This window comes from Pelecanus crispus, chromosome 4, assembly GCF_030463565.1.
Source record: "Pelecanus crispus isolate bPelCri1 chromosome 4, bPelCri1.pri, whole genome shotgun sequence".
In the NCBI taxonomy this organism is placed as follows: Eukaryota; Metazoa; Chordata; class Aves; order Pelecaniformes; family Pelecanidae; genus Pelecanus; species Pelecanus crispus.
Window position 1 is genome coordinate 19,321,516 of NC_134646.1, and position 72,089 is coordinate 19,393,604.

Here is a 72,089-nt window from a genome sequence, read left to right on the forward strand (position 1 = left end):
CTGTAAATATACATTATCAACTCTTCCCCACAGGGCATTTGGAGCTTTTATGATAGCAAGAACATCAAGTTTTTAATATCTTACTTGAGATAATGATAACAAAGGCACAATAAGAGAAAATACATGCATTTAAATAATATTTTTTTTTAAAAAGGAATAACTCCATTGTAAAAAAATTCAGAAATTAAGGAAATGAAAATAAAAATGACGCTGAAATAATTGCAAAGATCATGATAAAAAGGAGCAAATATTTTACAGAACAGCCACAAAATGGTTATGATTGGTAGCCAATAAGCTTATGACAGAGTCATTCTTTTCCATAGCAGAAGAAAATACTCATTAATGAAGAATAATGCCCTGAAAATGTGATGTAAGTGCAGAAAAGTGGTGTTTATCTTTGGCTTGTGATGCTGACATCAACAATAGAGTGCTCATATTAACCCACTGCCCTTAAAAATAAACAGAAGTGCACTTTAATCTTGGTGTTTCTACTTTTATCTGAGATTAGTCCCTCTGCTTTGTTGAACTACAATTAAAGGGGGAGAAAACATGTAGAAATTAAGCAAAAATTATGAGTACTTTTTAGAGCACAAGAATTTTATTAAATCCCAGTTTAGGCTGTTATGTCAAAACATTTCTAAGATGCATGAAACCCCTGCACCATTCCAGCTTTATGGCAACAATCATTTGTATTAAACATTTTAAAAAGTATTTATGTTCCCAGTGCTAAATATTAGTCCTTGCAAACACAGCTCTGGGTGCTTGCTCCTCTGCAGTTCCCATGTATTTGTTATTGGAGTTTTAAAGTGGGGCAGCCCCCAGACACGTCGACTTCTTCAGGCCTCCGTTCAATGCTACAGAAACTGGTGCGAGTTATGTCTTTGATTTCAACTGGAAATGGATGCAGGCCTTAATTTGGTGATTAAATAAGCGCTCAGTTTCTGCAAAGCTCTCCCTCAGAGTGAAATTCCCCACAGGGCAAAGGGTCACAGGGAGGCCTGAGAGTGGTGGCGCAGGTCCCCTGTCAGCTCTCCCAGCAGTGTTTACAGGCTCTCCTGAGGTCGCACGCTGCAGCACTTCCATATGGTATTGAGCTGTTCCCACCCCTAGAGAAGAAATGCCTTTTTTCTCCATGGCTCTCTTTGCCAAGTACCCATCTATCCCCTTGTTAGTATTGAAGTCCCAGTTTCTTCAGCAGTGAAGAACAAGCAGAAGCCAAGGACAGATTAGATGGAGACTGAGATGACCCCAAATACTTCCATCAATGGAAACAAAGAGAAGCAGCAACACATGAACTGTGTTTGGATTACAAGCAGGATGACAGAAACTCCTGGGTTGTCATTATTTCAGTTACGGGCCTGGATTGAGTGGTTTACTCATCTGCTTGTGCTTCCTGAGTGTGGTGCTTAGCATCTCTGGTTGTTGCAACGGAGATTTGCCCTGCCTAGCTGGTTGGTGTGCGTTTTACCGTGGGCGGCGCTGGCCAGAAGTTTGCTCTGAAATGTTACTGTGAATCCTTTAATTTAAGAACTTATGATTGCTTTGGTCTGAAGAGACTCTTAAGGAAGAAAGGTAATTTTTCTGTGCAGAGCTGCTCTAGCACCAAACACATCACGCAAAGCACTGAAACGCAAACAAGTTAGAATAAGTGAGAGTGACCTTATCAAGAAGGGATGACAATCTAGTGAAAAGTTTAAGCCTGAAATCTCCAGTTAACACTCTCTAACTTCTATGAAAATGTGCCACTGGTGTCTCTATACCCATTGAAATGTGGAAAAAAAAAGGAAAACAAAATGAAAGAATGACTTATTCAGTTACTCTAAACATGAAGAAAAAAGAAACAACCCTTTCAATCCAAACAAAGGAATCTGAAAAACATGTGTTTCAGTTAATAAACAAGCTCTTTTATATCTGTTTATATCTGTTCACAACTTTTGGATCACTTTAAGTTCAGTCTTTTCAAGCAACAGTTTGTTCCTCTCTACATCTGCTGCACATTAGAGTGTCTAGGTGCTGTTGTAAAACAGTATGTACACCAGTTTGTGTGCAAGTGAGCAGTGAAAAAAGAGAAGACCACCATCAAATTCTATCTTGCCAGATCATTACAATTGAAGACTGTCCCTTTACTTTCTTCAAGTTATTCAGTGCTCAGAGCCTTTTTAAAAATCACTCTGCTTTATTGTACCAGAACACAAATGCCAAAACTCAGAATGACTGCTGTACCTGGGAGGTTTCAGAGCTGAGAAAGCAGTGAGCTGAACATTGGTTTGGAAACATATGTTGATTCTCTTTAGAGAAGCAAGGTGGCACAGAACGCAGAAAGACAAAATTTCCTCCCAGCAGCACGTGTGTCAAACATACAAGCATCTTTCTGGGGTGTTCTGCCTTCACACAGCTCTGTCCCCAGGGTAAGATGAGAATTAAGTCAAGGACCACCTAAGAACAACACATGCTCACCACACTAACACTGCCAATAAGACAGAAATCAGTGGTCAAATAATGAATGAGATGGCAAATGCAGGTGATTATTTTAAGCCACCTGTGGGAAGAAGGAAGGAAGGAAGGAAGGAAGGAAGGAAGGAAGGAAGGAAGGAAGGAAGGAAGGAAGGGAGGGAGGGAGGGAGGGAGGGAGGGAGGGAGAAAGGGAGGGAGGGAGGAAGGGAGGAAGGAAGGAAGAGGAGGAAAACAGAGGAAAAATTTGTCCTTTCCCAGGTGCGGAGTAAATCTGGGATGTACCCAAAGGGAGAGACTTGCCATGCACTGTTGTGGTTTTTCTTGAGGATTGGAGTAAAGAGGTGTGATCTTCAACATTAAAACAACAAGTTCTTTTAAGATATATTTAACTAAGAATAGCCCAGATGTTTGTAATGTTGGTATGAATATCAAGCAAATTTGAGCAAGATCCTCCCATCTAGACAAGGCTTAGTTGAAACACGCCTGGAGGAAAGGATGTGCAGTGATCGCTGTAAAGAGCTTCCTTCGCCCTCTCCTGCTCTGCAAGAACAATCTCCGCAGCATGTTGCGCAGTACACATCAAACTCAGGCTTTTTGCACCACGTGGCTTGTAAGTCATGGACTCTGGTGACCACCCTGGCAGGTTTGAGGAGCTGTGCTTTATCCTTGCTCTGGGAAGCTGGTAGTTGTATGGGATCCACTTCTCCAGTAGTTCTAACATACCATCCATTGATTTCCTTTAATTTGTCCAGCATTAGAGAGAAGGGCCTGCCTCCGGTGAAGAGCACATTCCACACTCCTCACTGGATGTGTCGGAAACCTTTCTTCACTGTGTGGCTGCCCATGTCCTGCCAGGACTGTACGTCACTCCCTTGCACTTAGTTTACTCACATGGCATTAGCTCATGGGGCCTGTACAAAGACGCATTATTCCCCAGACAACCTGGTTCTTAGTACATGCTTATTTTTGGTAATTTCCTCTTGCTCTTTGCATTTATCAGGAAACAGGTGAGGAGGCAGGCACCCTCTAAAAGATCTGTCTTTTCCCATAAGCTTGAAAAACTCTTTAGAGTAGAAAATACAACAGAGAAAAGATGTTTCATCTCCCATCAGCTAAAGCAGGAGGTTTACAGCTCACTGGATCTCTTCTTCCTATATGCTCAGTCATCTCTTGGGAGTTCAGAAAGCTGTGCATGAATATGTAGGTATGCGCAAGACAAGCAAAGCAGATGTTGCGCTGATCTCTGCTGGGGCATCTTAGATCACAGAAGCTAACCTATGGCATCTTTTCCAGCTGCCAATTTAAGCATCCCCTCCTCCCCTCAAAAACGCAGAGCTCTTCCCTGCTGCAAGACTGAACAGCTTGAGCTTAAGGAGTCGGCTGTGCTGACAGAGCCCATCACTGTGGCTTTCCATGTATCCCTGCAATGGGCTCTGGAAGCACAGCTCTATACCACCAGCCTACAGCAGCTGTCACCCGAGCATCCCCACCTCCAGAGCTAAGGACATTCGTTTAGCCCTGAGCCTCTCAAATGAGGCTGCTGCTACTAAGCCATGTACCTTACTTGGACTACGCTGAGTTTACCAGTTAATTCTACATACAGAGTGCAGGAGAATCACAAGGTGTCAAAACCTTCTAAATTAATGATCTACAACTGCAAGATTGTACTCACTGCCAGTCCCACACCCCTCTACCCACCATGCCAGCAAGATTTCAAGAAATAGTTAAAGCATTTCCCATGCTGTTTTGCTGGTAGGGAAGAGCTGTCAGCTTTCCACATTGGCCAAGGCAGGACATGGCCCCGAGTCTCACCACATTTCATGCCAGCTCTCTCCCTGCCCCAGCCACTAAGTGGGCAAGCCCAGGGCAGCTCAGAAGGGACCGGCACTGTTGTGCTGGCAGGGACGAATTGCTGTCAGAAGATTCCCTCAGCTTGTTAGTACCAGGGGAAACACAGCTGAAGAAGGGAAAGATGAAGGTTGCTGGCTACAGAAGAGTCAGGGCATATCCCTGTCAGCTCCTGCAGACAATACCCACTTCCCTCTAAAGGCGGACTGCATTACTGCCAAAGCCAGAAACCACCACAGCTTTTAGTAAAACAGTTTCTCACTGTGTACAATACATCACTCCTATCCTCATTCCTATTAATAAAATAAAAAATATTTTCAACCAAACCGAAGTGCAAGTAGCCCACTGAAAGCGAGAGCCAATGCTTGATATCAGAAAGCAACACTGAGCTTGCACTGAAAATGCAATGAGTATACAGCCTGATGAGGTCCCTCAATATCAAACAGCTTTTTAAGCCGCGAGATGAGAAGGAGGACTCTGTCACTTTGCTCCATGACACACACAGACAGCATGTCTTCGATAGCTCAATGAGGAAAAGGGTTTTGTTCTTCTGTAATAAGGACATAAGAAAAACCTGACAGCAGACAGTGGCTTGTACAAACTGCTGCCCTGACACTGTTCTCTGGCTGATGATGCTGGCTAATGATAACTGTGCAACTTAAGAAGGATGAAATCAGTCAAGATGTAGAAAGAACTGAAAACAAAATCAAAGCTCAGTATAGACTTCCACATATCTTAATACTTGCATAGACATTATCTCTACTACACAACGTAAATGAGGTCATGAAGGAAAGCATGGGGAGCCAGACCTGGAAAACACTGGGACCTAACTGCAATTCCCTTCTGCTCAGAGATTAGCGCTCAGCACCCTCAGGCTCCTCTGAAAATCTCAGCTTCCATTTAGACACGTGCTGGGTCATTGTTCTGCTTAACCACAGTTACTAATGAGATCACGTTTTAGGTTTCAGCCTAAGCTTTAGAAAAAAGAATAGAATAAATGAAGAATGATATTGTCTCATGTCAGCACAGGACATTAAACAGATAGTTTAGTATCTTCTGCTAGCACAGTTTCCTCTGTCTGTTCCTTTGGGGGCATTTTTGCAGCAGAGACGACTGACCACATACAACTATGCCAGCCGTTTGTGTTTTTGTTCCTGTCTGGTTTGTGTAAGGGCCTACAAGTCTGCAGCTGTTGACAAACTAAGAGAAGCAATGGGGTAGCTCAGGCTGTGATACTTATGTTTCCCAATGCAGAAGTCCCAGAGTTATTTCCCAAGGATGACCCACCTTATGAAACTACATGGTAGTCCTGACTGGCATTATACTAATCAGCCTTTGGTCATGCAGACAGGTGAAAGAGTCAGCACTCAACAAGAATGCTTCCTCCTGTGCTGGGTCCTAATGGAACGATAAAGACTCTCAATGTTTCCCTTTGCTGTACCTGCACAACCTCCACAGCTATTGCCTTGTGGCATCTTGTGTGCTTCTTCCAGGGTGAGACTGTGAGGCTTATTAGCCCCTGCCCTCCCCACCCACCCTCACACCTTGCTGGCAGGCTTCTTATCAAGGAAAACCATGTGGCTACCTCCAGATCTGGCTGACCTATGCCCTGCAGACACTGTCCCTCCAGCTCTTTAGAAATACAGTCAAAGTTATTCAATTTCCAATTGAGCACATTACTTGAGTGAGAACTTTACTGCAATTATATACTGCATTGTTGCTGGGATTTGCCCAGAAACCTCTCCTTCTTCCCTCCATCCTATGTACACAAGGTGGTAAAAACTGCTTAGTGCTAAGTTCTGGGCATGAAATGAAATGCCACTGAAATGAGGAGGAAGAATTCCAATGGCTTCAGTGCAACTGACCACCTCACTCTGCTCAGGAAAGCACCCACAAAAATAATTGGATGATTTTGCTTCTTTCTAAAAAAGTCAGCAAGAGCCACAAGGCTGGGCTTCTCCAAACAAAACCACACAAGCATATCTGCAAGGACATGTCTGTTTGAATCTGCAATGTTTCTTTTGTACCCAGTGTCCACTGAAAGTAACAAATAGATTATGTTTGGTTTTTTTTTCCACCAGGGCTAAGTCAGAGAAGCTAATAATTCGAGGAGCTGGCATTTTGTGACTCACTTAGCCCAACCGAGGCAGGCATAAACTGTGCGCTAATGCAGATGTTTGAAGGGGGAAAGAGCCGTATTTTCTCTGGGAGAGAACGAGGAAGTGACAGCCATTGAGATTTAAATGACAGCATGTGGTATTAGGAGCCACAATTAAAAGTCATTACGGGCTTCACAGTAACAAATTATCATTGCATGCTACTCCATCAGGAAAACAGTAACAAATTAATAGATAGACCAGTGGCTTAAGTCAGGCAGGATAAAAGACCAGAAGAAAAAAAAAAACACAAACCCCAAACAAACAACTCTGTGAGATAAAGTGATTTGAAGAGGAAGGAAAAGGAGAATCCTAGATGGCTGACAAGTGCTACCTGGGTATTGCTAATGCACCTAACCCAGCGAAGATGGCTGCAGGCTGAAGAGGAGGCAAGTTCATCCGATATACAATGTTTTTCTGCTAAGGCAAACTCAGAGTTTAAAATGGGAGTGTGTAGAGAAGCTGCCCTTTCTTTTGTACCCTTCCTCACTGTTCAACAATTGGTGGATCTATCTTCCTGTGTATCAAAACTTATTACATCTGGTCCACATTCATGGCAAACTTCTCCCTAAAACCAGCTTTTAAAGCATCTATACTGCAGAATTGAACAGGTCTGGGAGAGAGCCTCAAGCTCCTGCACCAGCTTTTGTACACACACTCTTCAGTGTCTTTGTGCAAGAACTTTACATAAAACTCTTTACAGCTCTGGCCAGGGCAAAGCATCAAGGGGTAGCTCACAGCATGTGGGAGGTGTAGTTCTGGATATACTGACAGCTGTTTGATAAAGCTCACAATAATATAATTTACCTAAGTGCTGTTCTTTCCTGTTGTTATTTCCAGGTCTGGAAGCAAGTAATTCCAGAGAGAGAGAAGTTTTATTCCTTTAGTTGTGTCCAACTACTTGACATAAAATATAGTGAGAATGATAATAAGAATGATAATCAAGGGTCTGAGTAATTTAATAATGTGAATCATACTGCATCCACATCCTTGGGAGGTTCCTAAAGGTGAGGTGGTTTTACTGTCTGAAGGTTAATAGGTGGATAAGGAGAACACAGGTATCTCCCTGTAATGTTGGACACAGAGACTGTGAGCCCCTGGATGGGCTGACACCAGCCCGTCATCCAATCCCACATCACCAATCTGAAAGTTTGCACCTGGAAACAATGACAAGTTACTCCCATTGCTGGCTGAGTTGCATGGGTGGGCTCTACTCAGTCCCTAAGTCTAAGTCTCTGCTGGGGGCAGGGAAATTTAAAAAAAAAAAAGGCTGAGCATTCCAAAGACTGCATGTCCCCAAGACTAGGGCTACTACATCCTGGCTGTGCCTGAATAGAGGCCCTTTTCGTATATGGGTGTGAAAATCCCTTGCTTGGAGAGCAAAAACTGTTTAAAAAGGAAATGGCAGAGAAGAAGAGCAGGTGCAGTTTCTTGCTAGCAGTTGGTATCCAACCTTTTTTCTGCCAGTTGTTATGTTTTCTTCTCCTTCACTGATCAATCTGAGTTACAGCACTGCTAAAAACAAATGCTGCTGTGTCAGAACCTGACGCTCAAGCTCCTCATAAGCTGTAAGCAACTACCGATACAAAGCATGATCTGCATTTGTAAATGGACAATAGCATGATTTAATTTGTTTCAAAATTAGAAAATTATTATTTTATATACCTGAACAGCTCCCAGCAACTCCTTAAGAAACTGGAGCCCTGCAGTGACAGGTGAGGTTGGATTCTCTCACCCAAATTTAAGATGATGAAAAGTTTGATGTCCAAAACCAGGAGGTTGCCTTTCTAATCAGTACATGAATTTCTAGGAAGCATGTTTATTTCATCACAAAATAGGAGGCTGAAAATAGGTCAGATGAATTTTACCCTGGGCAAGCCCAATTTATTCTGTGCACTGCCTACAAACAGGGCCCAAACAGCCACCTCAGGTGCAAACACCTCTGTGGCAGATGTTAGAAAGCTACCCAACCATACAGTCATGCAATACAGCTCTTCCCTAAAGAACTTATCCTTTACACACACACACATCCCCAGAATGCGAAAAGGAGCACCATGCTTAGTCCAACCTGCACACAACACCCCGGCTCTGGTTCTCCAGGCCAAGCACCATGCCTGAGACCATACTTTTTAACCCATGGATCTGCCATCATCTTATTTGCCAGTAGGTCATCACACTGCAAAACCTTCCTTAAAAAAAAAAAAAAAATCCTACTGGTCAAGAAGATCAGGAGTGGACCCTTGAATTTCTCATGACCCAACATACAAAGACCTTTTATTACATCCAGAAAGGATGCTCAGAGGGCTTCACAGAAAAAACAGAACTTACAGCAGTCACCACTCCTTCACACTCACATAACCACCGTCTGTCAAACAAGCATGTGCAGAAAATGGCAAAATCTTGTTATGAGCGGCTCCTAATTTTTCTTCCATTTTTTCATACAATTTGGCTGTTCTGTTAATTACATTTTGCTTAAAACAGTCTTTGTGTCACCAAATCTATCCCACAGAGCCAGCAGTTTCCCTCTTCTTTAATATATAATTAAGAACAACAAATGTAATAACAATATATAGGTCTAATACGATACTTGTGTCACGTCTAGGAAACAGCAGTTTTAATGCTGTTTTGATTGTTAAAGTTTTGATTCTGTTGTTTTGATTGTTAAAGTATATTAAAAGGCATGAAGAAAAAAAGTAGGACCTTAAAGCTAGATTTTATAAAAAATAATGTTTAGAACATGATTACATGGTTATCAGAACATCTCCTAAAATATCAATAGAAAAAGAACCTAACAATGGGTGTTTTAACAGCAGGAATAGCAAAAGACCTGTATTGACAAAAAACTAAGTTACATCATCATAAACTGAAACAGTGAAATGATGAATCAAATGAAAATCTCTAACTTTGTGTAGGAGAATACCTTTGCACATTGCAGAGATGCAATTAATTTCATTTCTCTCATTACTGCATATGGTGCCTTTTTCTAACCATGTATTTATTAGACATTGGTTGACGCAGAATGGTTCACTCATTCTCTGGGGGCTGATCTGGTTCTACAGAGGCAGTAGTGTCTTTGCATACAAGCAAGTATGTGTTCATACCACTGATACTCTGGTCTTCACTGGAGTAAAACAGGGTGTGCAGAGATCAAATATAGCCTAGCAAGATGTACAGAAGGCTAAAGGAGCTGGGTGAGATTTGAGAAAGGCTGGCAGTCAGTACCTCATGATTCGCTGAACTCTCCTGGTGGATTTTCTACCTGTGGGGACCTGAAGTACTTCCCCTTGTTAACTCACTTGTGGATGTACCATGAGCGGAACTCCTCCCATGCCACCAGAGCATTTGTGCTGCTGTTTGCTGGAGAATCTCTCCTCTCTCCCATTTCAGGCAGCCCGCAGAGCACTCTAGTAAAACCTAGTCTCCAGATCAGGGGCAAGCCTCCAGCACAGCAACATCTGGATGAAAAAAAAAAATCCCCTCCTCCCCCCCCCCGCTGCAAACTGTTTCATTCTCAGAAAACTAAACTGAGCCTGGCAAAAACTCCTGTCCTCACCCCTTCCCAGTTCCTCCCCCTACCCCCCATCATTCACACCCAATGTATTTATTCTTTTTATCAGATCAGAGAGCAGCATTTGGATTATTTCAAACAGCTAACGTTAATCATCAAGACAGAACCTGTAGTTTTTACATGGTGGGTCTGTGCTGAGCTTCGAAGCACTTCTGCAGGCTTCTAGTGTGAGCAATAGTCTGAGTGAAAGCAAGATCATCAAAGCCCAGGCTAGTGTCACAGAGATGGCTGCTCAGTCTGAGACTCCTATGGCCCTTCCTTTTCATCTTTGTTTAAAACAGAGATGCTAAGACAGAAACATCTCTCTTGAGCCATTCAACACATCTTCAATCACACAATGGGAGGTCAGTAAATACAAAATGTATTTCCCCACTATTCAGATGAACCACTACACTATAGTGACTATAGCTATGTAGGTATCAGGCTATTTTCTGCACAGTGCACCTTTAAGTGTAAATTTTGCCCTTTGGTAAGGGGCATCCCCTTGTCAGTTTGAGATGGCTTTTACATTACTGAGTTACTCAGATATAGTGAGATCTCCTACAGAAATATTCCTCTTCCTTCTTGCTTCCCTGTTTCTAAAATAAAGGTTATGCTGACTGAAAGCATTTGTTTGCCAAAGAAAAAAAACAATGCTTGAACTGAAACTGGGCTCCCAGAAACAACTTTCCCTAACATGGAGCCATTCATTTGCTCTTTGCAATAGCCACATCATTAAATCCCTATCTTTCAAGCTGCTCCTCATTTTGAGTGGCTGTCATTCAGAAGCATGCTTCAGAGCACCAGGTGGTCTGATATAATATTTATGGGTTTCAACCTTTTCACTAGCTACTCTTCTATTCCAAAATACATATAATAAATACAAGTTTGCTCAGGAAAACAAATTGAAACTTTAAACAAATGTAGCCTACATTATACAGGGGGTCAGAGAAGGTGTGCATAATAGTCCCTTCTGGCCTGAAAAATCTAGGAATCTATGAATTTTGAAATAACTGCATAAAATACTACACTCCAACCCTAAATTTTGCAGTAAACCTCTTCAAATATTAATGAGAAGCTGTGCAGCTCAGAGAGGATGATGCCCTTGGATCCTTGGCTAAGGGATGTTTGCCAACCTGTCCTGAAAAAAAAACCTTTTAGTTTCTGAATGAACAGAAGTAATTGCCTTACATGCTAGAGTAGTGAGGAATGAATGTATTAGCTCATTAAAAGATCATCATCTTCATCTACAACACTACCACAAAACAACCAGGACACATTATGGTCTGAGTTACCTACAAAGAAATTAATTAAAAAGCATAGGTGACACTTCTGAGGTTGCTAAGGCCTCTGTTTCTTTGCTATTCCATTTTTTTTTTCCAGCTGTCACATATGGGTGGAGGATTAGCAACTTGGTACCAGCAATGGTGCTTTCTTTCTCAAAGCTCCAAGCATAGTAACAGGTCACATAAGCCCTGCACTTACATGGACACTTAACCAGCAGGGCTTGCAAAAGACCTCTGGCACAGACCAACAGAAGTACAGGCCTGTTAACTCTAAAGCCCTCCCCTAGTCCAGCCTGGAGTTGGGAATGCCACCACAACAGTGGGTGAGGCCATAAGGACTGCAGCAGCATTGGCCACAAGCCCTCTCTCAGTGGTGGTTGTGCTGGCTGAAGAAGTTACTTCTCCTCCACCACTTTCTGCTGAGCTGCCACTACAACAGTTCTCTGCCTTGTGCCGGCTACTGTGACGGGCTTTAAATAACAGTTCTTTGCTATTTAGGGTGAAAACAATTAGTGGGCTTTTACATGAGGGAGAATAGGACTTTAGGATGCAGAACCAACCCCGGAGGAGGGCAGGGATGAACAACTGGAAACCAGATGAGGGCAGGTGCCTCCTCCTGCAGGATGGCTGCAGCTGTTGCATACAAACGTTCCATAAACCCAACCTTGTGGATGCAACCAGACTACTCTCACAGCCCAGGAACAGAGAGGTGAACACAAATGTACAGCCTCCTGATGCACAATAGGTATGATCCAGTGAGCAAAAAGAATCATGTGTCCCCATGTATAGTTGGGTTATGCAAGGAGACAGTCTTCTCCAGGTATGTTTTGACCCTGCTCTCCTTTCTGTGCATTCCCAGGTATAATCTTTATTGTAATATATGTTTTTCTGTCTCTACCCACTCGAATACATACAGCACAGAGCTTCTGTGCGGCAGGATTCTCCCATCCCAGGTGCTGCTGTGAGCTTTTGGTGAGGTTGTGTTTTAGCCCATAACCTCTATGTGCCTTAGCTCTCCCCTGTGAAGATGAGGATTTTTTGTCTCTCATCAGGCTTCCGCTAATTAATTCACATCTCTGAGAAGTGCTGAAATGTTTTCCTTTTGCCTCCTAATACTCCTTGAACTTGAAATGTGAAGAAAACCTCCCAGGCTGGCATGTGCATGTAGCTCAGGCTCATCCTGCTCTTCAGGGCACTCACAGGACCCTTTCAGACAGCATTCATTTTCTTCTCCTCATTCTCAGCTATGAGGCCTTGTTCACTCACAGGGAATGACAAAAAGGCCTTTCACTGCCAGATATCAGTATCATAATATTGGTATTGAATCCTGAAGAGTCAATTTGAAGAAGCACACAGGAAAAAACATACGGTTGTCTTCCTAGCCTAATTCAGGGCACCAAGTGTTTTAAAACATCTAGGGGAGCCAGAGAGTATATCATTGTCTTAGTAACAGCAGTTACTTGCCTTCTGGCAGGGAGAAAGGAGAGATAGATAGCAAGGGCTTGAAGAGCAGCTTCTTCCAACAACCCTCTTCTTTTACAGAGGTCACAGCTCTCCTTCTGACCACAAGTGAAGGTGGGCGTGACAGCAACCACACAGGACTGTGAAGAAGTGGACGGAGGTGCATGCCACTCTTCAAAAGTACTGGTGCAAATCAAGGCTGTTTACTTTGTTGAGCTGTTTGTTTCTGGAATAGGCTGTTGGCCAGTTCCATGGCTGAACCAACATTGCACATGTGATAGACATACACCCAATAATCTGTGTCTCCTCTTTGAAACATGCCGGGATGGTTTGTCATTGTACATGTGGAGTCTGAGCAGATAAAATCTGCTGAGCTGATTTCTGCCTCTGGCTCTTTTGGCGACATGCTGGAGATACTTGAGTCACTGGGGCTTGCTGAGGCTCTTTGTTCTTGGAGAGGAGGTTTGCTTTAGAAGTTGAGCATAAACAAACCAAAATTACAAAAATAGCAGCAGCAGCAGCAGCCACCACCACCATCTAGAAGTTCCTCTGCATTTGGCTCGACCACATTTGAGCTAGGCAAACACGGAACAAAGTTTTTTAACACAAACCACCAAAAAAACAACACGGTCAACAGGAGTTTACATGGTGGCTTTGCTGGGCAGCTCCCAGAGAAGCAGGAAGGACTCCTGAAGTGGCCTTGCAACTTTGGAGAATCTCTGTCAGCTCATACAAGGCTGACCCAGGTAATTCGCTTCCCTAAAGACAAGAAGGTGTCTGCCTGGAGGGCTCCTGGCTCAGGCACAGCCAGAACCAACAAGCGAAGTTCTTCCCCCACCGCCCCCGCACATTTGTGTTGTAGCCACATACACAATGATGTGAGCTGTCAGACTGCTTGAGTGGGCTTGCTATTAAAATGGCTTTAAAGAGGGTAGCCAAGAAGCATAGTAATGTTATTTAAAGAACTTTACAATAAAGCCCTCCCTCTTTACTTCACTTTTGGCTAATACGCTCAGCTGTGGAAAAAAAGTACAACATTACATTTCTTATTGAACACTTCTTAGTAACTTAAAATCCTTTAGGTAACAACACCTCCCACTTTCCTGAAACAATTAAGAACAATAGTGAGATTAACATTTCTGAAGAGTGTGTGTGCGCGTGAGCTGAACGAGGTAAGTCTTTTAAAAAACTTTAAAACAATGGGGCAGCAATATCCCCCACAGGGAGTCTAAAATTGTCTTTCCACCATGAAAGAATAGAAATTCTCCTTTCCACAGATGCATCTTCAGAGCTTGATTCTTCTTTCTGCTGTTTGTCCCATTTGTGTAGGGGGCCACACACAGCCAAGCTGCTGTGTCATCTGAGACGAAGCTGCTGGCACAGCCCTGCACGGAGGGTTACTTTTGAAAACTCTTTATACACAATGTTGTGCATGGATTTAAACCTTCTTTGGGATTTTCAAAGCAGTGAGCATTCACCTGCATATTTCCACAAGCTGTTTTGAAAACTAGCCTTCTCAGAGCAGCTGGTAGGGAAAAAAAGCCACACACAAAAAAATGGTGCTGCAGGCAGAGACTTCTACATTCAATGTTCAAGGCTTGATCAAGAGCAGTGGTGGACTGTAGGGGGGAATAATCACTTTATTTTGGCAGAAATTGCAGAAAAGGGGTTTTTTTCTCTTCCATCAAGCAATCAGGTTCTTTTCATTGTATTCAACTCACTTGAGTCCTTTTCCTCAGCACCATTTAGAAACAGAAGGAAGTCTCAGCTAAGGACAGTGACAAAGATCTTGCTGGCTTCACTGCGATGAGGATTTTATCTACACTCCCAGCAAATGACCATGACAGCCCTCCCCATGCCACTCCAGCTCTGTCAATGACAATGCATTGCCTGAAGTTCTGAAAAGAAAGGAAGCAGCGAGAATGGAAGCTTGAGGTGATGTGGCATGGCCTTAGAAAACTTACAGATAGTATTGCTATTACAGTCTCACCCTACTCTCATGAAAAATCATTTAAATGACAGAAAAATAAGATAAGAGCTGATCTGGACAGGGTGCAAGCAAAGAGTGTTCACTGCAATAAAGAAGTTATCCAAAGAAGAGAGTGCTGAATGGTACTGACTGTGTCCCCACACAATACCTGGAGGATCCCACAGGAAGTGAACCCTCTGCCACTCACCTGCCTGCAGGGATGGGTCCATCTAAAATAACTGTGTTGTAACTAAGACTTCTCAGAGGCTAAGTCCCCAGTACTACCACTATTATTTATTCTTTGCCTTGCCTAGTGCCCAGCACCCACTGTAACAGTTACTCTACAAATACAGAACAGAAAAACCTTCCCTGCCAAACGGCTCATAGCAGAATAGAGCTAACAATAATTTAAGCCCAGGAAGCCACCACACACTAGTAACCTCTATACACAAAGTCTGAGATGTTCTCAGATTTGTAGATGCAAAGAAAATTTACTTATGTTGAGCACCACTAGAAAATGTTTTCTTTAATGCTTCCAAATTTGAAGGGAAAATCATTGTAAGTGCATTTCTCTTTTAAAATACTGCATGAAAAATTTCAAAACAAGAGGCTTACAATATGATGGACGGGATCCACAGCCAGGTAGGATGTGACTGTCAGAGGTCCTTAGGTTCTAGAAACTGTATATGCTGAGCCATGAAAAAGTGCAAACTGATTGCTCATTTGTTGAAAGACAGAGTAAAAAGCCAAATCTTGGAACTTCAAAACAACAGGGAGGTGGGACATTTGCACCTTTGTTCCCAAATGCATTAAAAAAATAATCAGACTGGTCATATTTTAGGCAGATGCAGTGCATCTGCACTTCTTTTTCATTCAGCATGTGTCCTAGGACCCAATTTACCCACTCTTCAAATGCTTGCTGCAAAAATTTGACTTAATGGATGGTTGGAAAGACATCTTTGGGCTTTATGTGTGTATGTGTGAGTCTCTCTAACTGTTGTTCTAAATAGATACCTAAACACGGAGTGGTATGCACATGCAAAAAAGTCCATGAAAACATGTGCTGATAAGAGGACTTTAGATGGCATGAGCTGGGGATAACTGCTTTGGCCACAGGAGGGAGGTTTCGCTGCTCCCCCCAACAAACTCTGCCGTGTCACAGGAAAAGAGCAAGGCAGGCGAAAAATGGATGAGGCATTGGCTTCTCAGCTGGAACCATAAGCCATGAATATAATGAGAAAAGGGAGAAAGAGTCAAGGTTACTGGAAGCCAGTCACACGTTTCTGTGGCTCCTAGCCTCCCCCCGCCACAAGGGACACAGCATGGGCTCTGTGTTATCTGGTTATCTGGCAATCCTCCTAAGGCTGGAAAAAGTGGTGCGTCTACTGTATTCAAATTCGAACGCATCCTACAGCACTGGGTGATGGATTCTCTGCTAACATCATCAGCTGCACACACTGCTAATTGTAGAGGCTGCTAATCCGTCTGAGAAGCCAAAATGATATTAGCTTTCAACAGGATTTACATATATTTAGTCTTATTTCTGCATCAGCTAGCAGTTACAGTTTAAACTGTTGAACATGCAGCTTGCTGTAGGCCTAAGTAATATTTAATAGCATTAACAACGCACATCCCAGTAAGCCTCCAGATCTCTTTACAGGCTCGTCAATTCACTGGCCTTGCTGTGCAGCACCACGGCCGTTTGCTCTCATCCCAGCAGGTCCCTGAGGAGGCACTGCCACATGAAGCACTGCGCAAGTGCCTGCTGCCCCAGCTGAGCCACAAAAACTTGGTGTCAGTCCTCTAGTAAAAGGGGCATCTGTATGTCACTGGAAAGTGGACTCACTGGAAGAAGAAAGCACTAACAGTGTGATAAACATAAATGCTCAGCAGATGGTAGTGGCAGAAGCCTGAAGAGGAGAGAGAGGGCTGTGCCCTGGCTAGTGAAGTACCTGCTTTCATGGCCCACTGGCTGAGGTCAGCCTGTGTCCTTACCTCTGACCCTTCCTGACCTTCACAAAGCTGGGCTACACTATCATGCCCAGCAACAAGATTTCACTGCCAGGGTCCACCCTCCGAGCTATGCACCAGAGGAGGATCAGTGTATCTCGCCGGCCTGAGAAACTTGCTTTTTCTCTTCCCAGCACTGCTGCCTGGCGAGCTTAGGAGCACTGATGGGCCAAACACACCCCTTGGAGACTCCTATCGTCTGCTATCAGCAGGCAATAGGACCCATGGCACACAGCATTTTATTTACATTCAGAAGCTGATAAATTAGGGATGGAAACACCATCTGGATTCCACAGATGATAAGCCCATACCTGCTGTCATCAAAACGAGTGGCAAAACTTTAATTTTCTTGACATGGAACAAGAGTTGATGTGATTTAAAGCTGGGCTTAAAACTAGGCAGAAACACAAGTGCTTCTCTTAAGCAGAGCCTAAATTGGGCTTCCCATGCAAAACACGGAACAAATAAAAAGTATGGTTTTTATGAGTATTCGTGCAAATTGTGTATGACAATTCCTGCCTATAAACACTTTTACTAGCATTTTCATAGAAACAGAGTATGAAAGGTTACACGTTTGTTCGTAGGGAAGCCATTATAAGTAGATGAATCAGATGACTATGAATGACCATTTGTTAATTCTTGTGCAGTATTCACTCTGCTCTATAAAACAGTTATTTTCATTACCAGAAGGATTTAACACAGTTGATCTGCAGTAACATAGTCATCATTATACCATTCACACTTCATTTTCATTGTCTTGGCAGCAGCAAACTGACTTCTGTCTTTTCTTTTTCTTTCTTTTAAGCATTTTATACTTTTATATGTTATTATAAAATACTGGAAGAGAAGAAAAATCCAACTTTAAAACAGGGCTGTCAGCATTGCTTTACCTTGGCTTTCTACCTTTGATGTACTTAATTGACATCAAGTAAAATCAAGTCAGTTTAACTCAAGATTAAGTAATCAGTTAGGGTGACAGATGAATAACAGGCATATATGCATACATCCAGGCAAATATGGAGAGAGGTATAAGGAAGCCCTCAATCAAAAAAAAAAAGGAAAAAAAAAGAAAATCAGAGAATTCAACACGTACTGATTTGCTGTAATACATAGCAGTACTTAGATACCATAAGAACATTTTCCAGCCAAAGATCTTACAGTACATTACAAAAAAACATATTCTGTCACAGATGGGGAAACTGAGGCCCAAAGAAATGAAACAATTCTTTCAAATTCATCAAGTCAGTGGCAGAGATGGGAACGGTACCCCAGCTCTTGTGCCTCCAAGCCCCAGGGGATACTGAGTAAGAGCATGAAAGAAGGAGTGGTCACAGTTACAGAAATTATTTTGTCATCGCAGCTAGCCACTCCAGCTTAGCTGCTTTTTTCAGTATGCTTTTAGAGATCAGAGTTAGGGACTGGCTAGATGAAATCTGAGTGGGAGAGATGAGGTGACAAGGCTTTCCCAGGAAAAGGAGCAAGAACAAGCAACTAGAAGATCATTGGTGGGCATTTGTCTGTCCTTCATCAGAAATTACTGGGCTGAATGAAGTGGTTTCATGTTTATGTAAGTTTCTGCCCCAATGCAGGGGGACTCCAGTGTGCAAAGGTGCTAGCAGGACACTGATTTATCCAAACAGATAAGAACTCGTCTAGAACAATTTATGATCTTATAGTTATTGTGGGTGCCACTTTATTGCTGGGATCCTCTGCAGACATAACAATGCTCTACTAGGACTCCACTGGCATTAGACTGTAAAACAAACAAATCCTCTGAGACCTGATGACACTGCTGCAGAGGATGCTGGCACCGAAAAAGAAGCCCTTAGAAATTACAGTCCTTCATAATTGAAACAACTTTGGCACCTTCTTTTCCTCCTGAGCAGAACTGTGCTCCTTTGTTTTGTTCCCACTGCTATTTTATGAGTTTGCAGGTGACACCAAGCTGAGTGGTACAGTTGACACGCCAGAAAGACAAGATGTCATCCAAAGGGACCTGGACAAGCTGGAGAGGTGGGCCTCTGTGAACCTCATGAGGTTCAACAAGGCCAAGTGCAAGGTCCTGCACCTGGGACAGGGCAACCCCTGATACCAATACAGGCTGGGGGATGAAGGGATTGAGAGCAGCCCTGTGGAGAAGGACTTGGGGGTACTGGTGGATGAAAAGCTGGACATGAGCCGGCAACGTGCGCTTGCAGCCCAGAAAGCCAGCTGAATCCCGGGCTGCATCAAAAGAAGCGTGGCCAGCAGGTCGAGGGAGGTGATTCTGCCCCTCTACTCTGCTCTGGTAAGACCTCACCTGCAGTACTGCATCCAGCTCTGGAGCCCTCAGCACAAGAAGGACATGGACCTGTTGGAGCAGGTCCACAAAAATGATCCGAGGGCTGGAGCACCTCTCCTACGAGGCCAGGCTGAGGCAGTTGGGGTTGTTCAGCCTGGAGAAGAGAAGGCTGCGGGGAGACCTTATTGCAGCCTTTCAGTACTTAAAGGGGGCCTATAGGAAAGATGGGGACAATCTTAGCAAGGCCTGTTGTGACAGGACAAGGGCTAATGGTTTTAAACTAAAGGAGGGTAGATTTATACTGGATATAAGAAATAAATTTTTTACAATGAGGGTGGCGAGGCACTGGAATGGGTTGCCCAGAGAGGCAGTGGAGGCCCCATCCCTAGAAACATTGAAGATCAGGTTGGACAGGGCTCTGAGCAACCTGATGTAGTTAAAGATGTTCCTGCTCCCTGCAGGGGGGTTGGGCTAGATGATCTCTAAAGGTCCCTTCCAACCCAAAGCATTCTATGATTCTATGATTCTATGACAGTTACGAGAGTGATTTTTGCGAGTGATATTTTTATAGTATTTTTAGCAGTTTAAGATAGATCACTCACAGAGACAAAATGCCTGTCACCATCCTGTAACACAATTTACATTAATAATGTAAATGGACCCCCAGTCTCACTCAGTACAGCCGGGAACATTTGCCCTACAACCCACAACACGTAAGTCCAACATACAGCTGTAATCAGGGCTGTGTTGTCACTGTAAGACTATGAAGCCTCCATCCATAGCACCTGCCTGATTACTGGCAGGTCTCATGACCAGGTAGAACCAGTATCTGGACCTGAACTTGGGTACTGGAGCCACCGCAGCTTATAGTGGCAAAGGGCCCAGCTCTCAAAGAACCCACCTCCCTTTTTGCCCTGTGTGCATGTATGCAGAAGCAGATTTATGTGTGGTTTTGGGCACTGCAAGCTAGATACCACCTGACCTCAGAGTTTAAGAAAAATAAAAAACAAATAAATGGCTTTCTCCATGTTTCTTCTTGGCTGTATTTAGTCAGGCTCCAAGAGCAGATGAAGCTTGTCACTTCTATATAAGGATGACTTAATAAACTTATCACTGCCTCAAAGTCACTCCACTTTTAGGGATGTCCAAACAGATTAAATATCAAAAACAAACATGAAGGGCAGTTTAGTGAGCTGCAGCTTATGTCAAGATCAAAAAGAGGGTTTACAGATAGTCCTTGGGTTCACCTGAAGACACAACAGGGGGAGGCATTAGGAAAACAAAAGCTGATTAAAAAAATTCAGCAAATTTGAGCCATAAAAAGCAAATATTTTTCTGTAACAGAAAGACAACAGGCCCCCCTACCTTACATAAAACATGCCTGCAACTGCATCACGTCATTAAGAAAAACTAGATGCATTTAAGGGAGGAAAAAAAAAGTCAATTATTACAAACAGAAGAGGAAAAGGTGGGAAATCTCTGAGAAAATGACAGGCTTGTATTTTACAGCAGCAGACATGTAAAGCCAAGGGTTATAAGGTGTGGGTACATAAAATAAAATTATATACATTTGAGTGAATAAGGCAAGAAAGGCATCAAATTACAACACTACCTAGCCTTGCAAATCTGTACTGGTGCCAGTTGCTATATCAATCCATTATGAAGGCAGTATTATCACAGCTGTATTTGCACTCAGTACTTTTTGCCTCTTCAGGATTTTTATCGCAGACTGGTGAGACTACCCACATGGTACCAGTGTTACTACTAAAGCCACTAACGTTAAATACATCAGAGTGATATTTTGCACCAAGGGGCTTGGTTTCAGAAGGCAGCAAGCATTCTGGCCCCAGCAGGGCTGAAGGAGGAGGTAACTAAGCACATGAATTTTCCCCTCTTACATGAACAGCATGCCAGACTATCACATTAGCTCTGGGCTTGAACTCCTGTGTGCATCTCAACGCCCTGGTCACCCATATTGCCTTGGCCTTGCTCATGACTCTGGCTTTTCCCTGGCATGAGCTGACTCCTTGTTTGTAAGGGGATCCAGGTTCTGGCCGGCCTCGTTTCCACTCCTTTCCTGTAAGAACAACAGACACAAGATTAAACTCCCAGCCCTGATAACTCCCGCACAGCTACCAAAGGCACAGCAGATACAGATACTCCACCAACATGCACCACATTGAATGCATACTCCAGAGCCAGTCTGGACCAGGGCTAGAGAACATGCCTCTACAGCGTAAATGCATTATGAATGATGAAACAGAGCTTCAAAACCCCTAAGCTGCCGCTAGTTTCAGTAGCAAAGGTTTTTGCTTGCTCAGAAGTTTTTTAAAAGCAGAAGTGCCTATCCTTCAGGCACCCACTGGTGAAATGTGCTAGGCTTTTAGGAAAGTTATCCATTAATCTTTGAAGTGTCCTGAAATCCAGCCAGTGAAACCAACCAGTCAGAAAAGTCTGACCCTCTTTCAGTTAAAAATGGTGGGGTGTAATGGGAACAGGTTTAGTCACTAGATCTTTCTTTGAGGGAAGGGGGTGTGAGGGGAAGACAGTATTACTGAAAGTATGAATAATTGCTCAAAGCTGTACTCAAGTCTGCTTTTTATAAAGTGAATTAGTAAAATGTATATGGAAATAAATTAGTAGCAAATATGTACTGTATATAGTGAATGTAATACTGTGAGATTCTATAGCTACTTGTCTTTTTCTATGGACATCTCCATTTATCAAAGTAGACACCGACTTGGAGCCCCCTGTGATTAGGCTCAGATTGTTTGAATAAGACACAGAAAAGCCTCTATAAGCTTTATTAAAAGCCAGACATTATTTGATGCGCTATAGTATTAAACACATACCCTCCCCAGACCTTGTGCTCACAGTCTGGCAAGGATTTCTTTCTAACAATACCTCTGGGCAGACTGCAATATACAGAAGTTTCATACAAACTCTGGCATATACTACAGGACAGGAGGTCAACACATTCGGCATTGGATAAAAAGATTCTTCATCACAGGTCAGTGGAAATCCACCTAGAGGCTTTAATGGGCTCTGGATAGGGCCCCATGTAGACTGCCAGATGTACAGGTCAGACTTGCATCTAAGCAGGTCTTCCACCCTATACAAAATAACTTGTCTGAAAAAACCACGATGTTTAAAAGCCACCAGTGGAAAAGCTGACTTTCATATGCCTAATGTTAAAGACTGTAATCCTAGGAAATAATACATACGTCAAAAATTAAGACAGACGCTAATTTGCTTTTAAAAGCACACTGTAGAACACATGCTGAAATACCCTGAATGGCGGTATAATTTATACACAGAGGTAATGATTGTTTTTAAGTAATGAGTGCTAAAGCAAGCCATGGTAGAAAGCTTCCCTGACTTAATGCTAGTGGGGGGGGGGGGGGGGGGGGGGGAACAGAAAAAGGAAAAAATTATTCACATTATTTAGGATACCTTCATCTGCTATTTACTGCAAAATTACTGTAACATTTTGTACTGACTGTGTGTAACAGGATGTGCTGGAGGCGGTACAGCGAGTTTGGCTTGGAAAAGAAGAGAGCTCCCTTTCTGAGAAAGCCATCCCAGGTCATCTGCCTTCCCCAGCTGTAAACCTTCCTGACTGTCTGTCAGTGTAGACACTGAACTGCTCCAGCAAGGTGACTGAATTCAGGGCTGCTGTGAGGCTCATGAAAGCACAGAAACCCATCAAGGGAATCCAGGTCTGCCTTTCACTTGGCAGCAGTTCAGTTACTCTGTCATCATCTGACTGGGCACCTGTCTCATCTGATTCATTTTCTTTTTTTGCACAAAACCAACTCTCTATCTTCAGCTGTGAAATTTGAGGAAGTTTCCGCTGTGTTTCCTGCCTGCCACTAAATGCCTGTGACACCTCCTGTGACCTCTGGCAAGGCTGTATGTGCTACGGCAGCCGCAGTGGTGCGAAGGGACTGCCACGAGACGGCAGTGTTTGGATAGACAGCGCTACAGCTTTCGGGGATACGTGCTGGTTTATGTTAAAGCACAGGAATAATTCACTGCTACAGAAAGAAGACCTCCCGAGAACTAGGAAAGAAAAAAAGGACGGGCAGCGCAATTTTCTGTTATTTACATTTGGTCGTTCAAGAAAAATTGTGTCACATCTGCCTCACATTTCTCATTGTAATGGTCACTTCATTTTCATTTCTTTCTTTTGCAGCATTGGTGTCAGTGAGCTTTGCCTGTAGCCATGTTATATTGCAAGCATGTTTGAGATGATTGGAGCTGCTGTTCTCACTAGATAACATTGTCAGAGCTGAACATGTTCATCCCTAAAGGTGAATGACAAAGCTTTTGTAACAGCATATTTTTACAACTGTAAATGATCCCAAGTAATTTAGAGAACATGGGCAAATGCTTGCCTTTAATCAAGAGGGTGAGGTGCAAGCAACTGAACTATGCCAGCTGATCACCTGGCATCAGAGCTTTTCTGCAGCTGCACAGCTGATGTGTAGAGAGTAGCCCAGCCTGAAGGGAGCTATTTGCCTCTTGCATTTGCAGATTTTGCTCTGCCCTCCTATCAGTGAGGAGGACTGGGTACACCCCATTGGTTAGTGCAACACTGACAAGGACTTTGTGCTTTCGCACCACAGTAGTGCTGCTATGCCTGAATCCAAGTGTCCAAAAGCCAAAAGTGTCCAAGTGTCCAAAAGTCTGTTTCATCAACAGTGCATTGTATGAAGAGGAAAAAAAAATGTCCCAACAAGCCTAACTGCAACCCCTTTTCTAACTGTTTATCAGTAAAATATTTTATTTGAATAATTTTTGGACCTTTCAGTTTGGATGAAACAAGATATTCAGATAGCCCTTAAGAGGGATTATACACTTCTGGGAACCTCGTGCAGCTGTTGGGTTTCGATGTTGATGACAGTCAGCTTACCTGCTCTGCTTTTCTTAAGATGGGGCCAATTTTTGTTCCCTGGCAAGTGGTAAAAACAGAGAGTGCTGTCTCCTCTGCCTTTAGTCATCCTAGAGAAAAGGGCTTGAGATGTCAAAGCTCAAAAAGATACCAACAGGTCCAAAGATGAAACACACTAAACAACAACACTCACTACAACTGCTAAAAAAGGCCATGCTCTTAAATGCGAGGGGACTGAAGCAATACCCTCTGAAGTCCATGGACAGACTAATAGATCATGCTGTAGCTTCTAACGGTCTGATCTTTATTGTTGCTGATATGTGAGCCAAAAGCAACACAGTTTGACTTTCAGCTTCCAGGGAGATTGTGCGCTACTGACAGTTAGGAAAACCATCGGATTGCTTGTAGCTAAGCACCTTTGATGTGAAATTGCTGGAATAGGAGGGCCACAAAATGCCGTAGTACTATTTTTAAAGTTGCTTTTCAGAGTTAGACCTGCACTGCTAAACACGTAGGATTTTGCTTTTCTTTCTGTATATTAGAGTTAGAAAATCTATAGCTTTTCTGTTTTCAGCTTCCAATAAAATAAGCAGCTTTTCTTGTGTCAGGTGTACCAGCTAATTGATATACTTGCATTGTTATCAATTAGCTTCAAAAATGCCCTTTCATCATCATGGCTGTTGGGGACTTTTCCATTAAAAACAAGTGTAAACAGCTTAATCAAAGCTCTTACTTCCTACCTGCCTTTCCGTCATTACCAAACTTTTCCATTTATGCTTGAATTGTTTGGCAAAATGCATGACATACACATTAAACTCATAGCAAACACAGAGCATGTATATTCAATAACTATAAACCAGACCGTTTTCTGCATATGAGCTCATTGCTTATGCTTGTCTGGTATATTAAAACATGCAGTTCTGGGAAGCTGCAATAAAATGAAGTTTAGTAAAACATACTTCATCACAGTGATAAAGAAATAAAGTTGCATCTGGACTGAAAGACCATTCTAAGTAGTAACGGAGACGATTATATCTTGCCTGGCAGAACAGCCAGGGAAGTTTAAGCACCATGTTTACCCTGAGTATTTGCATAGCATTTAAGAAAACTTAGGTCCAAATTCTTTTTGCAAGACAAGAACCATTTTGGCAGAAATATTTTTGCTTTCTGCCTCTTCTGCCCCTCCCTATATAGCAAAATGCAAGCACCCTCATAGCTGTACAGCCTTTTTGGAGTGATGCCCATAAGGCTTTGGCCAATTGAAATGTACATCCTAGTCCATTACTGTATATCATACCTTCATGTATATATGTAAACCCACTGTCTTTCCTAAGACCCTGCCTTCTCCCTGACCCCACCAGACACACACAGCTAGGGGCAGACCATATCCACAAACACACTATCACATTTTTAAATAGCACAGGGTGAAGTCTAGCAGGCTGGTAAAAATATATATCACTGCAGAGTGGTTAGAGAAGGGGCCTAGGACTGGAACAACATGGTTCTAAAGCTCATCCCGGACTACAGCGTGAGACATCTGGAAAGATCCAGGTCTCACTGACACTTGGTGTACGTCATTGTAACTGCACCGGAGTTAGCACTCTGGATTTACTCTACATTTCCAACAGGGTTGTGGAGTCAGGTCTTGATCCTCCCACGACATCTCCCTGCCTCAGTGTCCTGCCATTATTACCATCACCTGCCAATCTTCAAATCAGATGTGCTTCTCGTAAAGAAAGAATAGATTTATCTCTGATACAGCAGGCAGTCTATTTCTACTAGTGCTAAGGTCTGTCCCAAGCTAGAACAGCCTATTTCTTCTTACTGTATCACTTACAGACAGTCTTGGTTCTTTGGCAGTATGTGTGCTGCCCTGAGCCCACTGTTGATGTTATGCAAAAGCAGATGGTACAGCTCACTAACACGCACATGGCATTCCCTGCTGGGGAGCCCTGCTTCTCATAAAAGAGATGTGTTGCCTTTTGGTACAGCAAATGATATTTACCTCTGATTTGCCCCTCTTCAGCTTCTGTTTCTCATTTTCTCTTCTTTTGAAATCCAGTGCTTTGCAGTGGTCCATCACCATTTCAGTGTCAGGCTGAGATCTACACTTCACAGCTGCCTGTTGCTGGTTTGTTCTGTGGGTCTCGTTTCTGGATAGATATGAGCACTTTCTGGAAAGAGATAAGCACAGATAACATCAGGTAGCTAACCCCATTAAGTATTTAGGTTCTTTGGCTTAAATCATCTGACATTGCTGGTGGAAAGATAAAAATGCTAGGAAGATGAGCACGATATTAAACTGGCTTCATGCAGCTTGGGCAATTCAATGTTTACACCAATTGTAGAAGGGACAAAGCTGCAGTGCTCTTCTATAAGCTAATCTTTTCACATTGCTGTTATAGGGTAGCATCATATTCTTACTACTTATGTCCCTTACCCTGGCAGAGTTGGAGATGTTGAGGAAGAAACCACCTTTCAGAATAAACTCTTCAATCTAGCCCCTGACTGGGTCACCACAAAGACCTAAGATGAAACTGATTGAACAGTGAAGTGGAATGTTTCTCATTACTAGTTATGTGCTCTAAGTCCTGCAATTTTCTCTGAATGGCAGCTCTCAAACTGCAGGATACAGGCAGTAATAAGGTGATTGTTTGAGGCATCAGCATAAGAGTTCTTTATAACTATATTGGCTAAAGTTATGGTCACGCTTTACCAAGCTTTTTGCAGTTTAACTTGCAGTACGTCAGTACGTCTTTGCAAAACCTTGCTTGTAAGTATGCTTTCTGAAGTTTAACTGCGCCACTGCAGTTAGCTTTCAAAAAAACATTCAAAGTGGCAAGTGCTTATTTGTGGCTTTGTGGTTTATTTACACATGAACATGAGAGATCCTCAGCTAGAAATCTGAAGAATTCTCTAAAAGTATATAGATACCAGTAAACTGAAAAATAAAGCAAGATACATCTGTCAATAAAAGTGCCTTTTTTCCTATTTTCATAATGATAATTTTAAAACCTTTTATTAAATTAGAAAAATTAGAAAATTTTGTCTGAACATATTTGAAGTTGTAGTTTATGCAAAAACCTACTAAAAAAAAAGAAAAGGCCAACAGAAAATGTCTTTTAAGATAACTTAAGTAACTTCAAACAAAAATGCTGTTCCTGGACCTGGCACATTACACTTGTGTTAGGTCTTTAAATTGCCATGCAGGAGGATGTCTAGGCACCAGATTACAGCTACGTGTAAATTCACTGAAGGAAAAAGAGAAAGAAGAGAAGTAAAAATTAACGGCAACCTAGAAGAGCCATTGGTGTTGGCTCACTCCAAGCCAGGCTGCAATACAAGAAAAGCAAACTTGCTTCTGTACCCACAGTACCAGGAGTATGCAACCCTGGGGCTGGACCCCTGCACAGCATGGAGTCTATCTACAGCCAAAAAACTCCCAGCAACACAAATACATGCAGGTAAATTGGAAGTTTATTCATTTGGATGTTTCTTTTGGAAATAAGGTGTGTTTGGAGTTCTTTGGGACTGAGAGTGGCAGATGAATGGCCTCTGAGGTAACTGCTTGAATGCAGGTCTGGATTTTTTTTTTTGTTTTAGATTATTCATGTGATCCACAGGAAACCTTTATGAAATTGCCATTTCTGTTCTGTTTTTGAAAGCTGTCCTTCACCATGGCTTTGGGAGAGCATTCGCCTCAGAGCATCCTCTGGGTTATCAACACACCTGGGTTGAGAGGGTTCTTTGCAATTAATATATCATCCAAACAAATGATGTTGTAGAGCACAATATGGCATCTTCCATCATCCCCTGCCTGCAGAAAGATGGCTCTTCGGTTTAGATGGAAAGATGCAGACCAAGCAGCAGAGTGGAAACATGAGGAACCCCCAGAATACAGTTGCCTTGGGACACTACTGTGACATTTCAGAGTAATGAGTATATTTCTATCTTCATATATTAAACACTGAAAATTTTGATTTCCCCCCATCATCACCCCCAAAAAAGTCTCTTTCTCCAAGGAAGAAGATGAGAAGGGAAATATTTTAATATGGCTTCAAGTAGAAAGATTTCATTCCCAGCACTGTTATTAAGACTGGATGTTTCATTTTATATTTCCTTTAGCATTTTCTGGATGTCATAAAAGTCATTGTCTCCATTTCTACCATCAGAAAACTGTAAAGTTGGATTCTCAACCATTTGTGCTTACTTTTTTTCCCCTCCAACAGAAGATTTTTCAGCTTGCTTTTGATATTTACAGTTAAACTGGTGCCTTCCTGCCACTACTGAGCCTGACAGCATGAATGCCACACTGCTTATGAAGGCTGCTTTCATTGGATAGCAGTTTGGAGCAACATATTTTATAATTATTAACACATTAGCATTCCAACAAAAGATAGTCTGCTTTCCACTTTCAGAGTACACAGCAATAACACCATCACCATAATAGTTAAAACATTACCCTGGCCTGCCAGAATCACTTGCTCACAATCTGCAATGCTGAATTAAAATGTTCCTTCTATTCCCACATACTTTACAGGTTATTTATGTTTAATTTAGCTTTGGGTTCATAAACCATAACCACACCAACAGTATCCCTTCCTTTCCTCCCTCCTCCCTACACCTCTGCGTGCATAAGCCTCGATTACTAGCTTCCTACCCTAACCACAGCTAGGCTTTAGGCATCTTTTGTACTATCACTGCTATAAGGCAGGAGAGCAGCCATCTCTTGTGTTTGCCAGCCTACTACAGAGGAGCTTATGGACTTCAGCTCTCATTGCTCCTAGCAGGCACTTGCTGGTATGTGAAATCTCAGAGAACCATGACTCAAGTTAGGGTATCCTTGTTGTTAAGTCTGCTAAATATTGCTCTGTTATTCTATTTTATGAGCAAAAAGACTACAGCCTTGGGTGCAATTATTACACCACTTGCTGTGGCCTTGGGCAGGTGATTTATACAGCCCAAATATGGCAAGTAAATCACAATTGTATCATGCCTTTCATTTTGGAAAAGAAAAACTGTGGATGTGCCAAAGCACTGAGGTGATGCAGGATGGTGAAGCGGACTGTAGGGAATCTGAGCCTGACTTCCACAACTCTACATTTTCCTCAGTAATACTCATCAGGCTGGTCAGTGCGATGCTGAGGGCCAGCACCCATCCATTCACTGACACTTGCCCAGTTTCTGTGTTTAGACTAAAAGCCTCAGATACTCTATGCATATGTGGAGCCCCTACTACAAAAGAGGCTTTGATCCTCTGATCCCAATGAGACCCTGATCTTGGATGGGGCTCATAGGTGCAAACGCTGGAGAAATAATAACAGATGGAATATCACAGTGATACATTAATTACCATATAGAACCATATAGAGCTAATAGGGGAACATTTCTGGGCAAAGATCTCATAAATAAACCAAATGCGAATGCATAAATAAGTAGAACGCAAACACATAGGGCCATTATAAAGGCAGATGTGTGAAACTTTTTTTTGTCTGTATGTTAAGCAGTCCTTGACATCTCTTTTAAAATTTATATATTTACACTGGCAAAAGAACAATCCTTTCTACCTAAACCACAGAGAGAAACAAAAACCGTGCTGGATAGTTTTACCATTCAGAACTATTTTGTCTTTCTTTTCAAGTATAATCAAATTCCTTCCCATGCCTACCTGCCCATTACATTTCTGAAGAACTATGTATTGGAGTCTGAGGAAGGTATTTGAAATCATATGCATGCACTGAAGGTAAAAAACCCAAACCGAGTAATGTCTTCCTGGAAGAAGGCATTATGAATCTTACTGGAAAAAAAACAGACTTCAGGCAAATCTGATCCCTACAGAGATACTGAGCTTTCTAACACTTTTGTATTTTTCTCACTATCTGGTTCATATGAGAGGCTCAAGGGACACTAATTTAAAGGTGAGCTGGAGAAGCAGAAGCATGCAGTACCCACCATAGAAATAGCAACGACCCTCGAAGCAAAGGGCTCCTTGTGAGGAGTCTGACCCCTCCGAAGTATTGCGGCTCAGGCAGACACTTATCCCAGGGGGGCTCGGTCCCCAGCAGTGGCAGCACCCAGTGCTGCTGAGCCCCCTGCACAGCAAAGCCCCCCCCGAGTAGGCCATCCCCATCACCCTGCTCCTGCTTTCCCCTCATAAATTAATAATTTCAAGGTCCCTCCCACTCAGTCATGGATCTACCAGGTAAGCAGTGGTGCAAACATGCACATTAAAGATTTCTTCTAAAACCAACAAGTATTCATAGTCATACAAACATAGGGGCTAGGACTATCGTGTATTTAACTAATGTATGTTACACAAGGCAGGGTTTCCCCTGATATTCTGGAGGAATAAGCTCCTTCAATTAATTGCAAAGTATACTTTATAATTTTTTTTAAAAGAGAATTTCCTTTAAACTGTGTAATATAGCTGGCAGACAGCTATTAATGGCTATTTTCAACCCTGGCAAAGGATTTCTATTATAACTGCTTGTCCTGTATTGCTTGTAATTTTTCTTAAGTTTCACCTCTCCAGCTGACATTTTCCAAGCTTGAAGTCTGCCCAAAAAGAGCATTTTTTGGAAAGCTGAAGAAACTTTCCCTTCAGTTCAGCGGTGCAGTTTTAACAAGGGTCCTTCACACAAGCCTGGTAAAACTTACTTTATGGGAACCAAAACCAACACACATTTTGGTGTCTATTGCTGCAATCATGATGCAGAGGCAGGACAAAAGAATTATTCAGCCTAAGTAAGACAGCTGGGTACAGTAGGCTAAGTTCTTCCATAGCATAAGCTCTTGCAGCGTCCCCGAAGCCAATGGAATTACACTGCTTCACATCCAGGCTGAGTGAAGCCTGCTCTCTTCTTGTGAGTGAGCAGCTCAGGCTTTTTCTCATTGCTCTCCATGTTATTTAAAGATTTGTTTTTTGTAGCTGGCAGGCTCTCTCTTTGAAGCGTTCAATCCACAGAGAGTTCCCCTGTTGCGAGTTTAAAATGTTTTTGTGCCACACAGGCTGCTGGTCCCTCCACGTGGGACTCCATGAATACTCCCTGTCCCCCTACACCTCCTCCCTCCCACATGCACATCTTGATTCAGGTCTTGCCTCTCTTTTTTCTCCATTCCTACCATCGCACAAACTCAGGCAGAGCAGTTGGCTGTCTCTGGCTGCCAGCAGCACAGAAAATGAAGTGTAATTTTGGGAAGGAATGAAGGGGGTGGAAGGCAGTATAAATGTTACTTAGAAAACTGTACGGATGTAAAAGAAAGATTGAAGGAAGAGGAACACTGTCTTCATCATCACAGAACAAGCCTTAACTTCTCTGAGAGAGAAGTTGCATGAAAGCTAAGTGTCATAAACAAAACAGAAGCAGTGGAAAAAGAGGACTGAAGAGGCAGGTCAGGAGAGGTCTGAGAAGAACTGGGAATACACCTAAAACCAGAGGTGTTCTGGTGTCTCCCAGGGGAGCCACAGACAGCAGCCCTGTCCTGCAGACCTGCCCCAGCTGAGCCAGCCCCCAAAGCCCCATCCCTGCCAGCCTTCACCTTGGCCTGCTGCAGGAAAGGGCAGCCCACCTCTCCCCTCCCCAGCACTGCAGAAAGCTGGCTGAGAGAGAAACCCAAGCCCTTACTGGGTTCACCACTGAAGAGGAGTCAGAACCAAGGAGAAGCACTGGTGGAAGCATCTCTCAGCCCTGGCAGACTTCTGGGGACCCCTGCTCTGTTTTAGTGGACCAGAAAGAGAAGTACTCTCTCATACCATAGCTCACTGCATGAGCACCTGTAAACACAGGAGAGCTGCTCCTGGTTTTCAGTACTGGAAAGGCAGGGGGGCTGACATCAAGTCATCAAATCCAACAGGATCTTGAAGGGCAACTAGAAAGGAGATAATCTTTCCCAAGCAATGAGAATGCAACACCCTTTTGTTTATCTGAAATAAGAGGGATCTCAGCTGGCCCTGCTGTCAGGAGACAGACCCTGTGCAGGGAGAATATGGCTCCTACAGAGGTTCAAGAGGATCATTAAAAAGTGGCCAGGCTTTTATTTCTACCCCTTTTTCTCTGTGCCTTTTTGGCAATGAGTCTTGTTTCCCAAGGAGTAGCCATTCCTTTCTCACAGACCTCTGTGCTCTTTGCTGGGATTGCCATGCTGAGGCTCCCCGTCAGAGGCAGCCTGTAGAAAGAGCCATACAAGGTCCATCTGCCCTGGTGGGTCTCTGTTTCTGGAGGTCTCAAGGGTTCTGAAGCACCATGTCCATGGAGAGGGGCTTACATGTCCTCCACTGGCTCTACTAGTCCCCACGACTACAGGTTCATGTCCTGGCTACCACTTCTGCAGGGTCTTTTGTCTCAAGAAAACAGATCAAGAGCCCTTCTTGAGCCAGTTGTGACTCTGCCAGACTTTCATCAAGAGGGGCCGAGTGCTAACACACCCCACTCCCATCCTCCACCTCTGCAGATAAGACATCTCAGACTTCCCTCTAAAGATACTCAAAACCAGATTAATAGAAATACCTGAGAGAGGTAAGAGGATGAATCTTACTGGCTCTGAACAGGACTCCTGACCTTAAATTCCTAAGCAGACTCTTTTTTTTTTTTTTTTTTTGGTGAAAAGTTCTCCCTTGGTAGCACTTGTTCAAGTGAAAATCGCCACCTTGCTATGTTTAGAGGAACAGACTCTTTACAGCTATTAATTATCTGCCCTTTAAACACAAACCTTCACCCAAACATGTGTTTGCCCTGTGGGAAAAGTGTGCCTTTTTCACACCTCTCATTGTAAACCAGGTGGCAGCTTGGACTGACAGACAATGTTGAAAACCACCTGCTCTTATTCAACAAGATATATCACCACAACAACCCCTTCTAAGCACCCTGCTGAGCAAATAGGAAATAAGGATCCTATGGATGTATTGTATACTGGAATAAAAAAAAACACCAAAAACTAAGCATGAAGCAAAACCACCACCCTACAAGCTTCAAGATTAATAAAAATGATTACTCGCACTTTTCCAGCAAATTCGACATACATTGGCAAACAAAGTCTTTCTTTGCCTCAAGGAGAAAATGCTTCCCTCTGTTATGCGTACGGGATAGTGATCCCACTTGATGCTCTGAAAAGAAACTAAGCAATTACTGACACTAGGTTTATTGCTCAGTATTCTGCTTTGAACTCTCCCCAGTTTGGGGTGAAGATCAGGACGAACGCTGTTAAAAATAATTACCTTGCTCATGCCCGACCCAGTCAATTTACTTATGGATACAACTGTGAAGAAGAGGATGTTAATAAAGAATCAAGTATTTTCCCGCACTAAAGGCCCGATTCTCACTTCAAGCTACCAAGAGTAATTATATGCAAACAGCAGGAGTAAACTCAAAATTAAAATATTTATGCCTGTTCTTTCTCCTTTTCCATGAAAAACACTGGCTATTTTGCTCACAGAAAGATTATGGTGTCAGATTCCATAACTAGGGATATAAAAATTGTGACCAATGCGTCCTTATCACAAATCGTCTGGGACTGCTGCTGATCTCTCTGGTGCTCCCAGGAGCAGGCGGCACCTTCTGAGTGGCAAGAAGGGCTCAGCAGCCACCAGGTGACACGAGAAGGGAATTGCAGCAATAGGAAAGTTCAGAGGCAAGGAAATAACTCCATCACACTGGAGAGCTTAGGTTTTTTTGCAAATGTATGATTGATACATAGGAGGGAGTGCATACAAGGAAAACACTGAGGTGTCAGTGTCCTTATCAGAGAGTGTGCATGCTAGAGGAATCGGTGCAAACAGAAAAATCCCCTTCAGTACAATGAGATTGTATTGGTAATGACAGTCTATTGTATGCTTGTACTGCTTTTTCACAGAATCATAGAATGGTTTGGTTTTGAAGGGACATTTAAAGGTCATCTAGCCCAACCCCCCTGCAATGAGCAGGGACATCTTCAACTAGATCAACTTCAACAGAGCAACAGAGCTCCGTCCAAACTGACCTTGAATGTTTCCAGGGATGGAGCCTCTACCACCTCTCTGGGCAACCTGTTCCAGTGTTTCACTACCCTCATTGTAAAAAATTTAGTCTTAATCTACCCTCCTTTAGTTTAAAACCATTACCCCTTATACTATCGCTACAGACCCTACTAAAAAGTCTATCCCCATCTTTCTTATAAGCCCCCCTTTAAGTATTGAAAGGACAAAATAAGGTCTCCCTCAAGCCTTCTCTTCTGCAGGCTGAACAATCCCAACTCTCTCAGCCTTTCCCCATAGGAGAGGTGTTCCATCCCTCTGATCATTTCTGTGGCCCTCCTCTGGACCTGCTCCAATAGGTCCATGTTTTTCCTGTGCTGAGCACTCCAGAGCTGGATGAAGTACTCCAGGTGGGGGTCTCACTTTGTTTGTTTTTAATTGCTCCAAGTTCTTAGATTTCTCCCCATGACTATGGACAATTTTGCCATGTTTTAGGAACAAATCCTTTAGAATTCTTAAGGTTCCTGGAAATCCCTGAAAAAAGATGACTTCTTTGCGTGTGGTGTCCTTACATTTTAGATACTGGCACTGACTGTCTCTTTGGTCACTCTTCCACATTAGCTGCACATGCATATCCTCCTCACATCGTGGCTCCAGAGCAGAAATATTCCACCAATCGAGAGGGTTTTTCTTTTTATTTGCCTTAATGATTTTCATGCTGGTGTTCAAGGTACCGATTTTGGTTGAAGGAGTTACATCTGTGGAGCCTAGAAAGCAAGCACACAATGAAGGACTGAACAGACTGGAACTCTTCAGCCTGAAAAAGAGATGACTGAGGCATATGACAAGGGTGACAAACAAGAGAAAGTAGTCTGGTGAAGGTGTATAGGAATCAACCAGTTCTTCCAATACAAGAACTTAGGACTGAAAAATGAAGGTAGGAGTCAAGTTCAAATCAGACAGAAAGAAATGGCTCTCTACACAGCTGGAAACATGAGGAGCTCCTGGACAAAGGACAATGTTAGTACAAAAACTCTGCATAAGATGCCAGATAGGCAGCTAAGAAATATTTACTGGAAGTTAGTCAACAGACAAACAAGAGGGGGCTCATAAAATCTCTTTACTGAGCAAAGAAAGGGAGACTATTGAAGGGTGCTATTGCACCTATGCTTGCCCTTTTATGTATTTTAACTCTTCTTGAGTGGCTGTTTGTGGTGTATGGTTATGGCTTTCCAGCTTGAATTCCCCTCTGGCACATAACATATCCTTAGATACACACAGAAACAAGAGTGGAACAAGGCTGCCTTCCATAGCAAAGTTGCATAAGGAAAACCACAGATCATTTGTGTTTCTAGAGTAGAAGCCAGTTCTAGTGAGATGAAGGCATTAGGTTTGCATGAACTTGTGTTCCTCTGACTCAAACTTCCTGTGGTCAGTAAAAGGTGAGCTCACTGTGCAGCCGTAATATTAATTTGTGACTGAAATGTGTCTCTGCATCTAGCTCCACTTAGCCCTCTTCCCAGACAAAGAGATCATCTTCCCACTTGTACCTATTGTGAAATGGACATCTGAAATATTGCATTACCTATATTGTGTTAGCATTGTTCCTTTGGACAAGAGCCACCATATGCTTCCTAGTTCTGCCCTGCACTTGGTGGATTCACATGCTGGGGTCAAGGGCCTCAGGCTTGCAAATTCCTGACTGTTAACTCTGTGGCTGGACTACAAATCTCTCTTTCTCCCACACTTCAAAGTATCAGAGCTTATAACAAAGACCCAAACTTACAGAAGTACAAGGAGAAGGCACACAATAAGCTCTTTTTTTCTTTTCTTTCTTTTTTTCCCACCCCCCCTAAACAGTGGAAGAAACAGAATTGCCAAGGCTTTCCCCTCTGCCCTTGCCAGCCTTTCAGAAGCATACTGTATGGAACATTAACTTGAGAGGAACTCAGACAGATGCTTTACTTAAGCAGGTTCTCTTGATCCCGAACCTGGAAACATTCGAGTTAATGGGAAGTAGTTAACACTTAGGCTTGATGAAGTGAATGTGGCACTTTATGCTGCCAGTGTAAAGGAAGGTTGTGCAATCTCTGGGACAGTTACGCCACTATCAAGGTGGAATAATGTATGGGCTCAGACTGCTCAGATTTCCTCAATGGAAGGAATTATTGTTCCTGTTATATCCACAGTAACAAGAACAAAAGTTTAGCCAGTTTTTCATTAGGTGCAGACTCTTCCCTTGATTTAACCTGGTACTTTGTTTAACTGTTCACTGTCAGCTGAAGCACCTAGTGCACAGGCTATGTGCTTTGGTAGCAGCATGAGGAATACTTAGCCAAGTATACTGATGCCCTCTTCCTAACACTAACACTGACTTATGCAACTTTCAACAGGTTTCATAACCTTTATGTAACTCATTTGTCAGTTTAAGAAAACGCCAGGTTGAATTCAGGGGATCTCATGGGGCTTAATAGGAGTTTGTAAAAGCATGTTAGACAAATTTAACCAAAATTCCTTTGCAGCTGCAAATTTCATTAATTCATTAGGCCATCTCTTACACCATAAAAATGCAGACATGATTGCTACTATTGTTTCTTCTACTTAAAATGCAAGATGAAAACCTAGATGTCTAAACTTGCTTGTGAAGACAGGGTGAAGAAGTGATAATTGAATCCAATTTATGAAGAAAGTGAGCGATTCATTGCCACTGAAAGTGCTAAGATCAAGTAACTGTGTGTGCCTGCTAAATAGAGTGACTGAAATTCTGCACCACAGCACAACGCTATTGATTTGAAAGAATTTGTTCCAAGTGCTGCAAAAACTGCTAAACAGGCAAGGAATATACTACTGGCTCTGGAAGACGTAGCTTCAGCTGAGGTGTTTTCGGAGGTGCAGTGCTATCTATCAACAATGCATGGATAATGGAGGAGACACAACTTTTACAGGATTGATGGAAAACCTGAATCCACAAATTCAGCATGGCATTGAAGTTCAAGGATAGTAACAGGTCCCTAGGAGTCACTAAGTAACAATTAGTCTCATGCCTTCTTAGACACTTTCCCTGAACAGAAAGTAAAAGCAAAACCATTTCAAAGGTGAACAAATACTCACTGGAGGCAGGAAATTTTCTTCCAGCTGTATTACCAAGGCAGGACAATTTTATGAACATTTTGCAACTTGCATGGCAAGTGCAGGCAATTTGTTTCTGAGATGCTGTCAAGCCAGAGCATCAGTAAAACAGTGATGACAGATGTGGAACTGCCCTTCCTGGTTCTCTTCCCTCAGGAAATCTGAGGCAATTTGTAAGGAGGTTTAAAAAAGTGCCCTCTAGCTTGTATACAACAGCTTCTGCAGACCGCTGGCTTTTTCTTTTCACATAGGCACTATGGATCAGCTGGGGACCAAAGGAAGATGAATCTCACAAGGTTAGAACCAAGCAGTTGCCATCTCTGAGCTCATTCACCAATGGCTAGAAATGAGGGCCAAAAATAACTTCAAGCTATGTTTGTTGGCCTCCTGATCCTTAAAGAAATTAGTCACTGATACAGTGCACAACATAAGATAAATTCATTCTTGTCTTCCTATCTCCAAAATCCAAAGCTCTTCCTGCCTTTCAGGCTTCTGGGAAGTGGCAGTATCTGCTACAGACGCTGTTCATTGCACGCTACTCAGTATTTTTCTTCAAACACATATAATACAGGGGGAAAAGGCAACAAGAACTGAGAGGGGAAGGAGGAACCCTATGGCAACCTTGTTGTCTTGCAGATCCTTTCCAATACAAACCAGCCACACTCAGCATGGTAAATGGCTGCTTTCCAGCAAAGCATTAAACCAAACACAGAGAACTCAAATGACCAAACCGCTGTCTGGCTTCAGGCTGAGAGACAGCAAAAGTTCATGAAGCCCCTCCAGTTTCTGTAAGAAAGAGGCTGAAATAACGAAGCAGTCCGTATGATGCTCCCTTCTTACAGAGCAGAAGGAGGAGAAGACAGACTATGGAATGCCATTTTCTTGAGCATTAAGCCCATCATCTTCCTGCCTGCTTTGTATATCATGCTTGCCAATCCTGTGCTTAAAAGTCTGCCTGCACTGTAAGCCATTCATCTTCAGTTCATATTCAGTATATGATACCATCACATGCATTTCTTGCTTCAAGTGCTTCTGATGACTTTGAAAAGAATTTGGTTTTACTGATATAAGAAAGGTCAATGCTTTATATCCTTACTTTGTCATTGGTGGTAGGCATACAGAATGTCGCTTCTGGAGAGAAATGAATGGTTCAATTTATACCCATAATGGTTCATTTATAATGGTTCATTTATACCCATAAAACTCTCACAAACTTTTCCAGACAGGAGAATGGGACAATGAGGGGGTGGGGGAAGGGGCTGAATCATCCTGTCAAACAAGTATCCAAAAAGCTGGTCACCCACTACATTTTGGGTGCCCAAGACAACATCATTTAGTAAGTGGCACTCAACCCCAAACACCTGAAAGCTTGTAATATCCAGTTCATTTAAATTTGTAGCTTGAATTAAGTAACAGTCGGCACATCCGGAGGGCAGCAGTCAGTATGTGTGGCCAATCCTCTCTGCCCAGTCCAGCCTGATGAAATGTAATTCAGCTGATTTCTTCTCCCCAAAAATCACTTGCTCTGGAAGTCAGCTCTCAGAAGACTTCACTGATGTAATTTTTTGGCTCTCTGGGGGGAGCAAATACACATCTGCTGCTTGTCACTAGTACTGATTTTTTCCTCAATGACAAAGTACTCTCCTCTAACTTGGGTGAGTTCTAACTCTTCTTCAGTTACAAGACTATAGAAAAAACAAATTCTTTAAGAGCTAACATCTTATTCCAGATCATCTTTTCCACTTGTCCGCTCAGTTCCATGTGTAAAATGACCAACACTCACTCTTATTCAGCTAGAGCCATATAAACATGCATACATCTTGGAAACAGCAAGAAGCAAGAATGGTAAGGAAATGAGAGGAAGAATGAAGTGAAAGCAGTTGAAGCAGTAAGATTATTTCTGATTTGGAAGATGATAAAGTCTTGGTAAGGCTCATGAAGCTAAGAGTGGGACTGGGGGGGGTGGGAAAATCAGTTATCCTGGGCTGTAGGAAAGGAAGTCTATTTTGGCAAGTATGTTTTGGCAGATGGCAGGGGACAATGTGACAAGCTGTGGAGGTAGAGAGATTATTTCAGTCTGATAGGCAAGCCCTTGGCATGGACACAGAGTTTAACAGTGGATGAGTAGGAGGCCAGAGGATGTTTTATCTTAAGTTTTTGAGACTGTTCCTGTACAGACATCAACCTGTTCCAACCTAATGCTTTTTCCTGCAATTTAGTTCTTCAGTACCTAAGGGAAGCACAGCCATGTCCTCCTCTGGTTGCCAGGGTCTGTGATTCCCCACAGCTCCTTTGCAGTGTATACTGAGTTGTCGCTGTCTGTACCTCTGAACAAAATTCTGGGCAAGAAGTATTCAGAAAAGAGCTTCGACTCTGACAGTAGAGTATGGATGGTAACAGCAGGTGCTTGTCTGTACTTGCAGTCCAAGGTAGGACTCATGTACTTCTACTGAATGGATTTGCCTGACCAGAGTTTCTGTATTAAGCTCCCAGCAAGTATGCATGAAGTTGCTGTGAACCAGACATAAATGGATACACAGTTCCCCAGGTGCATGCAACTCAGCAATAGCAGGACACAAAACTTAACACACATAAAGTATTACTAACAAAGTTAGATGCAGTGGGGATGAGCAGGGGAAAGTTGGCCAGGAGCCCTGAAGTTCAGTGAAGAAGTTGGAGAGCGATAAGAGTTTCCATGGGACATCATACTTTCATTATGAGTTACCAGTTTATTATATGTCAAACCACCAAATTAAGGCTCTTCTAATGCAGTATAGATGGTGGAAGAGACGAAAATCTAGCCACACTGCTTGGGACCACAGACTTTCTCATGAAACTTTTAATTATCTCCTGCTTCAAGATAGCATGTCAATACCACAAGGAAAATAATTTCTGGGAGCTTTAATTTGACCTTTCCCTGTTTAATCTAATCTAATACCAATGTGAAGGCTCTCTCAGTAGAAGTTATTATAAACTAGGCTCAATCAAGTATGTAATTTGTCAATGGCTTTTGAAACAAATCTGAGAGCTGCCTCTCACTCTGAATGTCCCTTTGGTGTAAAGGCTTTCAAAAACTGCATTTTGAGAACACATGGAAACAAAGATCAGAAGAATACTTTAATGCCGTTACAGGCAGTTGAGCAAGGCAGAAAAACAGAAAATGAAACTAAATCAACAGGGAGCCAGTGCCACACAGGCTGCGTTCTGTGCAGCCTGCAAGCCTCCTCACTCATGCACACCGAAAAAGCCAATTATACCAAGCCACAGCAGGGCGTTAAAAACATCAAGCATATAAGCAGTACTGCTAATTCTGAATTAGATATAGCATAGCTCATTCTTTCATAGCTAATGGAAAGAAAGCCTGAGAAATCATCACATCTTCTCTAGTAACGTTTTGGCCAATTCTTGCCTTAGGTGCATGTTGCTGCCAGCAGGCATTGATGACTGAACTTTGGACCTCCATCACCCTTCTCTCAGAAAGAGAAAAACATCTGAATGCTGGTGATTGAGCCAGAAATTAATAGCAAAGTACTCATCTCCAATATTTCCAAGCTGGATTTTTATAGATATGTTCTATACCATGTATATTTTAGAGCCTCTCTCTAACACTTTAACAACCCACACTACTAAATATTCAGGTGCTGCAGAATTCATCTTAGCTCTCTAACAAGATTGGTAAACGCAATCCCTGTCAATTTTGTTATATTGCTGAAAAAGGGAGAAGCCTGTCCAGGTTGCATAGGAGACATCAGAACTCTCCCACCTTTGCACGCACAGACCAGGAGACACGCTAGATCATGCCCCAGCTCTCTTCTGGTCCACACATCCAAGGTGTACTTCAGTGGGAACAAGAGGTAGGAGATGCAATGTGTACGGGGCCTATTCCAACATTGCATTTCTCTTTGGTCTGATACTACTGACACAGCCCAAGTGATTTGTCCAGGTCAAACAGCAAACCTGAAGCCATCCGTGGACTCAACCTGAGATCAGGCTCTAGTGCTTTCACCACTGAACAGTACATCCTCCAGTAGAGTTACGGAAGTTTGCAGCAGAGATCCACTTCAACTCGAGTTTGCCCAGTTTAATGCACATTAAAAGCTAAGCAGGGCTTAGATGGATTTTTTTTTAATGCAGTGGCTCTTTCTTATTACAGGCCTTCTGCACTATTAACACAGCAGCACACAGTGCAGCTTTTAGTACAGAGGTCCCTGATTCATTTTCTTGTCACAGCTAAAGCTACAATGGCCACCACTGGTTTGAAATTGCATATTTTGAAAAACAACCTGTTATGAAAATATTCAAGTGGAAGCAGCACTTTATTTATTTATTTGTTTGTTTGTTTGTTTGTTTGTTTATTTTAACAGTCATCTTGCACCTCTCCTTCTTCCCTCTTTCTTTATAAAAGCATGAAAGAAGGAGACTAAGCACAGGATGTCCATCGGTAGTTCTCTGGGTTTAAGAACATAAATGAAAATACTTGGAACCATATTAGTTCAAGTACATTGGACATGCAGATTCCACTCCATTCTTTTAAACTGGTAATATCCACTCATAAAAACTTATGCATAAACACAAGGGCAAACCTTCCTATTAGCTAAAAGGACTTCTACAATTGTCTCAGCTTGTCGTAGTTCACATACATTTAGTTTCTCAGCTTAGTATTATATTAAAATAATTTGGTCAATATTTTTCTTATATTATCTTTGTTTACAATGCAGGAACTGGAAGACAGTGCAAAAAACACACTGCTAAATAAAAGCTAAAATAATGTAATTCAACTAGGTTGCATAAATCTTTTAATTTTTTGAAGCATATATTTCACAAGATGTCTTACTCCCCTTCCCACAGACAAATCCATTTAAGAAAAATATTGAGGGTGACTTTTCAAAGCATGTGAAACTACCTGCTAGGTACAATTATATGCTCTTCTACAATCCCTGTGAAGATTTAAAATACATATGCTCCCTTTCCCAGTCCTTATCTTCCCACATGGAAACCAGCAGGTTTGGAAGTAGTTGTGAGGACCATTCATCTCTGTTGTGGAGTTGCCACTGGATCTGGTTTGTGATATGCATTCAAAGGACTCCCGATTCAGGTGTGCAGTGCAGTCCTGAACCACTTTCTGCAGCAGCATATTCAGACCATCTTCAGCAGCATAATGAACCTAGATATTAAATCCAAAACCACTGACATTAATGGCTATAGGGTTTCTAGCCTTAGATGACATGACAAGGAACCTTTCTCAGCATCACACAGTTACAGTTCAGGCTTCACTAGAGACAAGATACAAAAAAGGTTGCTAACAAAGGTCTTGTACAAACCACAATGCTTAATTTTTAGACTAGAACTCCACATATCTTTTAAGTCCCCATAAGGCATATTGAGTGGAGATTTTAAGTTCATCTAGGCATGATTCAGTTGGCTAAAAGATGACATCTAACACCATTTAAGATAGCAAAGATTCTCATGGTAGGCTGGCAGACATGACACAGTAACAATTGGAGAACCTTGTCCTTCAGTATAGCAGCTGGAGCCAGGCAGAACACCCTATGCATCTTTTGCGGGGAGGCAAACTCAAGCTTTTGGTACAAGAAGTTTTAATTTACTTTTGCAGCTACACTGTGTTACACATCATTCATTGGCTACATTAAATGCAGTTCTACTTTGCTTTCCATCTCCCTTCCTACACTGCTCTAATTTCCCTACATCCTTACCATCTGTTGCAAAAGAAAGGTTGGAAGGAAATATCTGTAGGAAGGGAGGATACCAGATGGTACCCATACAGAATTAGCCATTTAACAGTGAACTGTGATGTCCTATTGCTACCAGAGTCTCAAGTGTTGTAAAAATCTGAGTTCTAATGGCAAGGTCATCAGGAAGAACTGGCCATGACTAAGTCTGCCTTTCAGCAATGTCCAAACAGGAACCTCGGCTGTGGTGGTGGTGGTGGTGGCAGCCAGCACATTGACAGCCTGTGACATCTTACTATTAACAGATGACCTTTCCAGGTATCTGGGGAAAACTGTGAAACATAGAAAGACTTGTAAAAAAGGTTGATGTTCTATCAACCCATTTTTCATCTATAGTTAACATAAAGAAATCAAATAAAATGTGGGAGAACACACATGAAAGTCAATCTAGGGGAAAATGCCAAATAACGTGTTGCTGAATATGCTGCTGCCATGCAGATATCCCATGGCATTTTAGCCTGGGTCATCAGAGCCCAAAGACTGCAGCATCAATCACCAGGCATGATGTGCAGTGCTAAACTGAGGGTTTGCATTTCAGTGTAAAGATCTACATGTGTTATATAACAAAGGAAAACAAGAGCAACCTAGGATCTCTCAAGAGGTAGGGAAAACGTGAAAAAAATGAAGCAACTGAGTGTATTCTTAAAAAACAACAAAGAAACTGTTCAATGCAAGGAGAGAATCAACTCAGTTTTTGCAGATTTCTTAATGGAGTAGCAGGTCATGCTCTGCAATGCCCAGAGCACTACAGAGAAAACAACAGTTACTTTTATGTTTGACCTGTGGACATGCAGGGGAAAACATCAGCAGAAATGTTGCACTCCTGTTTAATAACAGAAAAGGAGACAGCAGAGGCAACAAGCTTGTATCAGCTGGAGCTGCTGCAGTACATTTTGCAGTGAAACAACTTCTCTCCGCCCTTTAAATAGTTTACGTCACATTAGCACGATTATTGCATACTATAATACTACAAATTACAAAATGACATCACATGACAACACAAAAGAAATCACAGAAAACTGGATGAATGGAGCTTTTCAAAGCTAAAGAAAGAAATAATAACAGATTGCACAGACTAGCTTCTGTGTGACAAGCCAATGAAAAACAAGGCCTGAAACAAACCAGTGCCCAAACTGAAAAAATACTGTTAGTATACTAACTTGAAAACTTTTAATTTTAAATTAATAATATAAATTAGTAATATATTAATAATATAAATTAGTATACACACTGATCTATTCAAACATTAACTAACTGTAGCTATCTGGATCAAAGCTGATCAGAAGTTTTTCACTTAGGCAGTTTCATGAAAAAATTGTACTTTTGTCAAAAGCAAAACATTTGATAAACATACAGATTGTGACAAAAACAATGCTTTTAGAATATTCATGTTTTAAGTCTCAATGTCATTTCAGCTTTTTTGTTTGTGTATCTCTCATCTAATCTCACAATTTTGTATTTGGCTTACTGAGTCATCCTCTGGATGTAACCATAACAGTTGTTCTCATTCCTTGCTAGGTATGCTGTTTTGTCTACGCAAGCCGAAAATGTAAGTGTGTATGTTTCTGCTGTAAATAAGAACCAGACAATGGTTTTCAGCTGTATCCACTCACTTTCCCCACCCCACCGTTCCACCATCCCCACCCGAGCATTAACACTCTGGAAATGCAGCAGTTTGCCAGGATTAATACATCTCCCATCTCTAACAATGTTACACATATCATAGTGATACCACTGTCAACAGCATCCTAGTAATGCCCTTAAGGAATTAATAGCTCCATATTGGTCTTTACAGGACATTTAGCAAGAAGCTGTGTCTTAAGGCTCAAGATAACAACCACTCCACAGTTCACACACACTGCCTTGCCTGTGAAATGCACAGAATTGATGTTTCCGTGAAGAACAGATGATGCTGCACCTATGCTGTCTTGCAAGCATGCCTGAGGGCATGGCCCACAGCCAGGGTTTCACTGAGCACCTAGGCTGGGGGTCTGCAGAGCACGTCCCGACTCTTAATCATTCCATGCAGCCAGCTCTCTTCCCCTTTGCAACTGAGGTACAGTGAAGAGGTGGTTGCTTTGTACCATCCATCCCACTGTGGGATCAAAATGTGGCCAAGGACTCACCTGGGCTTGGGAGTGCAGCAGCAGTCACTCAGGTTAGATATAGCCTATGCAATGACAGAGCCAAAGTCATATATATATATATCATATTTGCACAATGGAGCAGAATTATGATTGTATAAGTTATCTTAATGATGCTGTGCCTTTTTGCATGCTTGGTTTTGCAGGATTGCTTTTAAGCTATGGAAGGAACAGCAAAGCATGAATAAGGCACTCATCTGGGATAGCTAGTAGAAAAGAAAGGGAGATATGGACTGTCAATAATTGATCCTGCAAGCTTTCAAACCAGGTACAACCTCATACAGCTGCAGTGATAAACTTCATATTCCACCACAAGAGAGTGTGCCAAGGGGCTGCCAAAGGGGAGTGTTAAACAGCAAAATCACAAAGCACTGAATGAACCTATGCCAATGGCCACAAAGTCTATGGCAGCCAGGTTTTCTTCATAGCAAGAGGTGCCAGCTATACCCTGTAATGCAATCCACTCTAATCAGGCTTTACAGCAAGTTCAGTTTTCAATTCTCCCAGTCTATTTCATTTATCACCATGTGATCTCACCCCAAAAGAATCCAAAAATCACATCCAGCATTTTTTTTTGGTGTAGTTCTCGTCCCTTGATTTTTTTTTTCCCTTCCAGAAATTGCCAGCGTAAGTGAATACTTGCAGTGTTTCTGTTCCGTAAACGGTTTCACGCTTAGCAGCAGGCACCAAAAAGGTTCAGTTCTTTCTCTGATCCTGTGTTTATACTGAGCTGGAGGTGGATATAAACCGTCTTCCATATTTGGGGTCTACTCAAAGCTGGGTGACCCTAAGGGCAGTCTACTGATGCTCCATCTCCTTAGTCCAGAGAGAGGCCCTTTTGAGCCTTGAGCAAGTAAAGAACAGCCATAATATGCTCCCTCTCCTCCTCGCAAGAACTAGTGCAGAAACTCTGTCCTGTATACAGTCAGTATCTCTGCCCTGTGCCGGCCCAGAAAGCCACAAAGTGGCCTTACTGTGACTGACAGGTCTGGGAAATAGGAATGCACAGAGGAAGACATCCCATTTCCCTTTCCATGCTTTTTGGATAATGGACTGAATTGCCTGAAAAAATAAGTCTCCCCTGAGACCCCTAGGACTTGGAGGCATCTATGAGACTATTCAGATGCATCACCATGCTAAAGGAATACCCTGATTCCTCACGAGGCCTGCTTGCCTTTTGTTACATGTCAGTAATCGTTGTCACCACGGCAGGCGCGCTAAGCGGAGAGAGGCAGACCAACTGCATGACCAGCCTGCCGCCATCCTGGCAGCCTCATAGAAAGGAGTGGTTGTGCCTCAAGAGGTTATGCCAATGAGCAGCACTACGAAAGAAATGATAAATTGAGAAAATCTTCCTTAATGGATGCTTTAAAAAAGCATTTAAAAAAGCCAGACCGGTCATCCCCAGGGTACTCAGGCCTCTGAGCTAGAGGATAGGGATGGGGACCAGAATGGAGCCCTCATAGTCCAGGAGGAAGCAGTTAATGACCTGCTACACCACCTGGATGCTCACAAGTCTATGGGGCCAGATGGGATCCACCTGAGAGTACTGAGGGAGCTGGCGGAGGAGCTTGCCAAGCCACTTTCCATCATCTATCAGCAGTCCTGGTTAACAGGGGAGGTCCCTGATGACTGGAGGCTTGCCAATGTGACGCCCATCTACAAGAAGGGCCGGAAGGAGGACCCGGGGAACTACAGGCCTGTCAGACTGACCTCGGTGCCGGGAAAGATTATGGAGAGGTTCATATTGAGTGAACTCAACAGGCAAGTGCAGGTCAACCAGGGGATCAGGCCCAGCCAGCATGGGTTCATGAAAGGCAGGTCCTGCTTGACCAACCTGATCTCCTTTTATGACCCGGTGACCCGCCTGGTAGATGATGGAAAGGCTGTGGATGTCATTTACCTGGACTTTAGCAAAGCTTTTGACACCATCTCCCATAATATCCTCCTTGGGAAGCTGGCAGCTCATGGCTTGGATGGGCGTAGTCTTCGCTGGGTAAAGAACTGGTTGGGTGGCCAAGCCCAGAGAGTAGTTGTAAATGGAGTTAAGTCCAGCTGGCAGCCAGTCATGATCGGTGTTCCCCCGGGCTCCATTTTGGGGCCAGCCTTGTTTAATATCTTTATCGATGATCTGGATGAGGGGATTGAGTGCACCCTCAGTAAGTTTGCAGATGACACCAAGCTGGGTGGGAGTGTCGATCTGCTGGAGGGTAGGATGGCCCTGCAGAGGGACCTGGACAGGCTGGACCGATGGGCCAAGGCCAACTGTATGAGGTTTAACAAGGCCAAGTGCCAGGTCCTGCACTTGGGTCACAACAACCCCACACAACGCTACAGGCTTGGGGAAGAGTGGCTGGAATGCTGCCTGGCTGAGAAGGATCTGGGGGTGTTGGTAGACAGCCGGCTGAACATGAGCCAGCAGTGTGCCCAGGTGGCCAAGAAGGCCAACAGCATCCTGGCTTGTATCAGGAATAGCATGGCCAGCAGGAGCAGGGAGGTGATTGTCCCCCTGTACTCGGCACTGGTGAGGCTGCACCTGGAATACTGTGTCCAGTTTTGGGCCCCTCAATACAAGAAAGACATTGAGGTGCTGGAGAGTGTTCAGAGAAGGGCAACAAAGCTGGTGAAGGGTCTGGCGCACAGGCCTTATGAGGAGCGGCTGAGGGAACTGGGGTTGTTTAGCCTAGAGAAGAGGAGGCTGAGGGGTGACCTTATCGCTCTCTACAACTGCCTGAAAGGTGGGTGTTGGTCTCTTCTCCCATGTAGTTAGTGATAGGACGAGAGGAAATGGGCTCAAGCTGCGCCAGGGGAGGTTTAGGCTGGAAATTAGGAGAAATTTCTTCACGGAAAGGGTAGTCAAGCATTGGAACAGGCTGCCCAGAGAGGTGGTGGAGTCACCATCCCTGGAAGTGTTCAAAAAATGGGTAGATGTGGCACTTTGCGACATGGTTTAGTCTAGTCTACCCTTGATTGGTTTAGTGTGGATTTGGTAGTGTAGGTTAATGGTTGGACTGGATGATCTTAAAGGTCTTTTCCAACGTAAACGATTCTATGATTCTATAAAAAAAAAAAAATAATAAGGAAAAGAAAGAGAGAGGGGCCACTTGAGGCACCTAAAGCTGTTAATAATGACAAGAGAAGAAGGGATTTCTGGTTAATCAACATCAAGGTCACAGTCTTGTGGAATAAATTTCATATACAGTAAATAACTCACACAGGGTGATGGCATGTTTAGCATCAACTCTTGGCAAAGATTTGTTTGCTTAATGACTTTTCTCTTTTTTTTTCAGGCCAGCCACCTTTGACTGGAGAGAGCTTGTTAAAAGAGCTAAATGTCACTGAAAATGTGCTGTTAATCCTACTCATCAACAAATGTTAACCACAAAGTGATAATAAAGAGAAAAAAGAAAAGATGTGGCTCCAATCAGGATTATGCTTGGTAAGTGCAGAGACCCCCATGACTCTCTAACAGGCGGCTCTCATACTGTTTCTCCAAATATATGTCACCATCCCCGATTTTGTAAAAGTACTTTGATGTTCGTTTGCAGACGGATACACTGTACTTTTCCTTTGGCTTGTACAAACAATGAGAGGCATTTTGGTTTTCTTGGCAAATACTGTCAGATGTTTTATGTGCAGCAATGAAAATTAAGTAAATCTTTGATATTACAAGTCTTCCGCGCTTGCAACAAGCTTGGCTCAGCTACTGGTGGATGTAAAGAAAAACCATGTAATTTTTTTCTGGATAAAGAAGTTTACAGATGTCCATAATGTTTTGAAGATCTCAGCACTCGCCGACTTTAATGATCTCTGTGGAAGCTATTGGGAAGCGAGAGCTGGGGAAACAAGCACATTAAACTGGCCTTGAGCTCTTCCCAGATTCTGACCTTTTTTGCACACATCCCTCCTAACTCTAAATCATCTCATTGATCAACGTAATTAAGTTGTGAGCAACTATTCTTATTTCAAGAGAAGTTTGCTGCTTCGATTTCATGCTGAAGAAGCATGTGAGTCTTCAAATGCTTGCCTGTTCCTCCAACCAAATGCTCTAGATCAAATAAAACTAACAAAACCTCGTATCTAAGAAAAGTTACTGCTCCCTGATCAGTGCTAACCTCCCTCAGCCTGTGTTGTTCTACTTTTTCCCAAGGGAAAGCACCTTGTAATCTCCCTCTCTATATATATTCGTTTTAAGACAAAGCAGTAACTTTCTCAGGATGCCTGAAAAATTCTGACTAACAATTAGCTTTGCAAAGTTGTATGTTTTGTAAAGTAGAGATTTTGAGCCTTGAAAGGAGTAGCTTTTTCATAGGTAGGCCAATAGTAATTTTTTGCTTACTGCTACCAAAAGCAGTAATAGAATAAGCCTGAGGATCACTGCAACACAGTAGATTTCTGTTTTCAAAGCTTATTTTTTCAATTAATGATTATGTTGAAGAAAATTATGTTTCAAAGACTTGCTTTTTTTTGCTTGTCAGATATTATAAAATAGTATAGATAAGTATATCTAGGTATAGTATAGATAAACCTATGTATAAGATAGTATAGATAGGTACAAAAGATCCTTAGCCTCAATGTTTTTAATGTCTGAAGGTCATTCGGAGTTTTGCTGTACTTTCATAACATTTATGGGAATAGGAGTGCTCTTTTTGGCCATTTCTCTTGTGTTTTCCTTCAGTGCTGAGTAACCCAGTTCCTTAATATCTTGGAATCTGAAGGAAATGACAGTATAGCTACATATATACGTTTGTGCAAGTTTTAGGTTTTTTTTGTTTATTTGTTTTTTTTTATCAGGGTTGGAGTCATTTGGAGACACCTTTACAGATCCATTAACATTTTGTTTTACTTTTGTTTTTATACTAGCTGCCATTTACTACAGCAGTTAATGACAGTGAAGCACATACAGCAATTTTCTTTCTAGAAGAGTGTAACAGCTTCTCATGTTCTGCAGTTTCAAAATATTTGGGAGAAACACGTGTAAGGTTTGTGAACCTTACAGAACATTGCCTCCAAGGTGAAATGAAAGGCCTGAAGCTCCAACTCGGTCTTGCAGGGCTCCCTCTTTCAGAAGCTCTCAGATCTTCTGCTACCCCTCAGTTTCTCAAGCCTACAACTTCATGGTTTTATGAGCAGTACACATGGTTTAACAGAATTTCTACACTACAATTTTAAAGGTATTACTTCTGATCTCATGAAAGCATGAAAAGGTCCATTTTTTAACCTCCCTGTTGCTGATCAAATCAAGCAGGGATTTCAGTTGGGTGCCTGTAGGTGTTTGTTTTTGACCATTTCCCACAAGCATCCAGCAGTAATATAACCACAGCTAGCACTATTTGAAATTAATTATATCTAAGACTCCAGCAACACAATCTGGAAAGACTGTGACCTGTAGAATTTAAAGCAGCTATAATTCAACTTGTTACGAACACAACATCTGGGAGGTCCGCTCTTTGCACTGGTTTCCCAACCCCATACAGATTCCAGTTTTAATGTCCATCTTCCAACTCTGCAGTCATCATGCAAGTGGTTCTGTCTCACTGAGTAGTGTTTCACAGCCACATCCTACTGCAGTCATCATGCTGCTGACAAATAAAGTGAGCTTTGTCAGCATTTGGGATAGGATCGGAGGAATTATCTCAGAAAAAGGATCTAACTAAAATAATTTATCCATCTCCATCCCCTTCAAAATAATGCTAGTCTACACTGTTTTCAATAATAAATGCAAAGCTCTTCGTGAATTTTGACAATCTTCAATAAATCATATACCTATACAAAGACTTCAGTAAATGAGTTCATCGACTACTGCAGTTGCATAGAAGAAGAGAAAAAAAGAAAAGCAGACAGGATTATTTCTTCTTTTAAGTTCATAGGAAATGTTAAGTTGATCAATGAAGTGGAAGGAATATTAATATCTCCACAGAAAAAGAGATTACCTCAAGATCCAGGATGAGAATCAATTGGGTTTGGATTTTTTCCTTTCCTACAAACACTTACTCCAAAGCAAAGTAGAATCCCAACTTTGAAGAAGCTTTGTTTCACACTTTTACTAAAGATGCTTTTTTTTTTTTTTTCTCTCTATAGGTTAGATGCTATCCCTTAGCATGTCATCTTTTCCAAAGGTCAAAATAAGCAGTTATTACACACAGACATTATTAGACACTCACTTTCATCTGAAATGATGAACAGTGAAGAGGAGACCCCTGGCACAGGACTATACACACCCCATTTCAAAAGCAAATTATGCTTTTGGCATAATTTCAGTAGTTCTGTATGTTCTGACATCGCTCCTTACAGTTTCACCATTCCTGAAACAACTCAAAATTCTTGAAAATATAATTCACGATCTCACTCATCACCACTGTGTCATCTCATCTTCTCTCACTTACTAAAACTGTACATATATCTGTACACTCCCCCAATGTACTTTCGCATGTGAGCACACACTCAACCATATTGCTTTACGTTTAAACATATATTGCTTTTAAATTTTTAACGTACATGTGACTGAGAGGATCTCTGATAGCAGAGAAATTAGATTGTGAAGTCACGTGTGAAAGCCAGAAAATACAAAAACATTAAAACAACATTTTCTATTCAACGGGGGCAGAGTTTGATCTTCTCTTTTCCAGTATAAACTCAGAGCAGCTCTACTTAAGCTGATGAAGCATAAGCAGTTTAAAAATGGAACAGCCAAGACAGCATGCCTCTTCTTCCTAGAAAGAAAGAGTCAACATTTTAAAGCATAAGTCTCTCTTTTCAGTGGTTTTGAGCATTTGTAGGTCTCTTGAATCCAGACGGACTGTCAAAGCTTAATAGACATGGCTATCATGAAAAACATTCAAAGTAAGATGAATCTTCCTTTCATGAACTTGAGATGTGCTGAGTACTCCTGGTTCCTGCAGCAACTTGTGGCAGCTCCAAGGTAATTACCCTCATCTCACTTCTCTTTTCAGGTACCTATTAGGAGGGGTGTTCTCCACTTTCTTCTGTAACTTCTTGTTCTTCCCAAGAGTTATAAAGTGAAAAAGGACATGTGAAATCAGGACATCACATTAGTTGTACTTGCAAAGAAATCCCCCAAAGCTGTCAGATATTCAAAGGGCACATTTCCTTTCTATAGATAGAGCTAGGATCCACAAAGTTCTTTCATGTGTTTTCCATGTGCAGCCAACTGCTGACCCAAAATATCCAGCTGCATTTTGGTACACATCACAAAGAAATTAAACTGAGGGAAAGATGAAAACTTCCCCTCTGCTCTCTAGAGACATAGTTAAGGACTTGATTTTTATGTTGCAATTCTTTAAGTAGAAGAATTAAATTAAACCCTTTGCACCTTGGCAGAAGCACCAAAGCATAAACTTCTCAGTTAACCCTATATGAACAGAGTATGCAGGGTGGGCTTTATCACCACACACTATTTCAGCAGGAATGAAGCAGATTGTTCTCCCTGTTCATACACCACTCTCTTACCAGATGCTTCTGCCGGGAAATACTTACAGGGGGAAAACCTATGCTTGCACACATGATATGACTCCAAGCATGCAATTATGCGAACTCGTTTTTGTTTGTAACAGACTGAATTATTCCTGTAGCTACTGAAACCTACATGCAGACAAATCTTACAGGTATTTTGCTACTCGTGCCTTTCATGCTGTTGCCAATGTTAGCCGAAGTGCTCACAAGGCACTGCAGAAACTGAAGAGAATTAATGAACGAATTACCATTTGATAACAGGGAGTGGTAGTCATTATATGACAAAGCTGGGTCATTCCACAATGTAGAGTTAGTAAGTAATTTGCACTCCAGTGATCCACTGCAACATCAGGACTCAAAGGGCTTTGCCCTCCTGCTTTTGCTACCTTTCATATCATTAATCAAATATTCGCGTATGGTATTTAGGACCTGCTTGTGAGATTGCAAAGGTAGATGTTGGTTTTGGCTCTCCCACCAGAGCTGAGCCCTGAAGTGAAGCCAAGACCTGTAATCATTTGCCTTGGCTGAAACAAAAATAAACATACCCTTTACTGTATGCACTTCTGAGGTAATTACTGCCATTAGATCACAGCCTGGAAATGAATTTTAAACCATGCAAAGACACTGAATACAAAAACCCCTTATGTTAAAATCATGTTAAATGCCTGATTATAACATGCCAGAGCAAGGAGGGCTCAACTGAAAGAAGGGACTTTAGCTCCAGCCCACCTTGTTGGACCCAGCCACTGCAACCCACATGGTGAAGTTAAACTGTCTCTTGGTAGGAGATGACCCACAGCCCTAGCAGGAATGTGTCACCTCCTCCATTTAAGGTAATATTGCCTCTAGAAAAATAGACATTGTGTTCCTTTAGCACTGCTTAAAGCATACATTGCATCTACCATGCGTTCCCCACTTTGCATTGTTTAATTTCTATTTCTAACTGCCTATCTCCACTGCCACACATGCACTTACCAGCTGAGCATCACCCAGTCAAATCTCATTTCATCCAGTTAACTCCCCCCCAACCTCAACAGCCCAAAGAGGGAGACCTTCATCTCTTTGTAAGGATCACTGGAAAAGGACACGATATATCGAGAAGGTGAGTGGATTCCAAGCTCTCAATCAGCTTGGTAGCCCAGCACAGAAGCTTTCCTGTAATGTCATAGCACCTCCCAATTTCACTCCAGTTTCACTGTTCATTGTTGTCAAGGAGACAAAAGTAATCCTGCTCTCCTCCAACCACCAAAGGCTAATGGACCTCAAGCTGTGAAACATCCACAGGAGTCGATGAGAGCTCTGGGCCCTGACTGCTCCAGGAGGAAGCCTTCCCTCACCTGGACTTCCCTCTAAGCCCTCTGCTGACCACATCACAGACTGTGGCAGCACTCAGAATTTCACACCAGTCCACCACCAGGATCACATATCACCCTGGCTCTTCAGGTCACGCTTCTGTAACAACTCTCTCCTACAACCAGATTTATGAATTGTTGCACCATTCTACCTTTTAAAAGGCAATAAGCAATAAAAAAAACTGTTCTAGGGTTGCACGTGATATGCTGGTAAGGGGTAGGGATTTATGCTTAAGACTTGGCTGCCATAAACACCCTGTGTGGCCACACCAGTGAGACTGGGACACTGTTAGCTGAGTTTGCCTTTCCCCTGACCTTGCTGTTACTTTGAAGCCATCAGAGGCTGGTGCTCACAGTGGCTTCAAGGTCCTTTGTTAGACTTACTGCCGTTGACCCAGTGACAATGACATGATGTCTTTAACTTCTGATTCAGAAAACAGTCATTCAAATAAAGGGTACACTGACAGCCCATTAACTACAGCAAAGATTGTTGTTGCTGCTACAGTTTCAGAGAGACCTATTTAAAAATAGATTAGGGTCTTGGAAACCACTCAGCTTATTCTGCCTTTTTCCCCTCTTCCCTGCAAGACAAGTTACCAAACCAAACCTGGCATTTGCTTCCTCCCTGATCTAGTTACAACTTCATTATAGCAATATTGGCCAGCAGCAAGTAACTTATTAAATAAATGCCATTTAAGTGCTTCTACCTGGATAGTTGATTCAGATAACAGAGATAGAGAGAAGGGAGGGGCTGGCCTGGCTCTGCCCACTTTCTGCCTTCCCTTGCAAGCAGCAGGGCCAGGCAGGCGATTCCAGATAGCCAGGCAAGGGTGAGGAGCAACTCCCAGTGCTGTAACAGGAGAAGAATTGATAGAACCCTTTCAAGGCCACATTAGCTCTTTCCAATCACAAAATACCTTCATTCTAATTACACAATATTGGTCCTGTGTACTTTGATGGATGTAGCTTTGTAGAAGATTTTTTTAAAATTTTATTTTATTTTTTACTTTCTCAACAAAACCAGCTTTCAGCCTCTAGAATTATTTTAAGATATATTTTTCCCCACAAAGTTGACAGCAGCACCCAGGGAGCTGCCCTGCCTTCAGAAGGAAGAGGGCAAAAGATTCAGCGAAGACAGTTTGATGCTTATAGCGTGTCACCAGAAAGGCAGTGCTGGCTTGGTGCTGAGGAGCATAGATATTTCTTTTACTCACCGGAAGAAACAAAAACCCAACCTTCTGAAATAAATATTCCACCTCAGGTGCTTAAAACAAAAAAGACTAGCCATAACCAGAATACTACAGGCTTCTGGGGATAGCGTCCTCTTGATATCGCCTCTTGATGTGGCTCCAACAGCATTTAAGGAATAGCTAAACTTTTAATGAACATACAAAAGAGTGATTAGGACCTTCATGTTTGTCCACAAAACACCAGGAGACTTAGTACCTGCTACAATGATCATTAACTACACAAATCACCACCACCACCACCATCTTTCCCCCCAACCCTCCTATGGAAAGCTACCCACAGCAAAACTGTTGAACGCAAATAAGGTTTGCAGGAAGCAGATGACTGTTTCTGGTTATTTCAATGAGGTGGCCAGAGATTGTCTAGCTAGACAGGATTGGGTTTTTGTTTGTTGGGGATTTTTTGTTGTTTGAGTTCTTTTTAAACTTCAAGGGGTAGATATGCTTTACAAAAGGATTTGAAAGAAAATAGTAGTGGGGCCAAGAATATTTGACTCAATATAAGTGCACATATATGTATATTAAAAAAACATAGATACACATTTATGTTTACCATTTCTTCAGTATTGTTTGCAATGAACAGTTACTTAAATTCTGACATAGTAGAACAGAATTAGATGAATGCTCGAAGTTCATGACACACATCTTAAGCTACTAGATTCAGACCCTTTCAGGGATGATAAAGTTCAGAACATTCACAGGCAAGACCAGTTAGCATGCTGCTTATGCCATTTCAGAAGATCTGATCTTGGATTCTCATAAGTATTTATTTCTCTGCCCAAGATTACAAGCCTTAACCATACAGAGTCATCCAAAGGAGAACACTTGCAACTGTCATCAGATCTGTGAGATATGAAGTTTATCAAATCTGTGATCCATCATCAGCCCTCCCCCTTTTCTTTCCTACAGAATTTCAAAAGTACAATAAAAACTTAGGGTTTTTATGCATTAGAAGGATCATTTGAGGTAGTCTTGTATTAACTTTGATGTATGCCTCCTTCAATGATGTAATATACTGAACATCTACCTCTTGACCCAGGAATTTTGCAAAGATCTTGTATTATTACTAGAATGTTTACTCGCCATCTAACCTCACTTTAAACCAAACGTACAGTGATTTTTTCCCACCACAAAGAGAAATTGTTAAACAACCTTTTCCACAGGCCCATAATCAACCCTTTAAATCAAACTTGAATAACAGACTTTCATTTATCAATTGATCCACTGTTTTTTTGTGGGTTTTTTTTTTTTCCCCCCTCTTCACTTCTTCGGGTGCAGCAGATAAAAGACCCAGTTGTACTATCATAGACCATTGCTTTGTAACCAAACTCTGCATGAGAGAAACATTCCTCTTTTTTTTGTGATGGAGAGAGAGAAAACAGAGAGAGGGAGAGTTAAGTCCGCCCCCCCCCCCCCATTTTTCCTCCTTAGCTTAAGCTTTGTTGTCATTCTGAGGCTTTGGGAGGAGGGTAACTGTGGTGGTTGCTGTTCTATAAAATCTTTAAAAGCCATTGTGTAGGCAGGTCAAAGAGAAACCAAATTAGAAACTAACAACTTTTGAATTTCAGCAGCCAAAGTTAATGTTGACTAAGAACCAAAAAAGAAGGGGGAAGAGGTAGAAAAAAAAGTGGCCCTATGGAAAGCAAGGGCCAGCTGAGAGATCTAGAGGACGGCAGGCTCTGAAGGGGCAAAGCTGCTCCTTTTGATGTGGGAGGTCTGCAAGTAACCTACTGGGACACTCCCTGGGCTATCTCATTAACCATGTCACCAAAGCCCCCCAAGGTCCAGAGAATCATAACATTATCTCTGACATTACCACACAGATACAAGGTTCCTTAGGCAGTCTATAAACATGCCTGTACTAACCAATTCATCGTGGCTTGACACCCCTGCAAGGGCTGGATGCCCTTTAGTGAGCCACATGAATTGCCCCAGTCATTCATCAAAGTTTCTCAGAGTGCATTTCACACAGCATTAAATTTAATTAAAGCAACATTGACTGCATTGTAATCCTCTGGAGGCTCTTTGTCAGAAGGAGCTGGAACACTTTCTACTTAAATATCTATTGTTCAGGTGGGATTTTTTTTTTCCCCTTCTGTTGTCTGAACCCAAGTGATTTGCTGCCTCTCCCTGTTTTTTATTTAAAAACTCATATGTCATGAAAAAGTTCTGCCGTGCAAACAGGAATCCCAGCCTGACAAATAGTTCAGCTCCTATGCACTTGCCTGCAGATGTTGGAGAATATAGAAGATTGCTTTAAAACTAACCAACACGTGAAAAAACAACCCTCAACACACACAAAAGAAGACTAGTAGCAGAAAAGAAGCATGTAGTAAAAGCTACTTATTTGTCAGCACATGCACATCCTTGTGCATGTCTTCCTGCTTTGGTACATCAGCCATGGGCCACTATCACCTCCCATTGGTGCTGTAATGAATGGGCGCTGCAGGTGTGCTTAGTGCTCCATAGTACAGGCAACCCTTGTCAAGACCAGTGGTGACACCAGAGCCTGGCGTCAATGCGGGGCTCTAGCAGTTTGCATTCACCTTGGTGGAGAAAGTATCAGGCAGAAACCAGCTGTCTAGGTCTCTCTTTTCCTAGGTCTCTTCATCCACACTGGAATCCCATTGGTTTAATTTGCTTCATATTTTGTTGACCTCTCCTAGATCAGCATCAAAAGACAAGCTTTGTTTCCATCCTGCTAGTTGCTTCTGGGTCCTTTCTGCCAACCACCAGCAGCTTCTTCTGTTTGGTGGGGGGATACTTGTCTGGGAGAAGACCTGGAAAACAGGCCACACAATTCTCAGAAATATAAAGGTGATTCTAACACTGCCTTGCAGTGAAAACTCTGAAGGAAACACCATTTTGCACAAGTGGGGATAGCTGTTGTGCCCACTTTTCCTCCTCTTGACCAGGAGTGGTTTTTGAGAGACATTTCTCTGTCTGCAGTAGGCAGAGTGAGATCACATACCTTTCATGAACTACAAAGATGAAAATGTACTTTGCTGTTGCAAAAGTGAACTGCAGAATAGACTAAGAAAATCTACCTTTTAACACAGTCCCACATTATCTGCAATAAGATTTGGTGGTTAAACCACTGATTTTGGTACCTACTATCTCCTCCCTCATATATAACTTAGTTTGCTTCTGTTGTGGTGGTGGTGTTTTGTTTTTCCTGTTACCGAATCATTTTAGATTTTCTCAATCTGTCTACTATGGATACGCTAGGAGTAGCATCCTCCTTGCTTTGTTCTTACATGCAATCCTTCTGAAAAATCAACCTAGTTATTATTGCTCCAGTGGCCTGGGAGTTTCAGCTCTTTCTATTTCTTTGTGGTTTTAATGAGGAGAGTAGAATAGAAAACACTTAAATTGCCATCATTCACAGTTATCAGTAGAGGATAAAAAAAATAAGTCAAGTACAGTTTTGTATTCCTCCAAAGAAAAGTGACTAAGTGATTCTGCCCAAAAAAGGGACCTGCTTAGGCCTCGAGGTTTCAAAGGACCTGACAGGGGGGTCTTGAGAGAATTTCTGTGTTATGCTCGGCCAAGATCAATGTTATTGTTTATCTCAGAGGAGTATTTATTTCCAGTTCTCAGTACTTCTCATGGCTCCTCATGTGAGATCCTCTGCTGCCATGCCGTCATGGAAATGGTTCTATAAAATAACAGGAGGTGCTGAAGAATCAGATCACTTTCTTCACAGGATGCACCCATCTACACCATAGACACATGGACTACGGTGTACCATCATGCCTACCATCTCAGAACTAGTTTCTTACTGCTTGCCAGGTCTAAGATTTAAGAGAAGACCCAAAAAGAGATCAAAGCATTGCACAGGTCCCAAGGCTCAGGACACACTCCTCACCTAGGTAAGAGTCCATATACAGTTGAGCAGAAGTAATACGAATTCAAAAGCAAAATTGCTATTTCAAAGCTGTAGGCTGAAAGCTTATGCAAGTCTTCAGCTGATAAGAACTGAAGATGCTTTACAAAAGGTATGGAGAATCTAGTCAGTTGGCAGCTCTGGAAGAACAGCCTCTGCTCTCTATCACCCTATAACTCTGCCCTATAGCAAAAAGGAGTGCAGCTTGTGTAGACATTCAACCAACCCACCTTTACTGGAGTGCAAACACCACCTTTCCATTCTTCATACACACTCACTAACTGACAAGAGAAGCTTACTAATGCAGCATATTAGTAACTAAATTCCCCCCAGAAAATGTTTTTCAAAGTCAACATTTTTGCTTTAGAGAAGACACAGCTGAAGAAAGAAATAGCCTCTATTTTTATTGCTTTCACATGAATTTTGCCTTGTGCTATTTGAGTGGGACAGAGCTAAATACAGAGCTGAAATAAAGGTATAAGTCCCCCATGTCTCACACACAAAGAGGCCATCAGATAGCTGTTAATGCTGCACTGGGATTCTGCCATCTGTGGCATGCCGGATTAATTATGCATGGCACGCTGATTTTACTACTGTAATTGCACACACATTCACACCCCCCATCACAGCCTCCATGGTAAAACTTGTGCATAACATTATACTTTAGACGACCTCCTGCTGGCTTAGAAAGAAAAACTCTAACTTTATTCTATTCTCCCTTGGTATTTACTTCAGTTTCCCTTTCAAGCTTCTCAAACACACAATAAGCTTTTGATTATCAGGGTTTTAAGTGCTCCACTGGACACCCAGTGTGTATTTATGAATGGAATTAATAAAGAAGCAATCCGACTCCATCAAGAGAGCATTTGCAGCTACTCTTAAGCGTCACTGAGCAACACAAGTAGAAATTGAAAAGAGCTAGAGGTCTCTGGCCTTCATTTTTTACATTTATTTAGTCACACCCAGTAAAAGCCTTAGAAATTAATGTTTGACATTTTGGGATCTCTGTATAGCCAATTCATTTACTGAACTGAAAAAAATATTAGTGGCTGCATACACAAGCAAATGAAACTATAAAACTACTTGCCTTGCTAAAGCAAGCCAGTAATATTACTGCCATTCAGGACAAATAATTTTGGTTTAGCCCCCGCTGCCCCAAGATTTTCAAGTCCCATTTTCACCCTTTTTGTTGCAATCATCAGTGAATTCTCATAGAAATACTCGAAACCCAGATTGTGGGTTCCTTATCAATATACCATGAACTCAAATGAGTTTTCCCAAAAAGAGAAAGGAAGAAAGGTGGGGTGTGCTAAACCTTGCCTTGAAAATACACACTGTGTCCTTAACATTAAGGATAAGAAATTTGTCCTTAACATTAAATATTAAATGGTCATGAGCATTTCCTTTACCATCAACGGGTGTATTTATACACATGCCTAAAAGCAAGCTAGTTTCTTTGCAAGACACCGCATACTGTCCTGACAATTGCAGCCTATCCTCTGCAGAGTTAAGGTTTTTGATGCACTATAAATCAGGAAAAAAATTAAAAGCAAAAGGGAAGTTGGGGCATTTCAGGTACAACAGAGATCAAGGACTAGTTTGAATCTCTCTAAAGAAAAGTGTTAGGAAGAAAGATTTCCCAGGCTAGATAAGGAAGAGTATGTAAGCCTTCCAAGGACTTACTCAGATACTTGCACTATGCTCTTGCCTATGCTTTCTGTGCAGGCATGCATGCTTTTCCCAGTGTGCTTGGTTGCTGACATTTTTCTAGGACTCATCTCCAATCACCTCCCTGATTTTCTTCCAGAAAAGGTGAACTTCAAAAGGTTCCTCATGACAGTGGCATGCATCTGGTGTTCAATACAACCCAGTTATTTCTAGTGCAGCTCTTGCCCTGGCCACTACCTTTAAAATGAGACTACACATGAAAAAGCAGAAAGACAGTAAAACTACTTTGTTCTAAAAACAAAGAAAACAAATCTCACCTTGAAGGGGGGCTCCAGCAAGCAACCACAGTACAAGCCTGAAAATGGGTAAATACTCAGTTGAAAAATTCCCCCTTCTCTGCATCATGACAGCTGTCTGCACTCAGCAGCTGCCACAGGACCAGGGTGCAGGTGAGCCACACTCTGCCAGGCAAGAGCTTACAGTGGAAAGCAAAGCAGGGGAGGTATGGCAAAACTTCAGCTGTTGCTTCCACGACAAACTTCCTCAGGTTTTAGCCAAAATCCCTTTCTTTATCACTTTGCAGGTGAGACCACCTCTACGAGAAGAAATGAACATTTTTACATCTGTCAGTTTCAAGGCACCTGCACCTGGAAATTTAATGTTTCTTCACACTAATTCCAATGTCACAGCTAAGGAACAATTGTGTCTTAAGAAAGATGTCCCAAAATGTGAAGTAGGAAAGACTAATAAAAATGTGGCACATCTTTAATCAATATACTCAAACTGAGGAGGACATTCTCCCACACAAGAACCAAGTTCAGGCCTTCTCCCACTTTTTCCACCCAGGGAAGTCGTGCTCAGGTTGCTAAGCCCACCTTGCCTGAAAAAGTAAAGTATGTGTCCAGCCAGTCCATCCTCTGCATCAAAGCCATGATAACACACTAGATGCTCTCCCAGACAAAACTCACATGCTGTGCAGCCACAGCAACACTGCTGCCTCCTGACTCATTGTAAATGCCCAGACTAGGCAAACAGGAAGACTAATGGTTATTCAGGCAAATTTGGGCCACCATGATGGGAAAGGTGCAGAGGGAAAACATTATGACCAGAGTTCTTTTGAAACAACCTGACAGTTGATAGATGAGCATCCATAAAATGACAAAGGCTCCCTGTGTAAAGCCCCTTGCTACCAGCATCTTCTCCCTGGGAAACTAATTACTCTGTACTGTCAGTGAAAATATTATTTTTCCGGTAATTATTTTCCCTTTTGCAATGACAAAGTGATCATGAAGAGTCCCCCAGCCTCTCATTTTTGGCCATACTTGACTTAAAAACATTATGCAATGTTGTTCACGTGATTTTAGCTAATGGACAAGGAACACGTTTTTGTGATGCTGATTTCCACTTGCTGTTTGCAGTGTGTGTACTGGGAAAGGCAGTGGAGACAGCAGAGTTTATCTCCAGGCTGCTGTAGCAGTAGTGAGAGGAATAACAGTTGTTGATGGAGGTTGCTAAAGGCAAAGGCCTATCTATCAAAATGCATTTTAACAAAAGTTGGGTGGTGAATTCTCTTTCCTCAAGTGCTGGGCTCAATCCCCTTTGATTAAACTTACATCATAAATTTGTCCTTACAATGCACATGTGTGAAAAAGCAGAGAGGATCCTAATCCAGCCCTCAGGTTTAGTTAATCCCAACCTTTGGGAGGCTCAAGATCCAAACCCATGCCAAAGTTTTAAGTGCTACTTGACTTTTATACCTGATCTGATTTACATGCTGTAAGATTTACAGAGCATGAAAGCTGAATTTGGCTCCAAAAAGTGTTTTTAGGACAAAGGGAATCAAATTAAGGTGGTAGGGTTTTGGTTTGTGGTTGGGGTTTTTTTGGGTTTTTTTTTTTTTTATTTCAAGCTATTGCAGAGTCTGCCATATTCTATAAATCTATCAAAATAAATAACACTAAGCAAATTCTGAAACTTAAGCCTCAAACAATTTTTACATTCATTAGTGCTAGAAGAAAATAAAGTTCTTTCTTCATAGAAGAAAAAAATTGATTTGATTACTTAAAAGTATCTGCCCAACTCAAGTTTTTAGTGCTAATCATGAGATTATCACAAGAAAAATGGGTTACTATAATAATCCAGTGTCTAGCCACAGAGACACATTAGGCTCCTCTGACAAAACCAATAAAAAGGAGAAATAAGGTGTCCCTCAGCTAAGTGTAAAGAGGAATTATGCTCAGCCACAGAATCCCACATTCAGGAATTACACAAACTGTAACGGACTAGCCCAACCTGTGTGTGCTATGCAGAGCTGAGAACTGTGCTGCTGCTGTTGCGTCAGAAAACCTGCTTTCACCCCAAGCGAGTAGTCACTGCTGCACTAGCCACCTCTACCAGTCCCACAGGACCAAGGAGCAGGTAGGACAGACAAACTGAAGTGGCTGACCAACCTAGAGAGGAAGAGCTTCTGGAGAGAAGTAGCATCTTTTACTAGACTTGCAGCCTCAGTTGCTGTGGTCACAAGGATCCAAGTACTCATAGTTAACTCTATTACTCCAACTAATAACTGATAATCCCGCTCTGCAAATCTTGCTTTGATATTAAGATACACACAGAGGGCTATTTGAAGAGGCATGCTCATTCACGACTGGCAATTAAATTACCAGTGTCAGCAAGCAGTTTGGTCTGGTTAGAAACAGCCAAGGTCAGAGGGAGCCTTCTAGTGATCAAGTTCAATTCAAAATCTAGTTCTCTCAAACAGCGTGACTGAAGCTTTCATGTTGTCAGCATAATGTGACAGTCTGGGATCTCCCAACTGCTGCATTTCATGTTCAAGTTGTTGTCAGCTTCCCCTGGGTAACATTATCATCTCCAGTAAATATTTTCACATGATCTACTAAAGACAAAAGCCTCTGTTTTCCTGTATAATTTCTTCTACATTGCAGAGCACATTGAAAAATCACCATTCTTACCACCTCTGGGAAAAAGCCTTATTTCTTGCTAGAGCTTCATTCAGTGGGGAACAATAAGGAAGAAAAAGAGAAGAGCTGCTCTGTTCATTTCATTCTGGGCCTTCTTTGCATGAGTCAGGTTGCAAAGTAACTCAAATAGTAAATGCCACACAACTGTGCACCATAGCAAGTGAAATAATTAGCTCTGATATCGTTTGGACAGACTTATTTTTAGTGGAGCAAATATCTGCTTTTCAGGTTTCTTATGAAATGCTATTACTAAAGTATAAGGATCGACTCTGTGTTGATTATGAAGATGCTAAAAAAAGTAACAAGAAATGCTCTTTTGAAACATCTCACCCATAAAAGTAAACTTGGAAAAGACACAGCTTACTTATGTAAATATGCAATATAGTACCTGTAAGAATATCCATCCTAGGAAAGAGAACCTTTTTAGACAGCCAAATCAAAACCCAGTCATTTAAGTGTAATTTGTTCTTCACTTCTCCAGTTACAGCTTCTCCTTAGGAGGATATTTCAGTGATCTCTAACCTCACGTTACAGTCCTGCTTACCAAGACCTCACATCTGTATGTGGCAATCCATTCTTTTAACTCACCACTTGTCAAGTGTTCTGGATCTGATAGCACTAGCCTTGCTTCAGCAAAGTGGCAAGAGTCAGCTGATGGACACTGCCAGTAGGGAATTTAATCTAAATTAAATATTACATGGACTTTGCTCTGTTAAAGAAAGACCACCCAGATAACTGCAATGTGAAAACCAAATTTGATTCTCTGCTTAACGCTCCTGTCAGCCAAGAGCCTGGGGTGAAGACACTATGTTAAGCAACTGCAGAATTGGTCTGAAGCTCTCTTACAGACTTCAAATGGTGGAGCAAACCTGCCAATGCTCTTAAGATTCATTAAGGTTCTAAGGACAGGTTTGCCTTTCTTCACTAAAACTACTATGGCATTTATTCAAAAGGGGTACAGAGTAATTCAACCCAAGCGCAATAAAGGTTTTCAGCCACACTATACTTTATCTGCTGCAACAAGAGTTACTCAGTTGGAAAGAGTGCCTAATTGTCTCTTATTTTGTATGTGCAAAGGTAGAAATCCAGAAATACATCTTTGAGCTACAGCCAGGTAAATAGTTCAAAATACTTCCCACAATTATTCACATAAGCTTAAATTAAAAAAAGCTATTACAGCCATACTTACATTCTTTTTGGTTTCTTTCAACAAAAAACCCACAAAGTCAGGTTTTACACCTTCCCTCATAAATGAAATACTAACTTAAAATTTATTTTAACTGACAATTTGAGTGTGAAACTGAATTTAGGGCTTAAGTTTCTCCATTTACAAAAGATGAACAGTATCACGTGACTTATGAAACCAATAAAAGGAAGGTCAGATTGCATTAGTTTTTAGTATGAGATCATGTTGCACTGCACCTCTGCTAAGGCCAGACAGTATTCTAGTCCCAACATTAGTAAAATTTTTCACTTTAGTAGTGTAAGCATTTCACATTGCTTCATAACCTTCAAAGGAAAAAAAAAAAAATCAATGGAGACTTATTTCCTGCAGCCTGGACTGTAAAAAAAGGTGCCTTTTCTTAGCCTGGTGGTTTGCCACCCCAGTAGAAAGCACTACAAATCGCTTTTTACAAGGCATTTGGTATAACTACCATTAAGACCAGTCAAAGGAGGTACAATTAGAGAGCCCTCTTATCAGCCATATTTAATTTTATTTAAGCAGCAACACACTTAAGTGGGGGTTAAGAATATATGCTTAGAAATATAATGAGATACTGTTTTAGTCTTCTGTGTCAATGAAAATAGATCAAAGTCCAGTGAATGAAGAAATGAGTTCATTCTTTTAATAAGTGATATTTCTAGCTAGGCTAGAAATTGGTTAATTGGTTAATCACAGATTCTACTGTCCTTCAAAGTAGTACATAGGAGGTCAGATGACTGAACATAAAGAAGAGACACTTGCCATCTACATATTATTGTTTAAGATATAGTTATCAGGGGATGAAAATGCCTTCAAAGTATGGATGAACTGCTCTCACGTTTTTTTTTTTTTTTAAAAAAATCTTACCTGTAAACATTGCAGGATCCATCGTAGAAAACACTACACCAATTTTAGTGAATACTGGTGCGTAAATTTTGCTAGTGTTACCTGTAGTGATTAAAGTCAGGCTGAAGGTTCCACCATTTTTACCCTTTCATATACGTCAAATCCATCTTTTACCCACTTCTGAATGAATCATCACTGTACTAGAATTAACATTTATTAGAATAAAGCTCTTCAGAGAGTAAGAGACATTAAACTTGAGTTCAAGGCAAGGTTTAAAGCTCTCAATTTGTTAAACAGTGAAGTGTGACACAGTGTACCAGTAAGTTTTGCAAAAAAACACATGTTTCTTTTTGTCAGTAAGTCTAAGTTGTTCAAAGTACATGTCTTGTTTACACTAAATTTATTTGACATTTTACAGCTATATAGATCCCAGTGACTGAGAAACATAAAACTATTACTTTTTTTTTCCTATGATGGGAAAAAAAAGAGGTTCACATATCATATCATTCATGAAAATGCAATGGGGAATGAAAATGGAGGGATTCATTTACCAGACTGGAAATTTAACAACTGGGCAGTATAGTTCTGTGACAGGTCATGATCTCATGAAAATCAGCTAATTAACTTACTTCACAAAGGGCCAGAAAAAATAACTTAAATCCTTTGGAACTTGATAAACTGATCTATAATCATAAGGGCAAAATCTGCATGTAGATTTTCCACAATTCTAGATACATGGACCATTATCCTAGCACAACAGCAAACTACAAAAGGCTGATCCACAGCCCAAAGCTAAGGGCTTAAATATGTCTTCAATACACGTCTGGGAGATGGGATCTGTTCCAAGGAAAAGTAACCCTCTCTCAGCAAGGGGAAAGAAAAATGAATCTCCAAGCCTTGGCAGAAGTTACACATGTATTTCTGAAAGGTGCCACAGCAAAATTTGGAAACTCTTTGAAACCATTTTAAATACCATCTGTGGCCTAGACGTTGGCCTCTCCAAAGCAGATGGTTCTCAGTAGTCTTTGCACAATAAATAGAACTGTATTTTTGCAATTAAAAAAAACCACAGCTAAGACTGTATTAAGCATGTCCTTAGATGAAAATCTCCATTCTAGACAAAAAAAAGTCAAGCTATATAAATTTTGTCAAATGAAACATTAGTCGACCTTAGTTTCTAAGTTTAACTACCTTGAATGACAAGCGATGGAATGAAGCTTTGAAATGTTCATTTAAAGTGACTCCATGTAATAGACTTTAAATGCCTGGGCTTACTTTTTGTGCTGCTAAGCAATAGCTTGTATGCATAAACCTGACAATACAAATTGAATAGAAGCTTACTAGTGAGGGAGAGGGGCTTACAATCTGACATGCAATAGCTGGAAACCTCATGACAGTCCTAGAGAGCAAGATTTTAACACTCATTTTCTCACCATCCAGCTTAATTCTGAAGACCTCATTCAGCCTTTGGGTATCTCAATATTAACCTTACTGCTTGTAACACTAATGCAAAAGGTGTGAGATCAGGCACTCAGGCTGCTGGCCCTCTCATAGTTTACAGCCCTTACAAAAGTCACATTTCAGAGGTCAGAACAAACAGAAAAAACAAGGACAAAATGAGTTGGTTGTGGTCCTGAAGAAGCTATTTCTATGCTCTTTGCTACTGTAAACTCCAGAAAGCAACCAGTAGAGTTCACAGCATCTATGAATGGGATACTTCTACCCTCATAGCTGCTGTAATCCCCACAGAGACAGAAAGAGATTATATTACAAAGGGCAATGAACTACTGTGGTAATTGCTATTACAAACTCCACAGAGAAGACAGAGTGCATAATGTTGATGAACTGGCGCCCTCTGAAAGTCATACTCTTCATTCCAATATTATTTAGTAAATGCTAATTATTTCCAAGTGGTAGAAATATCTTTCAATTCAAATCATATGATCATAGCAACTATTTAAGACCTCAACCGTATAGTCTCTAGCCTTTCTTCCATAAAACACATTTCCATACATTTTAAACACTATTTTAAAAAATACAAGGTCAGTTTCCTCTTTCTTTACTTGCCATGGTCCAAGTTTCATATTCTGCTGTTGCTGCAATAAAAGACATCACAGCTACCAAAACCAGTGAAGGCTAGAGAGTTGCATGTTCATGATATCACTGGCTGCTAGGAGACCCCCCGAAGACAAGTGCTGGTATGCAGGTAATGAAGGTGGTATTGGTTTTCAAATATAATCTCTTTAATGGAGAAACCAACATTTCATTGCCCAGGCAGTAAACAGTTTGTCTTTACTCATTAACAGCGCATTCCCCAAAGGTAACTCAGCATTTACCTTTATTCTGTCCCTGCAACAGCCAGCAGCACATGCCTAAGGAAGGCCAATGGCACATAATCCACCCTATAAAGTCTTCTCCAACAATAAAATATTACTGCAGTGTATTCTTTTTAGCTTATATACCTAAGAATCACCACAGGTAGTAAGGGTGACATGAACATCAGAAAGGGGGGAAGCAAACACAAAACATGATAGGTAGAGTAAATTATGACCCTCAGTGATTTAAAAGACTCCTCACGTGATTTACAAATACCTGTCTGCATTTCCTTCTATGCTATTCATATATATATATGTACACACAGATAATGGGCCCAAGAAACTGGATGAGTTTGAAAACATCTTACACACATTGTGGATTCCTCCCTGTCCAGAATGCATGATTTTATTATTGTGGCACTAGTGGTAGTAGTTCCTTTGTGCAAAAGTCAGATGTGCCCACCTGGCTCATTGCTGACTCAAGAGCACATGGAATAAATTAACTGGAACCCTAAAATCCAACTAGTGTGGATGAGAGGCAACAAAGATGTCTTGTGAGCATCTGATCCTCCAATTAAAGTCCTCAAGCCTCTTTCAGGTACCCAGGTGAAAGCTGTTTTCATCATCAGAACCATGCAAAAACCATAATTTGGCATAATCCACTTTGTTACATTTAACCTGCTGAATCCTTTACTGTATCTAGTACTTTAGCACATCCAAATGGAGCTATGGTCAATCTTAAACATTATCAGAAGATATAAGACAGCATCTGTTAGACTTAGTGCTCTTCTTATAGGTTGCCTTGTGGCTAACTACCATTTTAATTTCTTACAGGTCAAATTCAGTAAGCAAACATTCCATCATTTCCACTGCACTGATGCTGGAATTGCAATTTTATATAGCAAACCCTCATTTCTCTGTCTCTGGGCACACACGAAATACAGTTTCTTCTGGTTAGATTACAGGAATGGATGTACTGCATCAGACCCCAAGTCTCATTTAGTCTAGTACCCTGTCTTCCACAGTAGCCAACTGCACAAGGTTAAGGGAAGAGTAAAGAAAACAGAAGTATTGAATTATTTTGTGCACACGGGCATCAACAAACTGTGTCTTAACAACTTCCTAAGCCAGGGGTTACTATACTGTCTTTAAAAGCTGTGAGTGGCCCTTGGCTTATTTGGTCTAAACACTTTGATACATTTATTGGTTTACATCTACAAAATTCAATAGAGACAAGTTCAAAAAGGTAAACATGCATAACTTTTTTTCTTCCTTTTTTTTTTTTAAACCACATCCACTTAAAGAGACAAGTCTTGCTATCAGTTCATTTTCCTCAGGTGACATGATAAACAGCTGTTCTCTCTTTGCCTTCCTTACTCCATTCTTGAGTCTACAGATCTCTCTGATAAACCCCGCTGACTAACAGGATAGAAACTGCATAGTCTGATTTATAAGGAGGAGAAAAAAAAAAAAAAAAAGCAGAAAAATTCTTTTTGGCCTAACCAGCTTGCTCCCCATATAGTATCTATCCTCTGTGGAAGGCTGCATGTTCATTTTTCTAATCATTTAAACAGTCAGCTGTGGGGCAGGGATCTGGATCTAGGACAAGTTGTAGGTTTGGTTTGGGTGGGTTTTTTTTGTTTGCTTTTTTATAAGAAAAAGGTAAATAGGAAGGGAAGAATTTCCTTCCATTAGGATAGCTGAGAAAGAAAATCCTTGGGTATTAGGTAATTCGTCTCAGGGTTGTCCACCATCATTTTCCCTCTCCAGACCTCACAAGAAAAAAAGGCATCTCAGAGCAAAAGAGAAATGCTGGTGGATGTCAAACATTTAGAGAAGAAGATCACAGGCTGCAGTGGAGATGGCAGGCCTGTGAGCATGCCAAGAGCAAGTGATGCGTAAAATCATTAAATGTGAAGGGCTGGGCAACAGTGCCTAGACTTATCTGGAAGTTTAATCAGAGAGAAGAATTGCAAAAGAAAAGAATAGAGACGGCTGAAAGCTGCAAAGTTATGTGTTTGACCTTTTTATAACAAACTCCCCCTTCTCCCCCCAGCCAAAAAGAGGGAAAAGAAAAGAAAAGAAAAAGAGAAGAAAGCCCAGGTAATCTCAGTGCATTATTGTGGTTATAATCAAATGAGTATACACTTATTCTCCCCCTGGCTTTCTCAGGAATGCAGATGTGGCTAGAATACAGGCTGACAGCTTTTTTCTCAATGTTGTCTCCACTAGGGAGACTGGCTTTCAGTTTTTAGCTCACAGAAGATGCAGATAGCTTGCCAGAAATGCGTGGGCCAAGCAACATATGTCTCTAAGTTACTAGCATCAGTGGGCGGGCTTTGGATATCAAAATTCTGCAGTAAGATGGAATGATTTCATGCCGAAGGACTTTGCTAGCTTCCTGTAAGTTAGGCAGGCTGTATTCCTTTCCACCCCCCACAGTCAGTAGCTACTGACATTCACCAAATTCTCCATACAAATATGGTTGGTTCTCAATGGACGCAGACTGTGAAGGAGACTAGGCTACCCTTAGAGAGGTGTAAAAAGCGACTCCTTCTCTATCAAGCTCCCTGTGGCCACACTGGGAAATAAATGACAAATTAACTTAGTCATTCTGATCTTTGAATGCCGGCTTCCAGAGAGCCAGTCCTACTCAAAAGGAAGACTTGGAGGCCCATCAAGGCCAAGTGGGACATAATATAGCACAACTTAGCTGTTTTTCTCCAGATGGAGGATCTGGCCTGAGATAGAGTGGCTTAAAATGGTTGCTGTTGAAATTAATAAGAGTGTTCCGAGTTACAGTTCTAGCACTAATAATGCAAATAAATCATGGCAATTGGTTTCTGAAGAAACAGCAAGCTGTGGTTCAGATCAGTGTTTAGCACGTGCTTGACAATCCCATTTCTACTTACAAAGAAGACAATGCCTCATGTGATAAACTAAAAAAAAACCCAAAACATTACCTAACAGTGGTGTTTTAGCCTGGTACATCACTTGCATTTCAAAAGTCATCTCACAGCCTTTGACAGCCTACAAGCAGCAATGAGCCCCCACCACTGACAGGAAGCCCGCTGTGAAGGGCTACCTTCAAGTGTTCACTGGAACCAAGCATGGAGTGGGCAACCCAAGAGATCTGTTCACGCTCTCAACCCTGGGTCCTGAAATGGTTCTTAGTTAACAAGGACTGCCTGTGTAAAATAACTTCAGGAAGGGCCGTGGTGAATCATTGGGTCCTTACCACCATGCAATAAAAAGTCAGCTGCTCATATAGCACTTAAGCAAATCACAAAAGGGTAGAAAGAGGAGCATGTATGTGTCTGAGGCAGCCATTCTTCTTTCCTCTGCCTACCCCAATTGACACAAGATAGCACTAATATCAAAAATTTCTCCCATGTCTAATTTAAGAGGACAGCTTTCTAAGAAAGCTTGACTCCCAAGAGCTCTCCTTAGTCTCCATGTGAACTGTAGAGTGCTTTCAAAACTCTGCATCATGATGGGGGTGAAGTAGGAACTGAACCCTCCAGAAAACTTGACTGTTCCTCCTTCCTTATTCATTCAACCATTTATTTACTTCCATGAGGCACAGCCAGCTCCACACACTTTGGACATTGTCTTAATGTTTTTCTGTTGGCAGAACCAGCTTCATAAACTTGCAGACAATATGTTCATGCAGCTGTGTAATAAAGCTTAAAGAAAAAAAGTGTCCTGCAGGTCACCTCATGGTCAACCAGTCTTCCTGAACATAACAAAGGTGTAGAAAAACAGCTGACAAGCTGAAATTAAATCCTCTGATGTGGGATGTCTAAATATCCCTTTAAATACTAATATCTGTCCAGACAGCCTGTTTCTCCAGGACTCTGTCAGCTATGAATCTTACTGATAGCGACACTGAAACAACACTGTCCATGTTTAGCTCCGAATCACACAGACTGCCACTAATGCAACCAACAGGAATATAGGGAAAGGTGCTCTCCCAGACTCCAGCCCTGCATTGGATAGTGACCATCTAGCACTTAAGTAAAGAGGGAGCTCCTTATCTTGCAGACTTAGAGCTTCAACAGCTGGACTGAAAGACTCTTCAGATTCTTGCAAGAGAACAAGGCTTCTGAAACAGAAAACAAAGAAACAATTTTTCATTTCTTACACATAAGTAGACATCTGAGTACAACACTAGATTAATGGGAGTCACAGAAGTAAGTTGGACAACATGCTTTACTTGTAAAGGAATTTGCAGTGGTG